Source organism: Gracilinanus agilis, chromosome 1, assembly GCF_016433145.1.
Source record: "Gracilinanus agilis isolate LMUSP501 chromosome 1, AgileGrace, whole genome shotgun sequence".
Taxonomy (NCBI): Eukaryota; Metazoa; Chordata; class Mammalia; order Didelphimorphia; family Didelphidae; genus Gracilinanus; species Gracilinanus agilis.
Genome location: NC_058130.1, coordinates 604,313,434 through 604,385,522, shown reverse-complemented (window position 1 = coordinate 604,385,522; position 72,089 = coordinate 604,313,434). Strand labels below are relative to the sequence as shown.

At 38.7% G+C, this 72,089-nt stretch overlaps 2 protein-coding genes across 3 annotated transcripts in view; one reads left to right on the top strand and one right to left on the bottom strand.

Moving 5' to 3' along the window:
- PHACTR1 (phosphatase and actin regulator 1) overlaps positions 1-11,960 on the top strand; it is a 647,986-nt gene extending 636,026 nt beyond the window's left edge. Inside the window, exons 12-14 of the mRNA XM_044658144.1 lie at positions 1,485-1,625; positions 7,666-7,742; positions 11,796-11,960. Coding sequence (XP_044514079.1) covers positions 1,485-1,625; positions 7,666-7,742; positions 11,796-11,811 — 234 coding nt within the window. The 3' untranslated portion in view covers positions 11,812-11,960. The remainder of the gene's footprint in view (positions 1-1,484; positions 1,626-7,665; positions 7,743-11,795) is intronic.
- A 26,120-nt stretch (positions 11,961-38,080) lies between these two features.
- LOC123231834 (TBC1 domain family member 7) lies at positions 38,081-66,531 on the bottom strand. Of its 2 annotated transcripts, XM_044658142.1 has the most exons (9): positions 66,455-66,531; positions 64,311-64,377; positions 63,424-63,541; positions 61,124-61,204; positions 56,368-56,555; positions 51,041-51,178; positions 45,135-45,280; positions 41,233-41,362; positions 38,081-38,351 (listed from the first exon to the last, which is right to left on the bottom strand). In XM_044658142.1, the coding sequence occupies exons 3-9, from the start codon at positions 63,533-63,535 to the stop codon at positions 38,265-38,267; spliced, it is 882 nt and encodes a 293-aa protein (XP_044514077.1). In that variant the 5' UTR covers positions 63,536-63,541; positions 64,311-64,377; positions 66,455-66,531; the 3' UTR covers positions 38,081-38,264. The 2 variants fall into 2 exon arrangements, with proteins under 2 accessions (XP_044514077.1, XP_044514078.1); XM_044658143.1 differs by lacking the exon at positions 66,455-66,531 and having other exon boundaries at positions 64,311-64,552.
- Positions 66,532-72,089: the final 5,558 nt, after the last annotated feature.

The window sequence follows — 72,089 nt, the reverse complement described above, 5'->3', positions numbered from 1 at the left end:
TGTGACCCTGGGCAAGTCACTTAACCCTCATTGCCTAGCCCTTACCATTCTTCTGCCTTGGAATCAATACACAGTATTGAGTCCAAGACAGAAGGTAAAGGTTAAAAAAAAAAGAGTAGTAGACCTTACTGAATGTTTCACTTTGTTATAATTATAATAGGAAACTTATAATTTGGGGGCCTCAAATACCCTGCCTTCCCCTCCTAGTCTTCACTGCACCAAAGCAGACCACGTGAAGTCATGCTACCTGCCTCAGTGCTACATCTTAGGGTAACCAAATGAACCCAGAGTGGATCTGAAGTTTCTCTAGAGAGATCATTCTGATTGGGTGATCTCCAGCACACTCTACAACCCAGGAATTCTTAATCTTTTTGTGTGTCATAGGAGCAATAAGCATCTACAAAGCACTTTATGTATAAGGACTTTATATAAGCATTAATGGGCCAGACGCTGTGTTAAAACACTTTATAAATATGATGTATATTCGATCCTCTCAATAACCCTGGGAGGAAGGTGCTTATTATCATGTCCATTTTACATCTGAGGAAATGGAGGGTCACAAAGCTAGTAAGTTTCTGAGTCCATATTTGAACTCGGGTTTTCCAGACTTTTCCCAGTGCTCTATCTACTGTGTCACCCTAGCTATCTATCACAGACCTCCTTGGTGTTCTAGTGAAGCCTATGTACCTCTTTTTGGAATAATGCTATAGAATACAGAGAATTAAATACACAGGATTACAAAGAAAGCCAATTACATTGAATTTTGATTACTGAAAAATTGTTTGTTTTTAAGAAAACAACGAAATTCATAGACCCCAGGTTAGGAATCTCTGCTATTGATTTCTGTATATATTTTCATGGTATTTTAGGTCAGCATTAGTCTCCAGAGAACCTACTAGGCCTACCTGGGTCCTAATGGCCTGGGAGCATCACACAAGCCTGTTACCCTATTTGGCTTCCATACAATGCCCATCAGCTACTACTTCCCCTATGTCCTCCAACTGGCAGTAGGAAATGAACATTCCAGGTCTAGCCAAGAACCACATGATGCCAGAATGGTGGCAAACTAGAACAGTCTGAAATGTGTTTGTTTATTTTGCCTGCTATTAGAACAAGTGCTGTCTGTAGCTATGCCTGTGTCTATAGTTGTGAGGCCTGAAAAATAGCCTTAAAAGGGAAAATGGCATTCATTGTTGGATAATATAAAAAGCTCTAATTTATAAGTCAGTAGACCCAAGACTGTGGCCCTAATTAATTATAACCTTATATAAGTCAGCGTGGAAGAGGCATGGTATCAGGAAAGAGTATTGATTCTACTTTCAAATTCCCCCTTCAGTGATTTAGTCCCTATGTGACCTCGAAGTCCCTTAGCTTTCCTGGTTTCCTCATCTATAAAATGGGGGAATTGGACTAGATGGTCCCTTCCAACTCTAAAAGTGCTACGATGCTTCACTAGGTACCATCTTTCCCTCTCCCCCTTATAGCTCAGTCAGAGACCAACTGTTGAAGAGCTCCGTGAAAGGAAGATTCTCATTCGCTTCAGTGACTACGTGGAAGTGGCTGATGCTCAAGATTATGACAGGAGAGCAGATAAGCCCTGGACTCGACTCACTGCTGCAGACAAAGTAAGCAGAATCTCAAGGGAGGGAGAGGGAAAAGAGCTGGAGACTAGATCCGAGCTCCTGCCTTGGGGATGATAAATCTGTTGTTGCATTTCACACTTGGTGTGAGGGAGCTCTCTAATGAGACTGGCCCCAAAGTGTTAGTCACAATCTCAGCTGGCAATTGAATGCCGAATGCCAGCGGGGAGGCCCAACAGCTGGGAAAATAATAGAGCTATTTCCATCACACCTTCTAGCAGGAGCCCCAAATAGCTTGTGATCATCACTAGAGTTAATTCTCACCACTCTAGGAAAGTCATAGACAAAGGATGGATAGAATCACACCCACTTTACAGAGGGGAATAAAGGAGGCAAGAGGAGGAGGATAATTCGACCAAAAAGGAGAGGGAAATGCTAGGGATCACATTTGTTCTATATATAAAGCTATATTTATTTTATGTGTACATATTTTTCTTTACATATTTATTTTATATATACTTATATTTATGGATGCTGCCTTTCCCTCCCTCCCAATAAAATGCAAACCCCTTGGTATTAAAGATTATTTTCTTGTCTTTGCATCCTCAGTACCCAGCATGGTAACTGGCACATGGCAGAAAAAGGGGGGGGGGCGGATAGAGCTTTATTAGTGCAGATTGTTTGATTGATTGAGTCATTCAGTTTGCTCTAATTCGGCAAAGGTCTCTTAAATTGATTCTTTTTTGCAATATTCCTAGCTGGGTTGTTCAGTTGTTCCAGTTGCATCTGACTTTTCAGAACCTCTTTTGCGGGGGAATGCTCTTAAGATTTATAGGATATCTCAAGGCCACCTAAGCTTCCACAACCTGCTAAACGTATTTTCTATATGGGCGTGAGGTGGGCCACATCTACACAAGCTAGTGCTTCAGCATCCTTCTTAAATAGCTTTTCTGTGCTTTGATTAAGAAAACTTCAGGAGGCAACTAGGTGGCTCAGTGAGTTGAGAGCCAGGTCTAGAAACAAGAGATCCTGGGTTCAAATCTGGCCCCAGAAACTTCCTAGCTATATGTTCATTTAACTCCCATCGCTTACTGCTCTTCTGCCTTGGAACCAATACATGATGTTGATTCCAAGATGGAAGGTAAAGGTTTAAAAAAAATGGCCCTCTGAGGCAGCAATCAGGCATTATTATCCCCATCTTATAGATGATGAAACGAATGTTTTGAAAGATTAAGTGACTTGCCCAAGGTATACTCAAGGCTAGTTACTGCTAGGAACTAGAGGCTTTATGAAACTTGCTTTAATAAAGCAGTAAATATTATTTGTAATAATAAATATTTGAGTTCAAATTTTTGTTCCTAAATGCTTATGGTTGGTAAAAAAAAATTCCTGCTGAATTCTTATTTACCTTGATCTTGTGTTTAGCATGCTCCTTTTTAATAAAGAATAATCATAATCATAATAATTGGCATAATGTTTTAAGGTCGCAAAACACTTTTACATGTTGACTCATTTGCACAAAATGAGTTCTAAAAGTTAAACTATTTCTCATGCCTGAAACATACTCCCTCCACTCTTAACCATTGACCTTGGCTTCCTCTTAGTCCCAGCTAAAATCCCACTTTCTTCAGGAAGCTATCTCCTTACCCCTCTTAATTCCTATGTTTAATTCTCTCTTTTTATTGGTTCCTATTTATTCTGTATAATAGCTTGTTTTGTGTATATATTTGTTTATATCAGTGATTCCCAAAGTGGGTGCTACCACCCCCTGGTGGGTGCTGCAGTGATCCAGGGGGGCAGTGATAGCCGCAGGTGCATTTATCTTTCCTATTAATTGCTATTAAAAATTTTTAAATTAATTTCCAGGGGGCTAAGTAATATTTTTTCTGGAAAGGGGGCGGTAGGCCAAAAAAGTTTGGGAACCACTGGTTTTTATATTATCTCCCTCATTAGATTATAAGGTCCTTGAGGGCAGGGACTGTCTTTTGCCACTTTTTTCATACTCGGGGCTTAGTAAAGTATCTGTCACATAGTAGGCCCTTAAAAATATTTATTCATTGACTGATTAATGGAAAATTTTAAACCACCCTCTGACTTCATTAACACTAATTTTAATTAGTGGTACCTCAATTATTGAATTTTCTGTAATCTTAAATAGTAATCATGTTTGCCGTGAGGTTATTAAATGGCCAAATGTACTTAGGATAGTACTCTAACTCTCCTACATACTGCTTCTACCTTATGTGGTTGAATCAGTTAAAAATTTAACTAAATACTCATGTATATTCAAGAATCTCAGTTTATGTTTTAAATTTTTGTTAAGACTTTTTGGCACACCCTATAACATTTAAGTCAGATGTTGTATAAAGGTTGATCTTTAATTAAAGGATATGTTTGTTAGGGGCAAACACTTACTTTCCAAAAAAGAGTGATCCCTTTGTATCCTAATTCCCTACAACCATTCACCAATAATCCAGTATGTTCCACCATTCTCTCTTCTTGCCAGTCTTCTGAATAAGGTCTGGGCATTTAGATTACTTAGAGAATTTTGGAAGCATCTATTTAATCTGGTCAGCTCGTGGACATCTTGGCCATTAGCACAACTCTCATTCTTAAATGCTAGTTAGAGTGATTTCTTCATAAAGCACACGGTGGATCATTGGTGCCTACCTCAATCTTGGCCCCACTTCGATTGATTTGTGTTAGCTTCTTGAAGAGTAGGGGCTATTTCATTTCTTGCATTTGTATCCATGGCATTTTACACAATGCCTGACATATCTAGTAGGTACTTAACAAATTCTTTATAATTTGAATTATAAGCAACTATCTCAAAAGGCAATATTTTTATAAGACTTGCCAATCACCTATTGCCCCACATACAAATGTCCTCATCCTGGCCTCCAGAAGCATCAATGTGACTTTAACCCTATAACACTAATCTGTCTGTACTTATGATTTCTCAGTTTCTTTTCTTTATAGAGGAAGCCAGATGGCTTAATGGATAAATACTGAGTTCAAATCCAGCCTCAGATACTTGCTAACTGTGTAAACTCAGACAAATTGCTTGCCCTCTGTCTGCCATCATTTTCTCAATTATAAAATGGGGATAATAGCACCAACCTTCCAGGCTTATTGTAAGGACCAAATGAAATAATATTGGTATAGCACTTAGCACAGTACCCTGATACATAGTAGGAGCTTAATCAATGTTTCCTCTTCCTACTATCTTCTCTCTTAGCACCTACTTTCTCCATTAAAGGAAGACAAGAGGAATAGTAACTAAGGAAAGCCAAATGTTGCTAGTCCCAGGAACTAAGTGGCAAGAACACCCTTGCCAAGGATTGGGCTCTGAATACTGCCCTTAGTTATATCCTGCATTTCCCACATTTCATTCAATAAATATAGAGAGAAGACACTCACTATGCAATCTGTCCTGTATTAGTACAAAGACTATAAGGAGATACACTTATAAGAATGGAAATATCTAAACCTTATTTTTGTTGAGGGTCTCTTTGGCCTTGTCCAAGGAAGAACTACTTCCATATTTCTACCTGGCATCATGGGTACTAAAGATTTAGGGAAATTGAATCAGAGATTCTAAAAGTAGTTTCCTATCATGAATTCTTGAAGAGAATCTTATGACAATTTCTTGAAGAGTAGCTTTTTCATGATTATGGAAGTGGATTAGACAACCAATACTTTCTGATTGTATCTATCTCTCTTGGCCCTAATATATTGATGTCATTGCATGGACCAGAGTCATAAATAGGGCAAAGGCTTTGGTCTAGTGTTCCAAAATTTATAGCATACAAAAAATTAACACATGCACTCCTTCAATAGCATTGAAGCCAATATAATGACTTAATTCCACTTCTTACCTTCCCTATACACACAGAGAGAGACATTTGAATTTAACTTAGTAGCTTCTTATTTTTGTTTTTTTATTTTGTATTATTTTGTATTTGAATTATTGTATTATTATTTTTGTATTATAAGTTGATGTGAAGAGCCGCCTATCTTGTTCCTTCTCTTAGGTTAGGTAGATGAATTTAGTAATGCCTTTTCACAAGTATAAAATTGCTACTTACACCTCTGTATGGACAGTTATGAAAGCAAGAGAACCAACTAGCTCTCTTCCTTTCCATGTAGGTGGTCTAACTCATTCATGGCAAACCTTTTAGAGACCAAGTACCCAAACTGCAACTCTCACACCACATGTGAGCCACCCCATTACCCCAGACAGGGAAGGGAGAAAGCAATCCCGTTGCTGGGCAGAGGGGGCGGGTAATGTGAGAGATGCCCTTAGGCACAGGTGGAGAGTGAGAGGGAAGCAGCCCCCTCCGGCACGTGTGCCATAGGTTTGCTGACCTAGCTTTTACTACGACACTTAGGCTTAGAGCAAGTGTTGAAACAAAGCTGCTCAGTGCCCAGCTCTCCATATTCCTGCTACTCACATCTCAGGACAATCAATAAAGCAACTGCTAGTTTGCAGGGAATATTAAGACCTTGCATAAGATCATAGGATCATAGATTTAGAACTAAAGGGAACCTGAGAAGTCTAGTCAAACCATTTCATTTTAGACATAATGAAACCGAAGTCCATAGAGATTAAAGTAACGTGGGGAGTGCATAGCAAAATTGGGGTTTATACTCATGTCCTCCTAACTACAAATCTAGCACTCAAATTTTCCATTATTTTTCTGACTATAAATGCACAACACAAATATTTCATTTGATCCTCATGACAAGCTTTCTTAGACAGGTGGCATGAGGATTTACAGCAGAAGAAACAGCTAAGAGGAGAAACAAATGATTTACTGAATAGTATACAGCTATTAGTACAGGTTGGATTCAGAACTCAAATGCAGCTCATTGAATAACCCCGTGTCCACAGCACAACATCATTAATCATTTGAAATCCAGGAAGAGTATTCTTCAGGAACAGACTTGATGTCATTAATTATGTCAGCATATAGACGTATACACATTTCCATATGAATATGCAATGATAAAGTGTTGTATAATTATTTAAGCAATAAGATAACCTGCTTCCTCAAAAAAGTCCTCATTTGACTAAGGAGAGAAACACGAACAGGAAACAGAAAAGGAAATAGTAATGCTGACAGATGAGCGTACATTTGTCATCGGTTTGTTAGCTAATGATCTCTCTTTCCTCTCTTCCTCCCTTTTCTCTGCCTCTTTTTCCTGCCCTATAGATCAAGAACTTGATGGTTTTCCAACCTTAAACTTTGATGCCACTTGATATGTCAATAAACTCAAACATGAAGGGCACATCTGTTATTTATTTAAAGTCTTTACCCCTAAGAAAAAAGTGAGCAGTGAGAACTTCTCACTGCTGTATTCACCCTCAACTTCTCTCTCAGGTTCAACTCTATCCTCTCCCCATTCTGCTCCATCATCAGGCCTGACTAATCTCTGTTCTAGCCTTAACATTGGACAGGGTAGTGGGAATGAATTTATTAAGGGTGGAGGAGAAAAGGTTGTGATTTGTTTTTTTATGCCAAAAATATATCTGTTTCTGGAAGTTAATGACAAGGTATATTACCTTGGAACTGATAAAATAATAAGAGAAAGAATTCATAAATAAGGAATGGAAGTGGTGAAATGAGCCAGTTGGTGAACTTTTCCTCCTCTTGATGTATTTTTGCGTTTTGTTTTTGAAGGAATCCTAGTAGCTGGCAACAAATTTATTTATTCGCCTCAGTAAGAAGAAAGGTTGACACTTAAGCCTTGAAGCATGGTCATGATTTATCTTTAGAGATGTATATCCATTATTAATTTATTAACTATATATAACAGGTCTTGGGAGTGAGACAGACAAAGGGATAGAAAAAAAAACATAAAGAAAAAGAGAAGATATAGAAAAGAGGAGAAAGAAGAAGAGGGAAAAGAAATGCATTTCCCATCCTGATTTGCAATTTAGGTTCTAGAGATTCTTTTGTAAGTTCTAAAAGGGTTTCTTGGGTATATATATATTGCTTAAGGAAATTTACTGTATGAAATGAAAAATGTGTTTCTTTTCATCTTCCTTATTTCTATATTTACCAACCACTCTTCATTTCAGGCCGCCATTCGGAAGGAGCTCAATGAATTTAAAAGCACTGAAATGGAAGTTCATGAATTAAGTAGACATCTAACAAGGTGAGTAGGTGATTTTTAAGACGTTTCTAACATTTTTGTTGTTTGGTTGTTTCAGTCATCTCTGAATTTCTGACCACATTTTGGAGTTTTCTTGGCAAAGATACTACTAGACTGATTTGCCATTTTCTTCTCTAGCCCATTTTACAGATAAGAAAAATGAGACAAATAGAGTTTAGTGACTTTCCATAGGTCATAAAGCTAATAAGTGTCTGAGTCCAGATTTGAATTCGGGAAGATGAGTCCAAGCCCTGCTATTTCTCTGCTGCGTCATTTTAGCTCTCCTTTTTAAAATTGCCAGTAAGAAATGTCAGCTTCTAAATGAGACACTTTTCCCACTTTCAAGATTAATGTTCTTGATGGGGGGTGGTTATGAGGAATGATAATAATTATTATTGTTATTAATAATAACTGGTATTTGCCATGGATAGTCTTTTAAAGTTGGCAAAGTCATTTGACAAACATGGCTGCTTTGGAATCAATCACTCCGCACAATTTATTAAGCACTTTATAATCTGCCAGGCACTATGTTGAGGACTGGGAATGCAAAGAAATGCAAGGAAAGGGCCTGCCCTCAACAAATGTAAATTCTAATGGGAGAAGACAAGTATCCTGGTACTTGGTACATTCAGGTGGTGCGGGGTATATACAAGATGTGCTGAGTATGGGAAGGCTATCTGAAAGGGGGAGCCATCAGCAGTTGGGAAAATCAGAAAAGGCCTCCTACAGAAGGCAGGATATGAGCTGAGTCTTGAAGGAAGCCAGGGAAACTAAGAGGCAGGGTTAATTAGGGAACAAAAGGGAACATCTGTGAGGTTATTATTGTCTCCATTTTACAGGTTAGAAAATTGAAGTTCAGTGGGTTGGTCATAGTCGCAGAACCAAGAAGTGTCCAGGGATGGATTTGCACCCAATTCTTCCTGAATCCAAAACTAGAACAATAGCCCTTATACCAAACTGCCTCACACAGACATGGTTCACTGCCTGACATAGTTTGTTTACTGCTTAAGAGTTTACAAAATGGTAACAAAATATCTTAACTCATTTTATCTTCACTAAGACACTGTCTTAGAAGTACTCCCTTTTTAACAGATAATGATGATAACTTCCATTGATTAAGTCTATGAGGTTTTATAATATACTTTCCTCTTAAGAACTATGTGAAAGAGGCAGGACAAATATTACCACCCACTTTACAAATGAAGAAACTAAATATCACAGATGCCAAGTGATTTATTTATTCATTTTCACATCACTGGAAAATGATGGATTTATATCTAGACACTGACCCAACAGGGCTCCTGACTCCTAGTTCCTGACTGTCCTGGACTAGCTATCAGAGGTCAAAGGAAGAGAGTTATTATCAGGTTATTCTCTAGGAAAGTGAAATTAATTGTCATACTTTTTAATGGAAAAAAATCAGATGTGGGCTAAAAATAATTTTCAGAGAACCCTAGCTTTTAGTTAGTTCACTTGAGTTCTAATCCTAAAACTAGCAAAGTGACCATAGGCAAGTCACCATCTCTGTGTGCCTCAGCCTCTCTACATATCACTTGTTAAGTTATTTCAATCATGTCCAACTCTTCATGAACCTATTTGGTAAGAACAGTGGAGTGGTTTTCCATTTCCTTCTCTAGCTCACTTTACAGATGAGGAAACTAAGGCAAATAGGGTTAAGCGACTTTCCCAGGGTCACTTACTATTAAGTGTCTGTTGCCAGATTTGAACTCAGGAAGATGGATCTTCCTGATTTCAAGTCCAGTGCTCTATCTGCTATGCCACCTAAGTGCCCCATATGTCACACAGCAATGATAAATATCTCCTTTTGGAGTGTCTTCCACAACAAGTTTTCTAGATAAACTTTCATCTTATCTGGCAGGGAAGCAGGATTCCACTTCTCTTTCCATCTGTCTTCTCACCATGTCACTCTTGTCCCCCACCAAAAACTTCCAGCTCCATGTTGTTGTTCTTCAGTTGTTTTCAGTCTTGTCTGACTCTGCCAAGAAAAACCAAAAATGGGATCGCAGAATAAGACACAACTGAAATTACTGAACAGAAGTGACATGTAGAGAAGCTGAGGCCCACAGAGGTACCAACCTGCCTATGATCACCTGGTAAGTTCCAGGACCAAAAACCAAGTAAACTAAAATCTAAGGTTCCCAAAACTCTTAGGCCATCATCTTCATCTCTCTCCCACTGAAAGGGGAACTAAAATTCATGGAAATGCTGAATTGCTATCAAAATATCTTAGAAATGTAGAAACCCAGTTTATTTAGTTTCCAGTTATCCCTGAGACTTTTTTTGAAAGGTAAAATCTGGTGGGAAAGAATCACCATTGCACATTTGAAACCTTCAGGCTCCCTGCAACAGGATCATGACCTTCAATTTGATTGGCAAATTAGAGTTCACAAAATCTTATCCAATTTGGCTCTCCTAATAAATGGCTGGTATATAAAGATCAAGATAGATAATAGATAGAATTTATTAAAAGCTTACTATTCATCAGACACTATTATTCCTTATCACTTAGTCCTAGGGGAAAAAATACATGCAAGCTAGACAGTTCCTGCCCTCAAGAATCTTATGTTCTAGTATAGGAAAACAAAATATAAAGGGATATAGTAGTAGATGGAACGCCAACCCAGGAGTCAAGAAGACTCATCTTCCTCAGTTCAATCTAGCCTCAGATACTTGTTAGCTGAGTGACACATGGCAAGTCACTTAATCCTTTTTGCCTTGGTTTCCTTCTCTGTAAAATGAACTGAAGATACTCCAGTATTTTTGCCAAGAAAACCCCAAATAGGGTCACAAAGAGTCTGAAAACAGCTGAAAACTACTGAATAACAAGTTGGAAGTTTGTTGGAGGGTTGGAGTGGGAAGCGTGGTTTGACATGGTGAGGATACGATGGGAAAGTGATGTGGAATCTTGCTCCCCTGCAAGCTAAGATAAAAGCGCATCTATCAGAGCTGGGAGATCTAAGGTTAGAATCCAAGGTTCCAGTGGGAATCATATGAAGATGATGGCAGAGGATCCGAAGGCTGATTATGGATGGCTCTCCGAGATAGACCAAATAGGTTATTTATCATCACCATCTAGCATATAGAAAAGCCAAGGGCCAAAAGAAAAGAGTAGCAACTTTTCTTTTGGTCACTTGAAACTTAGATTGATACCTGGTCCATTTTTCTGTGACTATCTTTAATCACAAAGGAGGGGGGAAAGGTAAAAATTCCTTTGGCAAATATTCAGTGTTAGGGGAAAATGTTTCCTCACCTCACTCTTTGAGAGCCATCTATCAAATTCTTTCCCATTCCTTCTAGATATTTTTAACCTTCATTCACACAAAGTGTCCCTATGACCCTTCCTCTTTTTTACACACAAAGCCAAAAAATGGATTCAGTTATACTCAGCCAGCAATTATTGTTTTTTTTAAAGCCTTTTTTCTTCCATCTCAGAATAAATAAAATTAATACTAACTACCGATTTCAAAGCAGAAGAGCATTAAGGGGCTAGATAATTGGGGTTAAATGACTTTGTCCAATGTCACACAGCTAGGAAGTGTCTGAGGCCATTTTTGAACCCAAGTCCTCCTGATTCCAGGGCTGATGCTCTGTCTACGTGCTACTCAGCTACCCCTCAGCAAGCAATTATTAAATACATATTTTGTCATGGAACTATCCTGGGTACTGTATATTACAAGTTTTTTTTTATTTTTTTAATGCAATCTTTGTCTTCGAAAAGCTTTTATAATTGCTGCAAATTTCTCATCATTTAAGCCAGCCTTCAGAGGCTAGATGACCATGTTTTAGGGATTTCAGAATGTAAGCTCCTTGAAGAGAAAGACTGTTTCATTTTTTGTCTTGATATTTCCAGTATCTAAAACACAGTAAGTATTTAATAAATACTTATTGACTAAGTGATGATGTGGAGGCAGGATTACAAATGAGAATGGCAAGTGCAGCCAAGGACCCCATTTTGAGAGGTATGGAGTCATGTTATCACCTGTCTATCCACTCACTTTCCTGCTTTGTTTTTTTGTTTTGTTTTTGTTTCCTTAGGTTTCATCGGCCGTAGCAGTTGAATTCCACTCGAATGCTATGCGGTCTTCAAAACATGAATTTATAAGAACCATAAGTGCTGGTATTATTCACTTCTCCCATTACCATGTAAATCTTCTGAACTGCCTTTTTTTAAAAGAAGAGAAAAGAAGAAAAATAAACATAATGAGGATTATACATATATATACATATATATCTGTAAACTTGATGGTTACCATTCAGTCATCAGACCTGCTGACATAACTTCTGACACTGAAATACCCCCCACCCCACCCCACCCCTGGCAGTGCCAAGGACAACAGCTTGGCGTCCTCATTTTAAGACTTTCTGGCATGTGGATGTGTCCTATTTGTCCAAGCCCAGCTGGTAACTGCATTCATTCCGTCTTCAGCCACCCTCATCCTCGCGAGCATCTATCACTCAACTCCAAAGAAAGCTGAGGCAATGGGTTTCTTTCCGGGAATGACTGTACAGAGTAAAAAAAAAATGTTCAGCCTGACCTTTTAAATAAGGTCCCAAGCACTTAAACCAAATGCGGCTTCTGGTTTGGGAAGCACCTTAGGAGGAGGAGACAGTCAGGGAATGCTGCTCTCAGTGACCCCTGTCCCCACACTCCCTCCATTCCATCCCTGTCCCCATCCTCCATACAGTGAACACAAAGGAAAGCCCTTTTCTGCTTGAGTTTCTAGTTGACTAGTGGCCACAAGAGGTGTGTGCACAGTGGCAAGTAGAAAGTCCGTCCTGAGCAACTGATAGAATCGTCTCAGACCAAAGCTGTGTCTCCTTCCTGAAAAACTTGCCTAGAAAGAATAAAGTCAGGATCTTCATTTCCTAATGAAAACTGGATGACCCACAAGTATTAAAAAATCAGAATGTCACCAGCGTACACACACACACACACACACACACATATCTGGCTATTAGTAAAGTACGATAGCTACATAGGGATGTACTTGTAAAGCCTGCCTTATGGGCATGATGACCACCTCTGCTTGGCTCAGGTTCTTCATTTTTCTAATGTGCTCCAATGCTGGGTTTGAAAAAAGGCACCATCTTCCAGTTCCACAGATTTTTTACGTGAACTGAGCACAGCACCAAAGCTTGTAGGCTGGTCGCTAGGGTTCATGCTGCCGACATGGGTCCTTTAATAATAATTGGGCCCCTCCTCCAAAAAGCACCATACATGGTGGCTTTCTTGTCCCTCATCTTTTGCTTTGAGGTTCATTTGGAGGTGCATTAGTGATTCTAAGTGAGCTCATCATGCATCAGAATCGCACAGCTATGAACACACTGGCCATACTCATGGTGCCACCCTACTGATCCTTTAGCATCAGTTTTTATCTCTTTCATAATGCATATGAGAATGAGTTGATCTATCAGATGGCCAGCCTGATTGGAGGAGTAAAGAGAAAATGCACTAATCTTGAGGGAATATGGATCTCTCGGTAAATTGTGATGAAAGAGACAATTCTTTTAAGCTAATCCATGACGGTGGACATAACTGCCATCCCCAAGGGAGTTTATATTTCATTTAGTTTTGTTTCTGAGAGAATAAGTCCTGATTGGCAAAGTTCGACCCAGATACCTCTGAAGGTTTCCTCATCACTCTTAACAACTTACTGGGATCCTTGAATTCTCCACCTCATATATATTTTGCTTAGAGTAAACTGACTAGGCCTTCATACAAAGAGAGAGGTCATTCTATCACCATCCCCAACCATCACCATCACCACTATCCATACACTACCTGATTTGTGGCAGGAGAAAAATCCTCTTAGAATTCCTGCTGGCAGCTTGGGGTCATTCTGCTTTCAGGGGATCCGCATGTATCTGGACAGCTCAGGAGAATTCCTCAGGGAAGAGCTCACCAGCGAGGGGACCCCCATCCATGAGTTCCTCCATGCCATCAGGAAGGAGCATAATAGGGGGGTTCAGCTTGGTGTGTATGTCATTCCTGAGGCATTTTGTCTCCATTTGAATGTTGAGTTCCACTATTTACTGTCTTGGGGAGACATTTTGTTCAGGGAGAATGTGCCAGGATTTTAATAGAACTGTAAATAAGATCTTCCCAAAAAGGTTTACTGACATGTGAATGTGCAAGTGTCTTGATGAAAGATTTAGGGCCCTATTGTTTAACTCCTATGCCCAGTAATGAAGGTGCTCATGTTGTGTTGGTTTCCAGGATGAGAGGAATTTGTTTCGCCCACTCCAATCATGTCTCCGGAAATGTCTGGTAACTTCTTCATGAGATACACTAACCCTGGTTTTCCCTGGGTGTAGAAGGAAGCATCTTCCGTGGGCTAAACCCCTCTCCCCAAGGTTTTCTGATGCCTCCACTCTGGTTTTTAAGCCCTCCCTCTGAGGGTTTCATGTAACAACATTCCTGTATCTCATAAGGGGCTGACCAGCAGAGTACCTGGATTTTCTTCCTAAAGTGCCCAACTGCTGCAGTTCACTTTATACACAGGAAGATTAACTGATTTTTACCTTCCTGCAAAGCACCTTTTTCCAGGGCATCATTTGCAGTGTCAGATGTGTATCCTCACAGATCTCTGACAATGGTTGGGAACTGTGCTTGCAGCACCAAGGTGGGCTATTTCCAGCTTATTTTTGTGGGTTTTACACCCACTCAACTCCCACCATCTGCCATGGGTAGCACCAACAAATAATGGACTGCTGGTTGAGACCCTCTATTCTATGGCTGTTTTTGCAATGCCTTGAATTCTTTGTGGAAATCTGTCATTTCTTTTTTATTGCAATGTTATATTAACTGAGTCAATACACATTACTGTGTAAGACTTTGATTCCAATCCATACAGAAGAGAGATGGCCTAGATTCTGCTTAAACTGTATCTTTCTTCTGAGGAAGTTGTAGTTTTTAAATGAAGGCTTCTTTTATGTGATATGAATTCCTAGGATTTAAAAATCTATTTTAACACTTGGATTATGGATAAGAAGGAGAAAAAAGATGTCAAACATCTGGGTTATCATAAGCAGGAATAAAAAGATATGATTTTCTAACCAAGGTTAACTTTGCCAAACACACACTTTCCTTACTACTGGAAGAAAAAGGTTGTTCTGTAGATTTCTGTTTTTCTTTTTCTAAGTCCAGATCATCTTCAATGACAACAGTTTGGAATTGGAAGGGGCCTTTAAGATCATCTAGCCCCACCTCTTAATTTGTGACTCACAGAGGGTCAAGACCTTCCCCAGGTCACATAGTAAGTGGCAGATACACACCTTGAACCCAAGCCTCCTGAATCCTAAGTCTGATGCTACTACACCCATGACCAGCAATGTTTCTGCATCCAAGGACACAGTGAATCCCCCAAACCTGGGGCTTTCCATCCAGTTAGAGAAAATGCGCCAAGTGATAATCAATGAAATAGAAACAGCTTTTCAAGGTTTCATTCTTTTCCTTTCCTGAGAAAGTCACATTTGCAAACTACAGAACCAAGATGGTGGCACACACTCAAAAGAATGGTAGTTTTTAACATCTCTTTATGCACAGAGAGTTAGCCAAGGGCACCTGAAATGGCTTTTTCCCATGAGTCTGTTAAGTCCAGAAACAGTTGCATTTTCCATTTGCTAACCCAGTGTCTGTACATAGCTCGTCTTTGTATAGGAGTGAATATGGTGGCTGTCAATCCTGTGCTTTTCCAGTATTGTAACTGACCAGATCATGAACAAGAAACTTTATCTGTAAATAGGAGAACAATTCAACTGGATCTCTGTGTCCTGGGTTTTGTACATACAGAAACTGCATGGTATTTAAATTATTGTTTGTCTCTGATGATGTATGCAGTTTCTTTAACAACAACAACAAAAAAAAAGTTTTAAAAAAAAGTGTCCCAGTCTCCTGTCTGTGTTTTCCTCAGTTAGAAGGCTCGTTCTCAAGCAGAAGACGCCGCCAGTGCATCCGAAGCTTTAAAGAAGGAGTTCTTAACTGTTGAGAACTCTTTGGCCATCTGGGGAAGTCTATGGACACCTTCTCAGAACTATGGCTTTAAATGAAGAAAATAAAATGTATAGGCTTAAAAAGGAAAGCAATCCTATGAAATATACTTATCAAAATATTAAATAAAGGGGGCAGCTGGACTGAGAGCCAGACTTAGAGATCCGAGGTTCAAATCTGACCTTAGACACTTCCTAGCTCTGTGACCCTGGGCAAGTCATTTAACCCCCATTGCCTAGCCCTTACCAATCTTTTGCCTTGGAACCAATACACAATATTATTTCTAAGATGGAAGGTAAGGGTTTTTGAATATATATAAAATAAAACAAATTCTCAGAACACCCCTCAATTAAGAACTCTGAAAATGAAAGGAACATAAAGGCTAGAAGGGATTTCAAGAGCCATTAACTCCAAGCCTCGTCTTTCTTTTCCCCGGGCCTCTCATCTTACAGATGAGGAAACTGAGGCTTAGGAAGAATAATTGACTTGTCCACGATCACCCAAAAATTCCAGGTTTGCTGACCCCAGAGGGCTTCCTCTCATTAGTAAAGAAATGATATAAGTGAAAGAGGAGATACAGGAAAACTTCTCATCTAACATCCCCAGGGAAAGAGGAGATGTATGTTCCAAATATCTGAAGCTTAACCTTAAAACACATTTTTTAAACATTTTTTTTGGAGGGGTGGTGGGTGGAGGTGGGGGGCAGCTGAGTAGCTCAGTGAATTGAGCTGGGCCTAGAGATGGGAGGTCCTAAGTTCAAATCTGACCTCAGACACTTCCTAGCTGTGTGACCCTGGGCAAGTCACTTAACCCCCATTGCCTAGCCCTTATCACTCTTCTGCCTTAGAATGAATACATAGTATTTATTCAAGGAAGGAAGGAGAAGGAAGAGAGAAAGAAAGGAAGGAAGAAAGAAAAGAAGCTTGTTCTTGAAGAAGGCACACTTTACTAAGGAATAAATTCAGAGAGAAAAATATTTCATCTGGTTTGGGTCCAAATAAGACCCTTGACATGTTGCTTCACCTTCTTGGCTTCAGTTTCTTTGTCTGTACAGCACAAGAGGATCCCCTTCTTATATGTAAGGCCCTCCTATGTACTCAAAACCATGGTCCTCAGCCCCCAACAGATGTGCTTTATTAGTCAGACAAAATATACAGCTAATTTAAAAGAAAAGCATTTAATGAAATAGCATAGAAAAGTAATACTAAACCATGTCACTCATAAACCTGGGGTATACTCACCTATAAATATCCATGCCATCAGTGGTAGGAATATGCATATCTTGGGAAGAAATATGGAAGAATACCTAAGGGACTTACATGAGAACAGACATGTATAGAGAAAATTTGTATGTAGTCTCCAGTGATCACCATTATGTGTATCTGCTAGACCTGCTTCCTGCTAGTTTTAGTAGATTACAAGTTCAAGAAGGCAGCCAGGTGGATGGAATACTGGAGTCAGGAAGATTCCTTTTCCTAAGTTCAGATCCAGCCACAAACACTGGCTGTATGACCCTGGACAAGTCACTTGACCCAGTTTGCCTTAGTTTACTCATCTAAAATATGAACCAAAAAAGGAAATGGCAAACCACTCTAGCACCTTTGCCAAAAATGGGGTCAAAAAGCATTGGATATGACTGAAAGGAGTAAAAAACAAAAATTCAAGATAAATTAATGCCATAACATGGGAGGCAAAAGAATTAATTATACAACACGAATAGTGTCCTAAATGAAAGAAGTTATAGTCCCACCATGCTCTGCTCTGGTCGGATCACATCGGAATCTTGTATCCAGTTCTCAACACCACTTACGGAAGGGACATGGACAAGCAGGACAGGAGCCAGAGGAAGGTGGCCATAATTAAAAGGCCACTAAATGCAGGTTGCAGAGAGGTGAAAGGAACTGAGAGTATTTGACTTGGGGAAAAGAAGACTTGGGGAGCACCTGGTAGCTTCAAGTAATTAAGATGAAGCCATCCACCGACTCCACGAAGATTCCTAGTGGGTTGGACACTCAGAAAGGGGAACCAAGGACTGAGTGAAAATGGGTTACTGGTTAAGGACTAATGGAAAGGGAACATAAGGCAAGAATAAAGACACACAGACATAGAAAGTTTTGGCATAAGGTAGACAGACAGCGAGTAAGCTCTGGTGGTCAAGAGCTTAGATGGTTCAGAGCTCTGATGGTCAAGAGCTTCCTTGCCAACTGATTTCTTGTCACCTTTATTGGGGTTACAACAGTATGGGGGGGAGAGCCCAGTGGCTTGATACATTGACATTATGAGGTAATCATCATAAAATGCAAACTGCCAAAACCTAAAATAATAGGTAGAGTTAAGATCCGGATCCCAAACCGATATAGCCTAAGACATCTACTGATGTTTGATACCTGTGTTAATTGATCATTGAAGGTAAAGTAAGGAGACTGAGATAACTGACCTGTCTTCTGGGGGGTAGCCTTAGGGAAGGGCTAATCATTTTGACTCAAGATTACAGAGATCAATCACTGGCAGTATAAGAGTTAAGTTTTTAAGCACTCTTAAAATAATATCACAATTAATGTATACCTGGATTGCTAACATAAAGTCTGTGAAAAAAAAAAAAAAGATGAGGTTTGTTCTGCTTAGCCCCAGAAGACACATGCTGGGAGGGGAGACGAGGGAAGTTGGATTTGTTAGCCCTGAGTAAAGGAAAAGATGTTTTCCTGAAAAAAGAGGACTGAATGCCTCAGGAGACACCAAATTCCTCATTCCTGGAAATGTTCAAGAAGACTGGATGGTTTTGCTTCGGGGAGGCAGTAGAAGGGCTTCATGCTTCAGGTGAGAGATGGTGGAGATGACCTCCACATTGAGATTGTCTGATTCGAATGCAGGTTTTCCCAACACCTGATTCATCTCCCCAGCTGCATACATATGGACAGGCTGTAAAACTTCCATAATTGTCCATGTCAGACAAGGAGAGATTAAATCTTCAAGATTTAATTATCTGCAACCCACTAAGAGGCTGTTTAGGGAGTCACGCTAAGAAAGGCATGTTGGCTAATGTTCAACAGGGAAGAACCACTCAATTCTTCAACTGTGTTTCTGTTTCCACTTCTACTCTTAAAGCTAATTGTCTGCTCATGTAAATAGGAGGTTTTACCCGGACCAGAGACTGTTAGTACAAATGAAAGCTGTTTGTAATTCCTAGCAGGGAGCCAGGATCATCAAATGTTTATGGAGTAACACTGCCAAGACAAGGGACTTCAAAGACATTAACTAATAAATTAGTCTTTGAAAGAGAAGAGCAAATGAATTTACTCATTTAACTTCCCCATTGTGGACATTAGTCAAGGAAGAAGATACAGATATAAGGTAGCACTAATCAGACAATTAGTGCTGTCCAATGTCTGGACTATTTTATAAAGTTGAGAGTCCCTCCTTGTCAGGTGCAATGGGAAGTGTGATGGATTTGAAATCAGAGGACCCGAGTTCAAATCTCCATTCTGTAGTTTACCTCCTATGGGACACCTACCTTAAGAAAAGAGGAAGTTGGACCAGATGACTTCTAAAGCCCCCTCCAGCTCTAATCTATCAACCATTTCTGGCAATGTTCAGGCCGCCTCGCAGGTAATCTGTCAAGTGGGTTACAGAAGAGACTGCTACATTGTGTAGGTTCTTGGGCAAGATGGTCTGCCAACGTTTTTAGGAATCAACACCAAGGCAGGAAGGACACCAGGACCCTGTCCTGATCCCACAACTGACTTCTAAGTGTCATGATTTTGGAACAGAGACTAGCTCAATAGGTTTAGTTTCCTTGTTTAAGGAAAAAGAATAAGTAGGTAGCAAGAAGTACAGGCTATGTTTGGGATCATGGATCTAGAGATTAAAAGAACCACAGACACCATCTAATTCACTGCTATCATTTTACTGATGACAGAACTTGCCCAAAGTCACACAGTCACTGAGCATCACAGGGGAAATTAGAATCTACATTCTAATTTAATCTAGATTCCAAAGCTAATGCTAACGAAGACATGGCACATGTGCCCTGGCATGCCAGAGGGGGCTGCTCCATTCTCCCTCTCCACGGCACCTGAGGACATTTTTTTGCCCTGCCCCTTCTGTCTAGCAGACCAGTGTGAGCACTTCTTCCTTCCACTCTCTGAGGTAAGGCAGGAGGCTCACAGGAAGCTTGGAAGCCCACTTTGGGCACTCAATCTCTATAAGTTTCACCAGTGCTACCCAGATTATGTCAGAAATAGAGCACTCGTATTACAAGGCTGGCAGCTGGGTGGCACAGTGGATAGAGTCCCAGACTGGGAAGCAAGAAAATTAATCTTCATTAGTTCAAATCCAGGCTCAGCTATGTGACCCTGGGCAAGTCCCTTAACCCTGTTTGCCTCAGTTTCCTCATCTGTAAAATGAGCTAGAGAAGGCAATGTATTTCTGCCAAGAAAACTCCAAATGGAGTCACAAAGAGTCCGACACAATTGAACAAGAAAGTGTAAGGTCCCCTCTGGAGGGGAGCAGTGCTGGATCAGGTACCAATCTTCAGAACCTAATGACTTACAGAGAGGGTGGGGGGAGAATATATAAACTAGTTTTGTTCATTGTAAAAATGAATGGCCAACAGCAGCTTTGCAGCCATGTGACTTAAGCATGTCATAAATTTATGGCATTTAACTCAATAAAACTTTAATCAGAACCAGATTTTCCTCTTTCCCTTAGATGAACCAATAGATAACGCTGATTCTTTTCAGTTCTGTGTTCCCTTTTCCCTGAGTCCAGCAGGGCTTATTAGAGACCCACAAAGCCCCCCCAGGGGAATTTCTTTGCTCTTCTTTGCTACACCTGGGCTTCCTGGATTGCCCCTGGAGCATAAACAAATACCCCATGGAGTTGGGGTCACCTCTAAGGAAGGAGACCCAGGAGTTACTATACCACGTTCAAGTCTGACCTTGGAACTCCTGGAGAGAGTGACTGCCTTCAGTGTCTCTAGTGAGCATTGCCCCAGGGTTGGAGCTAGTTTTCCAAGCCTTCATTAAAATGTTTATAATGGTCTCTGCCAGCTCAGCCCCTCCCTCTCACGTTTCATACTGACTTTGGCAACTAGGGCTCCTTGTTGCCGGTTAATGGTGTTTTTGTTTCGTTTGAACTCTAGTGTCACTGGCATGGTTAAAACGACCGCCCCAAAGCAGGCTGGGGCAATTCCAAAGATGGATGCCAAGCCACTGGGTTTCCATCCCAAAGGCAATGGGTCATTGTTATCCTTTGTCTCGGTAGAAAAGTGCGCAGATTACAGACCCTACCCTCCTTCCGAGCCGCAAATGGCCATGTTCTCTGGGGCAAGGAGGCACTACTAACTCTCTAGGTAACGACCAATCGGACAATGGCCAGCTAGAGAAAAGAACATGGGCACCGAGCTGTGATAAGCCGGACAATGAAATGTTCCCGATCAGCCATTCCTGTGCAATGGTTCACCCATCAATCACCACAAACACATCTTGTAGGCAGCAGAACTTGCCCAACGGAAGCTGAGCAGCAGTCCCAGGTAGAGGAGGGATGGTGCTGAGATTTTTCTGAGAACTATGTCAAATCTGCACCATGAGCACACTCTTGGAGGGAATATTTGCTTGGAGCAGCTAGGGTGGGGAAGGCGGATGAGTCTGTGTGTACAGAAAGGATATCGGCAAAGGAGGATACCTGAAGGAAAGCGAGTCACAGAGGGAATAGAATGTGGAAGGGGGCCAGAGAGAGTAAGCAGGAGATCAGAGCTGGGTGTTCTCTAGGTGGGACCCAGAAATCAGGAAACAAGTCCGATTGGGTACATTGATTAAGCACCTGCTTTTGTCAGGAGACAAGATGCGGACACGAAATGGATCAAATAAAAACAATAACCAACAAACTAACAGCATCTTCTCTCCAGGAGCTCAGTGGGTGGCTCAGTGGATTGAAAGCCAGGCCCAGAGACAGGACAGCCTAGGTTCAAATCTGGCCTCAGACACTTCCTAGCTGTGTGACCCTTGGCAAGTCACTTGACCCCCATTGCCTACTCTTACCACTCAGTATTGATTCTAAGACGGAAGGTAAGAGTTGGAAAAAAAAAAAAAAAGAAAGAAAGAAAGGTAAGTAAGAATTTTGCTAAGAGCTGAAAGAATCCAGAGAAGGAAGGCAGAGGTGACATAAGAGTTCCAGGCATAGGGAACAGTCAGTAAAAATACCCAGAGCCAGGAGATGGAATGTCCTGTTCAGGGGAACAGCCAGGAGGCCAGTGTCACTAGAGCAAAACATATATGGAGGGAAATGAGGTGTAAGAAGACTAGAAAGGGAAAAGGGGAGCAGCTTATAAAGAACTTTAAAAGTCAAATAGAGGAGTTTATATTCAATCTTAGAGGTAGTAGGGAGCCACCATAGTTTATTGGATGGGGAGAGGAGTTAGTACAATTAGATCTGCTCTTGAGGAACATCATTTTGACAGCTGAGTAGAAGCAGGATTGGAGTGGGGAGAGACTTGAGGAAGGGAGGCCAACTAGCAGATTATTGCAGGGGTCTAGGTATAAGGTGATAAGACCCCACCACCACTATGCCAAGGTATAGCATAGTGTTAGAGGAGAGAAGAGAGCCTATTTGAGATGTTATAAAGGAAAGAATGAACACTGATTAGAGCCAGGCATTGTACTACGTTCTGGGGATACAAATATGGGGGAGAGGAGCGGGAAACATAGTTTCTGCCTTAAAGAAGCTTACAGTCTAATGCAGTGATTCCCAAAGTGGGTGTCACTACCCCCTGGTGGATGCTGCAGCAATCCAGGAGGGCAGTGATGGCCACAGGTGCATTTATCTTTCCTATTAATTGCTATTAAAAATTTTTTTAAAAATTAATTTCCAGGGGGCTAAGTAATATTTTTTCTGGAAAGGGTGTGGTAGGCCAAAAAAGTTTGGGAACCACTGATCTAATGGGAAGAGATAATATAAAAGGAAGATGAAGCAAGAGAAGTCGAAGATACTAGGCACAAGGCTGGAAGGAAGAACTCCAAAGCTAGGTAGGAATGAAGAGAATACTGACCCTGAGATCCTCCTTAAATGGAGGTCCTCTACATTCCATTCAGGGGGGGTGCCAGGGGTAATGGGTACTTAATATAGTCATATTACGGTGGTAGACGCTTAATAAATACTGATTGAAATGAATTATTTTGAGAGAGTTCAAGATTTACCTTCTGGTAATGCCAGTGGCTCAACGTGCTTCTCCCAACATTTCAACATCTGCAGCAGTTCTTATGGCTAGGCATCAGCCCGCCCCTCTCCACCTCCCACCTCCAGCTACTTGCACCTCCACAAATTTTTACAAGGAATGGGGCTTGCCTAGCTGTAGTTAATTAAAGTGTGTTGGAATTTTTAATTAATTCAGATCTTTCAGGTGAATGCATTATAGTGTATAAACATATTCCATTCACAAGGTCACTTTGACTACTAACATTGTTTCAAAATAGCCTCAAATCTCAACCTAGCAACACAAGATGGTCCATTGATTATCTAGTTCCTGCCACCTGTTTCACCTAAAGTCCTGTCTTTATGGAAGCAATTAATGATGTTAGGCAGAGCATACTGATAGGAGGGGAGGTTTCTGGGAGACCCAGTAAAGATAAATGGTTTCAACTTAGAAAGGAGTCTATGGGCAATCTAGTCTCTTGTTTTTTATTATGGGTTATCTATTAATTTGTTTTTCCAGTGAAGAAGCCCAGCCTTATAGGTATGACACTGAAGAGTCCCCTAGATTGGGACTACCACTCATTTTTTAGTAAATGAAAAAAAAAGTCATTTTTTAGGGGGAAAAGAGGCAAGATGAATATAAATTGAAATCTTCTCTTCAGCCCTTCAGACCTCCAGGGAGCATGTCCCAAAGAGCTTGATGCAAAGGTGACTCCCCCTTAAAAAAGGTAAAAAGCATCACCTCTAGGCCCCAGGGGACATTGTTGCCTTCTGAGAAGCTAAGGTTGTCCTGTCTGTGTTCCCAAACTGACATTTTTTTAACCCTTATCTTGTCTTAGAATCAATACTGTGTATTGATTCCCAGGCAGAAGAGGTGGTAAAGGCTAGGCAATGGGGGTTAAGTGACTTGCCCAGGGTCACACAGTTAGGAAGTGTCTAAGGTCAGATTTGAACCCAAGATCTTCTGTCCCTAGGCCTGGCTCTCAATCTACTGAGCCTCCCAGCTGTCCCCTTCCCAGTCTGATATTTTAAGAAGGAAACAAATTCTTCAAGAAGGATTAAGGAGAATGATCTATAATGACACATGTAAAACCCAGTGGAATTGCAGGCTGGCTATAGGAAGGGGGTAGGAGAAGGGGAGAGAAAGAACATGAATCATGTAACCATGGAAAAATATTCTTAATTAATTAATTAAATTTAAAAAAAAAAAAGGAGAATGTTCTACCTGGGCTTGATTCTGTGCCCAGTGTGTAGGCAATACCCACTTTTGCTTAGTTTGTCTGATTATGACTTTGTCCTTGGCTGAAAAGGCTCCAAAAGAGACTCAATGTAGCTTGAATCAAAGAGAACAAGATAAGGAAATACTGAGTATTCTTAAATAGCTTGGCTATTATAAGGACGATATTGTTTTATTAGTTTAGAGATAAGAAGCAGAGAAGTTGGCTTGAGAAAGAATTGGAGTTTCAAATAGAACTGAGAGAGAGTGTTAATTTCAACTGTGACAGTTATAACCATTATTTCTATGACAGTTACATGCTCTGGGTGTGGCATTCTGAGAGTTGGCTTCTGGCAGTTGACAGAGCCACAAGCAGGAACTTTTCTCTCAGGGATAGAGAAGGTAACATCTTTGCCTCTCTCTATCTCTGTCTGAGAGAAAGACCTGAAGGAACTTAGTGTTTTCTTTTCCAACTTGGGAAACACTATTCATTTATGTTACTGTCTATAGACAGTCTAAGTCTATATATAAGCTCTGAAAAGACTAAAGAAAACTTGGTCTTTGGTTTGGACTTTGAGTCTCTTAAGGCCCAAGAGTCCTAACTTGATTCTTATTGAGCCTCAACCAGCTAGCTTTGGTTATCTTTATAACTTAAGGGTGAAGTTAAGAATTATAGTGGTCGTTTTAGTTAGAATAGTATAAAATTTTATTAGATCAGGGAGGATTAGAGTAGTCTGTGAGCCACAGGAGAAGCAGTTCCTTGTGGAACCTGGGAGTTTATTTGGGTGGAATTAGAATCCCTTAGAATTAGAAATCCTTTTACCCTTATATATTTTAAATAAATACTTTATTTTTCTTAAACAAGAGTCTTTTTAACGTTCCTTGCACCTAGCCCTAAAGGGAAGTTCATCTTTGAGCTTCACTTCACTTTACCACTATCAAAAATATCAGGAATCAATTTTTCAACCTTTATTTCCATAGTCCTTGTCCTTACTTTTGTCTCGCCATTTTTTATTTTTATACTATACTGGGGCTCCAACTCCTTCCAAACCAATTAATCAATTAACAAGCATTTATCGGCCATTTACTATATGTCAAACTGAGAAGAGTGCTGGGACAGAGAAATGAAAAAAATCTCTGCTCTTAAAGGCACTTATTTTATAATAGGGGGAGGCAGCCATACACATATAACATAACATATACATATAATCAAACATATATATGTAATATAAAGGTTGATACAATACACACACAAAGAAGATATAAGGTAGCTGAAGTGGAGAAGTTGGGGTGGTAAAGACATAAACAGTTGGAGGACCATAAATGTCCTATGTGACCCTAGAGAAATCTCTTCCTCTCTCGGCCCCAATTTCTTTATCCATATAGGGGGTTTAGGCTAGGTAAATTCTGAGGTCCCTTATAGTTCAGTCAGTGTACAGATGTATATAGAGACAAAAATATATTGTCTTCTTCAATTCATTAATAAATAAAAATGTGTTATTATGACTTTCTTTTTGGATCAGGATGATCACAGTTTAATCAAGTAGGAAATGTTCTGCCAAGATATCTTCTTCTACAGTTGAACTATTCTGCAGCTTAGGGTCTAGGAGTTGCCAAGAGAAACATATAGGGGGCTTCAGTAACTCACCCAGTGCCATCCCACTAATATATGGCAGAGACATGACTGGAACCAGGATGATCCATACTCTAAGACCAGCCACTACTCTTCAAGCTGCCTCTCATGATTTTGATAGGACTGTTGAAGAACCTTTGCCCAATTCCCATATCTTTTCTCAGAAAGGTGGCCCCCTACTCTGTCTCCATTTTGAAATGAAGAATGAACCTAGAGAAATAAAACAGCCTTAACAAGAATAATGTATAGAGAGCTAGGTATACCCCTAGGACAGCTGGGTGTCTCAGCGTTTAAAGAGTGAGGCCTAGAGAGGGAGGTCCTGGGTTCAAATCTTACCCCCAGTTGCCTAGCCCTAACCATTCTTCTGCCTAAGAACTGACACCTAGTACCTATTCTAAGACAGAAGGTAAGGGTTGTTGTTGTTGTTGTTGTTGTTGTTTTTTAAAGAAGGTATATAGGACAATTTGGACACTTCTTTCGTTCTTTAAAAATCACAGACATTGCCCAAAGGACAGAACTTCCAAGTTTGTGGACTCACTATATCTACCTTTCTGTTTCTGCAACCTTTCCTCACTCAAAAGTATTTTGCCCCCTTCTAAGAATCCAGGGCACAAATTCCCTGAAAAGCAGCTCTGGACAAAGGACCAGATCTCAGTCATTTACATATTAATGTGAATGAATGAAGGCTAGAGTGTTATAGTGGAAAGTACACTGGATTTGGGGTCAGCATTCAATTCTGCTTAAATACTTCCTGTATGAACTCAGACAAATGGCCTGACCTTTCTGAGCTAAGATCTCATCTGTAACATGAAGGGGTTGGACTACATGATCAGTAATTCTAAATCCCACCTGAAAGCATGAGAATTTAGTCCAGAGAGCCATAAGTAAAGCCAGGATTATGAAGGATGGCAGGTCTTGGATTCTTCCTTAAAATGAAGGCTCCACGAGGAATTCACCAATAGAAGAAGGAGAAGCTCAGGAACATTCCAGGGCGAGTAGGCATTTGAGACATAGTAGCAAAATCTGGAGAATAAGAAATTCTCATTTTGCTGCCTTATTTCTTCTGTGGCCTTTGGAAAGTGAGATGACAACAGGTAAGGAGATGGCAAGAGAACACTGAGCAACTCTCAATAAATACTTCAATTCACCAAATCAGAAAAACAACATTCTAGGGTCCTGAAAAACAGGGAGATGTGATTATATAGACACTCTTTCTGATCTCTGAAAGATCATGGAGAATAAAAGACATCTCATAGGACTAGAAAAGGGAAAATGTTCTAATTTCCCTTAAAGGGAAGAAGATGGAGCCTTCAAACTGAGAAGACTAGTGAGACTGATTCTAGTTACTGGCAAAATTCTATAATACCTTATTAATGGGATATTTTATAAAATTTGAAAATTTCAGAGGTAGAACAGTTTCCAGTGGCCATTAAATCCAATCTGTATCATTTCGTTAATACTTAAAATGGAAAGTAAGAAACAACTGCTTGATCACATGGATCGATGGGGATATAATTGGGGACATAGACTCTAAGCGATCACTCTAGTGCAGATATTAATAATGTGGAAATATGTCTGGATCAATGACACATGTAAAATCCAATGGAATTGCATATTGGCTATGAGAGGGGGGTGGGAGGAGAGGAAGGAAAGAACATGCATCATGTAACCATGGAAAAATCTTCTAAATTAATTAACTAGATAAAATTTTTCCCAAAATATGAAAAGTAGTGATCCCTTTGAGATAATATAATTTCAATAAGGACAAATCATGCCAAACTCGCCTCATGACATCTTTTTTTACCCACACACCCCACTTACATATCAGCTGGCCACCCCACCTATTTACAATTTCCTTGAGATGTTGCCAAGTAATCTGGCCATTGAAAGCAGAAATCCAATTAAGATATGTAGTACAGAGGGTGGGGGGGTGTGGGGGGGTGCAAAACAGTTTTGCAGGCTTTGGCTGAGTTCTATTGTCAGTTAGGAGTTTAGAATCTAGGGAAAGTGCAGTTGGACCTGGGAACTCGTGAAGGGAACCAGGGTCCAGCCGAGCTCCTTCTTGAGATTGAAACCTTAGCCTAGTTTTGCAGTTTTTTGAGATTTGTTAATTTAGATAAAACCTTTGAATCTACCTACCCTACCTTATTTCCTACCTCCATTCCCTTACCTGAGTGTCTGAGAAGAGTGAATAGGAGAATGAATCCGAGAGTTAGTTTAAATCTGTAAGAGTCTAGTCCTACCCTTGCAGTAAATTATTTGTTGAGTCTTTGTATCCAACTTCCTAAACCCTTTTGGTTTCAAAATCACCTTGAGAGCTGAGTAAAGGCAGGTCCTTTCTCAGCCTCATACTCCTGCTTCCCTTCCCCCACCTGAAGTTTCTCTAAACAGCTGTTAGGGCTTCCTTGATCCTTTCACTCTGACAATCTATCCTGAGAAGACAATAAACCCATTTTGTGTTTAAAATAGACCTTTTGATTACTTCAATAGTTAATTAGTAAGAAAGGGAAGAAGAGGAATAGAATCAACATACTCTGGGTTTGAGGGAAGCTGGGGTATCCATCTTGAAGGAAGTGTAACTTCAAAACAAGTCCCTTCCTGTGATATTAACTAAAGCCTGTAGTTAATTTCAATCAGTCTATTTCCCTTCAGTGTTTGTCTCTAGCCTAAGTCGCAGTCTGTATTCCCTGCTCCTATTTGCTGGTCTAAATTAATTCATCCTCTCCTTTGAAATCCTAGTTACCTCAGTGAGTTATACTCCCTGAACTCAGACATTCCCTTATTTCTCCCACCACCTCAACTACCATCCTTTATCATTGAACCTTCCTCATCCAATATATTGCCTTAACTTCCCTACTATCTAATCTATTTCCCTTGATTACCTCCAGGCTTGGGTCCCCTGCCTTGTCTTATTCCTTAATCCTACCAGTTATTACTCCTAGCCTCAGCCTCATATTACATCTTTCCATTTCCCTTGTTACATCCTACCTAATCTCCATATTACCTCCCTTCCAAATCCCCTATAACATCCTTCCTAAGTCCCCTATAACAGATACCTCATGACATTTTTTTGAGAGACTAGCTAGACTGGTAGATCAGAGGAATGTTATAGGCACAGTATGACTTTATTTCATTGATTAAAATATGCCTCATTCTATCCATGTGGACAAGACAGAGAGATGCGGGCTAAGTGACAGTAGAGTTAGGAGGATCGAGAACAGACTGAATGACCACAATCGAAGTATAGTCAATGTTAACTTGGAAAGAGGTTTCCAATGGAGTGATCACTCACTGTGATGGCTCTGTGCTAGTCAATATAGATAATATATTATATGTGTATAAAATCTGTAGATGACACAAAACTGAGGAGAATCTCTTACATTTTAGATGACTATGCTATGATCAAAAAAATATATATAGTAAATATATAGATATAGATATAGATATCCCAATACTTTAAACCAATAAGCAGAATTGAATTAGTTTTAATTTAGTGGGATGAAAATGAAATCCTTCACTCACATTCAACAAACCAACTCCCGAGGTACAAGATGGGGGAGGCCTTACTAAATGTTATCCCCAGCTTAAAAAACCTTGGGGCTATGGTAGACTACAAGCTCAAAATGAGTCAACAATGTGATTTGGAAACCAAAAAAGTTAATGCCATCTTTTGTTGTTGTTCAGTCATTTTTCAGTCAGACTCTTTTGGCCTCATTTTGGGTTTTCTTGGCAAAGATACTGGAATGGTTTGCCATTTCCTTCTCCAGCTCATTTTACAGATGAGGAACCTGAGATAAATAGGATTAAGTGAATTGACTGGGGACACATAGCTAGTAAGTATCTGAGGTTAGATTTGAACCCAGGAAGATGAGGCTCAAGGCCCAGCACTCTATCCACTGCACCATTTAGTTGTCTCATCTTAGGTCGCATTAAAAGAATCATAGCATCCAGAATAAGGGAGGAAATAGTCCTTTTTTACTCTGCACTGGTCAGATCTGGAATATATTTAAAGGGGATCGCATTTCAGATAGGACATTGACAGATTGAAGCATGAACAGAGGAAAGCAATTAGGATGGTGATAGGGTGATAGGAATGGAAGCCTCATTGCAGCTAACTCATATCATTTAATGAGCATTTAAATGGAAAAGCAGTGATCAATATGAGACAAGGCTTCACTAAGAACAGTGCATGCTAAACTGACCTCATTGCCTTCTTTGAGAAATCATTAGACTGGCAGATCAGTCCAATTAACAGTTAAAACTATTTAGAAGTGAAATGAGCCATGTGGTGGGAGAGGGGTAGTTGATATACAGATGTTCAAGCCAAAGGTGGGCTACTTTGTTGTTGTGGGGATTTCCTGTTAAAAGGTTTAGACTAGGTGGTCACTGAAAACTCTTCAAATTGAGATTCCATGACCACTTCTTCACTCTTGGGACCTTTTTCTCCTATGTTAAATGAGGAATTTAACTCACATCACCTTCTAGATCTAAGTCTAGAACATATCTTTAAGTTGAAACATGAGACTTAGTCTAGAAAGTAGAAAGACTAATTCAGATAGAAGGATTAAGCAAGTAAGAGCCAACATTGCTCTGAACTGTAGAGACAACCAGAGACCTACTTCTGTAAATATTCTTCCCTCTCTCTGCTATATACCTCCCCAGTGACATTCTTTATTTCTATTCTTCTCTGAAGATTCTCATTGGTTCCATATTGTGTCCTGCTCCCCACACCCCATGTTCCTCTCCAGTGACCTCTGTTGTGATTTTTTTAAACAATCTTTTAATTCTTTAGAAATGATCATATTCACTTTTCTCACTGCCATGCAGAAAAACCAGTAGAATGTTGATATTAAAAGGAGTTTTTGCTTCCATGGAGTGCTTGGGGCCATTTATTTGCAATCTCTCAAAGGCAATCTAGCAAAGTGTCCCTTTTATATTCAACTCAAATGGAGTCAGGAAGGGTCAGACAATGAAATGACTGAACAACAATGGGTCTGGCTCATTTTCCATTTGTACTATCTGCTGCTGTTAGATATACAGTTGATGAACCCTTTAAGTTATTCATCCATATTCATGTCAAAATTTAGGGAAGTAGGTATTATTCTTCATTAGCTTGGTCTTTCCAGAATGGATTGTTGTTGATCTGTTGTGTCTGACTCTTCATGAGCTCATTTGGGATTCTCTTGGCAAAAATATTGAGGTGGTTTGTCATTTCCTTCTCCAGCTCATTTTATGCATGAAGAAACTGAGGCCAGTAGGATTAAGTGGCTTGTCCAAGTTCACATAGTTAGTTAGTGATTTGAACTCAGGAAGATGAATCTGACAGACTTCAGGCCTGGCACTCTATCCATTGCACTACCCGGCTGCCCTCCTGAGCAGATAGTCTTTTGAATGGTTACAGATCTCTTCCAGGGGCTCTACAAATCCCTGAGACTTAATACAATAACACAATGGCAACCACAATAAGAATATCTAAAGGACCTACACAGGGAATCCCTCTTCAAGACCTTTGGTGAACATATATATATATATCCCTGATATATATATATATATCCCTGATATATATATGGCTCTCTAATGCATATGATCACAGGCTCATTGAAAAGAATTATTTTTGTATTATAGCTTTTTAAAAATCTTGAATGATTTTGATTAGACAAGAAACAAGAGATACTTTGCTATAAAGGAGTTTTTGAGACAGTTTCACTCAAACAGATCAAAATGCTTTCTCATAATCAACATCTTTACCATTTCGTGCTTGGCTAAAGATATAAAGAAATAATAACAATAAGTTAATGTTTTATTATGACCTTTATAGTTTACTAAATATTTTCCTCACAAAATCCCATGAAGAAGGCATCATATGTTAGTTATCCCCATTTTTCAGATGAGGAAACTGAGGCTGAGCAGTAAAGCAATTTAACTCCTAGGTGGTTTATCTCAAATCTTCTGGCTCTAGAATCTTTTAGCCATATGAAGAGACCCACACAGTAAAAGAGTAGAAAGCTATCAATTTCCTCTCCTTCATTTTTAACCAACACCTCTCTTCCTGTCTCTGTATTCTGAGCCAACCAGGGATGCATCGACTTGGCAAAGTAGCATTTGATCTAGAAAGATATAGCTTGCTCCAACAGCCACAGGCCAGTTTCAATTGGCCATGAGTCCCAGGGAGCGAATGTTCCTTTGTTTCATCCAGCAAAAGGAATTCTCCTAAATCCTACTACAAAAATCCCCTTCATCTCTTGCATGCCAGGGGCAGAAAGGTAGTACTTACAATTGAAAATAATTTTTTAATTAGAAAAAAAGGAAAACAAAGAAAAGCAGATCCCTGCCTGAACACCAAAAAGCTTCTTAATCTTGAAAGACTGTGTAAGCTCAAAGACTGATGCAAAATGAAGAAGCAGACCAGATATTCCTCCCCCACTGCCTGCATCTCTGACTGAAGTTAATGGAATCTGAACTTTATGCATTGCCAAAGGCTGAGTCTGACTCTGTGGACCACGAGAAGCAACCTGTGTGTGCAGATTTGGACCCTAATAAGCTATGTGGCAGTAAACCACTCTAGCATCTTTGTCAAGAAGACCCAAATGGGGTGGGAGTCAGGAAGAGTCAGAATCAGCTGAAAAAAAATGACTCAAAAATAACTCCTAATTCTATGTCAAACATTCATTCCCCCATAACATATGTTTGTTTTTATTAACCGCTTACCTTCCATCTTAGAATCAATGTCGTGTATTGGTTTCAAGGCAGAAGAGTGATAAGGGCTAGGCAAAGGGGGTCAAGTGACTTGCTCAGGGTCACACAGCTAGGAAGTGTCTGAATTCAGATTTGAACCCAGGACCTCCCATCTCTGGGCCTGGCTTTCAATCCACTGAGCCACCCAGCTGTCCCAAAAGTTTGGGTTTTTTTAAAAGAAAAGAAAAATACTGGAGCATAGCCCCAGCTTTGCTCAGGTAAATCATTTAACCTCTCTGAATCTCAGTTTCCTCACCTGTAAAATAGCCATAACAGATGTACTACCGACCACACAGACCACATACATAAGCATCCTATGAAAAACAGAAGATTGCCACATTGCCTAAAGTTAGCAGCATGTGAGAAGCCTTGTGAAATCGGAGCTACAGCGTGCCTGCCTTCAAGCAGAGGGTAACAAAAGTTTAAGGAAGTCACTGAATCATGGGATTTGGTGTTTCCCCATCAATTATAAGGCTAGTGACTAGTCCAAAAATGGTCGTTCTTTTACTCAGAGGACTGTCAATGGACAATGGTTGATCCAGCATTGATTTAATGCTTGGCGAATGAATGACTTCTTACTTTAATCTCTGTCTCCCTCTTTATCTTGTAGTTTGGGAATTTCCTATCCAAATTCTAACACATGGAATAGATTCATAATTGAATTATAATGTGCTAGGGAGAGATAAGGATAGATCTAACTATATTTAGCACATCACAGCTTAAATTGTAGATCTAGGGAGATGATAGGTACATCTATCAATCTATAGATAAATCTCTCTAATGATGTTATATGTGCATATATATACATACGTGTATAATAATAATAATAATAATATATGCCACTAGAGAAAGAAAGAAGTCTATAATATAGATGCCATTAGGATTCTAGAAGGAAAGACAACTCTCTCCATTAGTTTTGGGAAAAGCTCTAAGAGAAGCCCTCCCTTCACTTCTGACCCCTCACTCCTACAATCCATAAAGCTAAAGATGTTTCACTCTTTTCCTCCAAAGAATCTCCCTCTGGGCATACAGTGAATTCACTTTACCTTCAACCAGCTCCTCAGAGACTGTCTTTCTCCCTCACAATGTGACAGCAAAATAGGAAAATAAAGAAGGACTGAAAAACAGCTTCCCTTTGAGCCCAAAGTGAGAACATAGTATTTTCTAATGGATAAATTTTGTCATTAAAAAAAAAGCAGACAAACATAAACATGCACAAAACCCACCATGAAGTAGAGTATAATTGTGAAAAATAGCATAGAAGAAAAATTGAGACTAAGTTCACACAAGCCTCTACTTTCATAAATTATTCTTTGTACCAAGAAAGAAAAGCTGTGCAGGATCTCAGTTGAATAAAGGCAACACCAATATCACCTACTGGGCCACTGGGTGGTACAATAGAGAGTGCCAGGTCAGGAATCAGGAAGACCTGAGTTCAAATCCAGTTTTAGCTACTTACTAGCTGTATGACTCTGAGCACATCACTTAACCCTGTGTGCCAAGTTTCCTCACCTGTAAAAATAAGTTGGAGTTAAAAATGGCAAACTACTATTGTATTTCTGCCAAGAAAACCTCAAATGGGAACACAAAGAATTGGACATGACTGAATAGCAACATTGGCCTGACTCTTGTGGTCATTTAAAGCTGTCTTCAGTGACACAATAATAATTAGCATATACTGTTTTATTGGATCCCCTCTCATCACTTTCCATGACTTGGTAGAAGTCTTCCATCTATTTTTGAATTCTTCATATTTGCTGTTTCTTGAGGCCTCCAGAGTTGGAAGAAGCAGCAACAGGAACCTGAAGCTTCTTGGTCTTGTGACTACTCTCTCCTGGTTCTTCTACCTATTCATTTTTCTCTATCATTGCTGGATCTTTATCTAGGTCAGACACACTGACTATAGGTGTCCCCCAAAGCTTTGGCCTAAACTGTCTTCTCTTTCCCCTCATATTATCTCTCTTAACAATCATGTCGGTTTCCCGTGGGCTCCATTGACATCTTTACACAGATGGTTCCTGGATTTATATCTTTAGCCCTAATTTCTCTCCCGAGTTCTAGTGCTGCTTTTTGGACATCTCAGATTAAATGTTCAATAAGTGTCTCAAAGTCTAGAGCAGAACTCAATATCTTTCTTCCCAGATCTTCTATTCTTTCCAACTTTTCTATTATGATCAAGTAGGATGCCACCACCACCCTCCCAGTCACCCACGCTCACAACTTCAGTGTCATTCTCTTTTACATTTGCACTAGCTCCACTGAAAAACCAAATACTGAAGCTAAAGCTTCAATAGCTTGGCCACTAATGAGAAGACAGGACTCCCTGGAAAAGAACCTGATTGTGGAAAAGACTGAATGGAAAAGGAGAAGGGGATGGTGGAGGCAGAGATAAATATGTAGAGTCATAGAAACAATGAACATAAACTTGGACAGACTTCAAGAGATAACAGAGGATGGAAGGTTCTGGCCTGCTTTGATTCATGAGGTCACAAAGTCAGATACAACTGAATGACTAAACAACAACCACAAGTCCAAACCATTGGCAGACTTACGAGTCCTTCCATCTCCACGTCTCTCCTCTCTGTCATTTTCTTTATGCCCATACAGCCACAACCCCGGTACAGGCCCTTATCACCTTTCTTTTATATTATAGGTATCCCTTCCACATTGAGACTTTCTCCATCATGATTTCAGTATGTAGCAGGTTGGCATATGAAATTAAGTTTAAAGAAGTTATAGACAATACATGAAGGCCAGCAGACGACACAGAAAAAATCTAGAAACTCAGAAATGTGTAATATATGTATAGTATTGTATATCAACATATTTTATCTTATAAATATATAATATTGATGATATATGACATAATATATAATAAAAATATACAATCTTTTTTTAAAAGTTAAAATTGCACCTACAGCAGCTTCTTTAAGCCACAGGTGAGAGTTGAGTGCCAGGTGGATATCAAAGGGAGATAAGCAGGTCTGAAAAGGGTTCGGGAAGCTCTCACACCAGCGGCACTCATTTTCCTTGAACACCCTGTGTTCAATCTAAGTTCCCTGAGAATAGGGACCATGCCTTTGCCTTTCTTGCCCCAGAACATAGTAAGTACTTAATAAATGCTTGTCACCTGGGGGCACTAAAAACTATGAAATGGGAGAATGCAGAACCTGGAATTTGGTCTCTGCTGTTGCTATTAGTCAGAGGGTAGGTTCCTGTGCCTATAGGTCCAGTTAGTCAGATGATCTAGATGGCGTCTCCAGCAAATTCAGATTCATTTTCCTTCCAGCAAAGTCCATCCCCTCACAATAATACCACAAGACCATAGTGGCATTCTGGGGGCAAAAGTACATAAGGTTTGTCAGAATATGATGGTGATACCCACAAGTACTTACTAGAAGTCCCAAGTTCATCTGCCTTTTGAAATGAGGCGGCATTATGAGCATGAACCTGGGAGACAGTGCCTCAAAGAGGAAGAAAAATCTGTTGATGGCTTGTAAATTGCCCCGAGTCCCTTTATGTGTTTACACTTTGTTTATGGGCTCCTGTGAATCCTTTGTGCTGTTTTTCAAGTTTGCCATGAGGCAATATGCCTGACGTGTGCATTCTTACCCCGAGTGCTTGAAGAAGACCTAGAAACCTAGACACACATTAGACACAAGCTGGATTTTCCTAGTTAACTCTGGAAGGAGATAAAATGAGCCAAAGACAGGGAATGATCTTCTAGGGCCGAGCCCCGAGCCCAGCCTATATAAGTTTGGGGTAAGGGTAGCATTCTGGATCATGAGTTATAAATACATTTAAAGAGATTTTTTCTGTAATGAGTTCCTTATTTTGTTTGAACAAATGTAAAAAACTGTCATATGATAATGTTCAGAAGTAACAGCTGTTTTGATACGCCCTGTTCCTTTCTGTCATCTATCTGAGCAACTATTTGCATACCATGGTGGGGGAGAATTATAACTCCAGTATGTGTTCTTTTAAAAATTCTTTCTTCATTCCTTCCTTCCTTTATTTTTCTTTTGGTAGATACAATTCAACCCTCCAGCCTACTATATATCTGTCAGCTGGCTTTATATGTCTATATACCATGATGTTTTATGCTGTCTTTTATATTTAGTGATAGATAACAGAGTGGAGAGAGTACTGGGCCAATTGAGTGAAGGATGGATTGAAGTGGGGCACTCAGAGCTGAATTCAAATTCAGTGTCAGAAACTTACTGGCTGTGTGACCCTGGGCAAGTCATTTAACCTGTCTGTCCCAATTTCCTCAACTATAAAATGGGGCTTATCATAGTACCTACCTATAATAATTATCTCCAGGCATTGTTGTGAGGATCAAATGAGAGAATATTTTTAAAGTGTTTTGCAAACCGTAAAAGAGCCTGTATAAAATGTTAGCTATTATTCTTTAAAAAACCAATAGCACCTACCTCCCAGGGTCGGTGGGAGGATCAAATGAAGCAATATTGTTAAGTGCTGAGCACAGTGGCACATAGTGCTTGCTCCCTTCCTTTCCCCCTGTCTTCACTAACTCACTTCTGAAGGGGAAAAGGTCAATTTTCACTTAACTCTGCCTCATGCTCTGGGCAACCCATTCATTGTACAGCTGTCACCACAGGCACAACATAACTGAGGGGTTATTGGCCTTAATTTGCTTTCTTTCGTTCTCATTGCATGCTTGTTAAATCCCAGGGCATTTAATTATCTATCATTTGAGAGTTTTAAACTGGACCAACACTAGCTGGGTGGCTTTCTGAATAGAGAATTAGACTTAGAGTTAAGAAGTCCTGAGTTCAAATTTGACTTCAGACGCTTCTGACCTCCAGAAAGTCACCAAATCCCTTTCAACCTCAGTTTTGTCTTCTATAAAATGGGGATAAAAACACCTACTTCCCAAAGGTCTTGTGAAAAATAAAATGAAATATTCATAAATTTCTTTGCAAATCCTAAAGCACCTATATAAAAGTTAGTTATTGTTATTGCTGTGTCGATTACACAGATTCTTTCCAAAGGAGTACATTTAGATAGTTTTAATATTTCATTCTTACTGCAAATCAGAAGAGGAAAAAAATCTAAAGTTCTTTAAAAAAATGCATACTTAGCAAGCTAGAGCTTGCAGAGAGAGCAGCTTCTTCTGGAACAAGTACTATACCAACAAAGAGTCAAATTCTGCAACATTAATTAAAGGAAGTGCCTCTTCCTTCCTGAAGCAGACTTTAGAAAGTAAGTCATTTCATGCTAATTAGAGTGGCAAGAGAAGTTTTGTTCCTGCCTTGCTTATTACATGTCCATTCTGACTGGGCTGCATTTTCAAATAGCCCTTAAAAAATACCCCTGACACTTAGCTTGGTCATGTTGCCTCTCATGAAAAGGAAGTTCCATAAGGCCAGGAATTATGTCTTTTTTTCCACCTCATCCCCAATTCCCCTCTTACACCAGTATCTAGCACACAAGACCTAGGCATTTGATAAATCGTTGCCAGAGGGAATTGAATTTATAGCCAACCTCCCCAAAAGCACTCTGATTCATTTCACAGGAATAACAAGGATCCTCATTAAATAGTTTTATTGAAAAAATATTTACAATTTCAACATTAGACCATTATAAAAACTGAAAATGAAAACAAACCCCAAAGCAGTTTTAGTCAACTCAGGAAAATATTTATGATGAACTGTAGTCAGCCTCTGAAAAAACATGAATTCAGTGTACCAGGTGGATGTTCAAAAGGTGAAGAAGGGCTTACATGGAATGCACTGGAGTCCCACAGTGTTTATGCCACAGATCGATGGCTTTACTCACAATTGCATCCGAACTGTCCTGAGGAATCTGTGAAAGAGTAGGGGAAAAAAAGAGCCTGTATGAAATTATGTGTGAGATTATGAAATCTGTAGGTTTTCAATCATAGTACAGAATATGAAAATATCCCATGCACTGTGGTATGGAACATTCTTTCCAATGGGCTTTTAGTTACTTCTTAAGCGGTGGGGGAGAGGAAGGAAATAGAACCAAATAAGATGATCCAAGAAATGTCCCCTTGCAAAATGGGGAACAGCTCTCATATCCTTACAATTCCATCTAATTCTAGTGGATTCTGAGCAACAGAATGAAGGAAAATCACATTTATGTGGAACTCAGTGGATCCTAGCTGATGCAGTCTTTGGCTCATTAATAAACTGAAAATAGTAAAGGACCTCAAGAATCCCCCCCACCAAATTCTAACTTTCAAGGATTTCTGTTCTATTAGATTCTACTTAACCTTCAAGAATTCTTGTTCCATTAATAGAAAATATTTGTGCAAAAGCACTTCAAGTCATAGAAGTGCAAAGATTTCAAGGCAAAGATTATACAAGGAAGACAGTCTCATTTTGCATGTCCCCAAGTCCCTGCCTGGGCAGCTAGACTGCTCATTGGATAGAGTGCCAGACCTGGAACCAGGACGATTCATCTTCCTAAGTTCAAATCTGGTCCTCATACTCTACCTGTGTGACCCTGGGCAAGTCATTTCACCCAATTTGCCTCAGTTCCTTAGCTGTAAAATGAGCTGGAGAAGAACATGGAAAACCACACCAATATCTTTGCCAAGAAAGACCCAAATGGGGTCACAAAGAATTGGAAACAACTGAAACGACTCAACAACAAAATCAGGACTTCACCTTCAAAGGACACCATGTATATATAATATGATTCTAGGACAAAGGCCAATTTTAGACCTAGTTTCCTTTAGGGGAGAAAGAAGGAAGTGGGGAAAGGGTCACAAAATGTCAGTTAGAAAGTTCCTCAGATGTCATCTGATGACAACCATATCTGGGAATCCCCTCTCATTTTCCCTAAGAATGGGCAATCCAGTATTTAAAGTCTTCTAGAGCAGGAATCTTATTAATCTGGGGTCTGTAAACTTGATTTTTAGAAATATTTTGGCAACTACTGACATAAAATTGTAATCTCATATATTTTATCTCAGGCATTTAAAACACAATTCTAAGTGGGATACAAAGGCTTTATTATACTGCCAAGAGTGTCCATGACAGAAAAATGGTTAAAAATCCCTATTCTAGAGTGAAGGGGTGCTTCCTAAGGCAGTCCATTCCATACGGGGGCAGTTCTAATTATCAAGAAGTTTTTCCTTACACTATGATTTTCAACCACTAATCCTAGTTCTGCCTCTTCAGGCAATACAAAATAAATCTAATCCTCTTTACAGCCCTTCAAATAAGTGAAGACAACTAGCATGTTCCCCACAAATATCCTCCTCCCCAGACTACATACCCCCAGGTCATTAAACTGATGGTCCAATAGCATGATCCACATTCTTCATCATCCAGGATGTGATGCTTAAAATCCTTCCTAAAAAGGGGATACCTAGAAACTAAACATCATATTCCCATAGGAATCTGCATGGGACAGAGAAGAGTGAAATTATCACTTCCTTCATTCTAAACCCTTTGCCTCTTTTAACTTATTCAAAGACCAAATTTGGGCTTTTTGGTTGCTAAATCACACTGTTAACTCATATTGAGATAGGAGGAAACTAAAGCTCCCTGAGTTGTTTGTTTTTGTTTTTTTCAGATGAGCTGCTATCTAGCTATTACTCCTGGATTGATCCTTGTGAAACTGCTTTTTTGAACCCAAGCAAAGGAGTTTACATTTACACCCAGTATATCAAGTATCTGTGATTCCATCTGAGTGGGGAAATCATTCTATCCACTAATACAAAGGTTTATCAGCAAAGTGACTTGCCCATGGTTGCACAATTAATAAATATGGAAAGCAAGATTTGAGACATCGTCCAAATAACTCCAAGTGTATCACTATTAATTGACAAAACTTTGAATCTATCTTTTATTATATTTTATCTTTTTAGATTCAGCTCAATGTTCTGGCTTGTCAAGATCATACTGGATCATCGCTTAGTCATCTATTAGCTAACTCTTCCATTTTTGTAACCTCTTCAAATTTGATAAAAATGTAATCTAGGCCTTCTTCTAATACTTGATACAAACATTAAACACTGCAGAAATAAGAACAAGGCTTGGGACAATCATTTACAAAATCAAGAGTGGCCCATTCTGAACTATACTTTGGGACTGGTCATTCAAACAACTTCAAATCCACCTAACTAGAGTATCACCTAGCCCACTTCTCGCTATCTTGTTCACAAAGACAGTATGAGAAATTTAGTCATTTGCTTTGCTAAAATCCAGATAAGCAATATCTGCAGCCTTTCTCTTGTCTGGATATTTTATAAATATCATAATTTATTATTGGAGGTAATATTTTATAGCCTGGGAGAATCTATCAGGGTGGAGAATCTATCATGGTGTGTTGGTCAAAGTAAAACAAATGCTTCTGTAAAATGAAATGGTTGGACTAGATGATCTCTCACACCCCTTCTACCTCTCTATCTTTTCTTGTTCAGTCATTCAGTTTAGTCCAATTCTTCATGACTCGGAATTGTTTTTTCTTAACATAACAATGGAGTAGTTTGCCATTTTTTTTTCTCTAGTTTATTAAGGCACACAGAGGTTAAGTGACTTAGCCTACAGTCACACAGTTAGTGAGTATCTAAGGATGGATTTGAAGCCAGGTCTTCCTGACTCCAGGATCATTGCTCTATTCATTAAGTCACCTACCTGCCTCTAGCTCTCTAAGATCCTATAATTCCATGAAATAATTGCTAAATGAACAAATGAAGAGAAAATACACTTACATTTTCCAAAAACTTTGTGATTTTTTCAGCATTGTTCAATGCCATTACTTTTATTTTAAAGGTTAATAAAATTTCCACAGCAACAAAAACAAGGATCTTGCAGGAACCACTTATAACTTTGTCCCAAACTCTATTAAAATAAACATATTTAATTAAATTATACTGCTGAATTTTAAATGAATGACATTTCCTCAAAATCTGAAATTATTCCTTGTTTTAACTATTAATTTTATTAAAAAATCATTATTAAATTTCTAGATTGACATCCATGAATCACTTCAAGTTCAGTTGAATTTATTTTAAATATGATTAAAAATTAGAAGGAAAAGAAGAAAAAACATCTAGACATACCAATCTAAATCTAGTGAAGATTTCATCTCTAATACTCCCTTTGAAATTGAAGATTTACCTTTCCTTATTTGTTTGCAAAGATGGAGGACTATAGAATGCCCAAGTAACCAATGAATTATTTATTAATCACTATATGCTTGACATTTCTGGGCACTGGGGCTACAAATATAATAAATAACAGCAATAATTGTTATTCATTAATAGTAATCCTATTATTATTTTATTAATAATTTATATTTATAATAAAAATAAATAGCATTCATACAGTGCTTTAAAATTCACTAAGTGCTTCACATATGCAAATATTAAAGATGGGAGGATGGGAGAAGTGACTAACACAGGGTCACATAGTATCTGATACAGGATTTGAAGGGAAGTCTTTCTTTCTCCCTTTCTCTCTTTCTTTCTCTCTCTTCCTTCCTTCCTTCTTTCCTTCCTTCTTCCTTCCTTCCTCCTTCCTTCCTTCCTTCTTTCCTTCCTTCCTTCCTTCTTTCCTACCTTCCTTCATTCCTTCCTTCCTTCCTTCCTTCCTTCCTTTCTTGCTTTCTTGCTTTCTTTCTTGCTTTCTCTCTTTCTTGCTTTCTCTCTTTCTCCCTTCCTTCTTTCCTTCCTTCCTTTATTCCTTCCTTCCTTTCTCTTTTTTTTAAGAAACTTTCTGTCTTAGAATTGATACTAAATATTTGCTCCAAAGCAGAATAACAATAAGAGCTAGGCAATTTGAGTTAGGTAATTTGCCCAGAGTCATACAGATGGGAAATGTCTGAAACCAGCTTTGAACCCAAGAACTCTCACCTCCAGACCTGGCTCACTATCCAGTGAACTATCCAGATGCCCCAGAATAGAGGTCTTTCTATCTCCAAGTTCAGCGCTCCATCCACTGTACCACCTAGCTACTTAAAAATGAAAGAAGCTATTCTCAAGGGGCTTACATTGTAACAGGGGAGAAAACAGGCACTTATTAAGTATATACTAAATAAAACAAATAAGTAAGTAGTTAAATAAAATGTAGTTCAAGAGGAAGGGCAGTAGTAGTTAGGAATAAATCAAGGAACGTTTCCTGTAGAAGTTGGTGTTTATAATTATGATCTAAAGAAAGAAACTAGATGGTGCAGTGGGTAGAACACAGTGGACATGGAATCAGAAAGACCTGAGTCAAACCCCAGCCTCAGACACTTGGCAGCTGTGTGACCTTGGGCAAGTCATTAAACCCTTTGTTCACAGATAAATTTCCGCCATCTGTAAGTTGGAGATAATGACACCTACCTCCCAGGATTGTTGTAAGGATAAATGAGATGTTTGTAAAATATTTTGCAAATTTCGAAATGTTCATGTAAATTCTGTCTTTTATTATCATTATCATTAAGGGACTTTTTAAGGCAGAGAGAAGGCGGGTGTGCATTCCAGGCATGGGACACAACCAGTGCAAAGGCAAAGAGCTGAGAGAAGGAGTAGTATGGCGAATGGAGAGAAGGCCATTTGAGCTGGTTCCAAGGGAGTGGTGTCCAATGACGCTGGAAAGGTAGGTTGTGGCAGGGTTGTAAAGGGCTTTAAAAATTAAATGGAAGATAAGTTTATATTTGATCCCAAAGGCAATAGAGAGAACCACTAGTTTATTGAGTAAGGAAGTGTTACGTTCAGATCTGCACCTAAGAAAAACCACCTTGGATTCCCCATTTTTTCTCATCCCCTCCCCATCTTAGCTGTTGCCAAGGCCTGTTGATTTTACCTTTGCAATATCTCCAATATGCCCCCTTCTCTCCTCTGATATAGCCACTGCTGTAGCAGAGATTGTCATCACCTACTACCTAGATGATCATAATAGGCTCTTGATGGATCTGTCTGCCTCAAAAAGTCTCCCCACTCCAATCCCTCCTCCATTCAGTCACCAAAGCGATTTTTCTAAATGCAGGTCTGAATATGTCATTCCTATACTCAACAAACTCTGGTGGCTTCCTGCTACCTCCAGGTATAGATATCCAAGGCTGTTTGGCATTTAGAGCCCTTCATAACCTACTTCTCTCACTACCACCACCTTTCCACTCTTCTTACACATTCCTCCCCAAGAAATACTCATCATTCCAGTGATACTGGCCTCCAGGCTGTCCCATGAACAAGACATTCCATCTCTTGGTTTCAGGCATTCTCTCTGACTGGCCTCTATGCCTCGAATGCTGTCTCTTTTCTGCTCTGACTCCAAACTCCTTAAGTCCCAGCTAAAATCCTACTATCTGGGGGGCAGCTGGGCAGCTCAGTGGATTGAGAGCCAGGCCTAGAGATGGGAGGTCCTAGGTTCAAATCTGGCCTCAGACACTTCCCAGCTGTGTGACCCTGGGCAAGTCACTTAACCCCCATTGCCTACCCTTACCACTTTTCTGCCTTGGAACCAATACACAGTATTGACTTCAAGACAGAAGGTAAGGGTTTAAAAAATAAAATAAAATCCTACTACCTACAAGAAGCCTTCCTCAATCTCTCTTAATTCTAATGCCTTCCCTTTATTATTTCCTATTTATAACTTACTTTGTATACATTTTTTGTATATTGTCTCTCATGAAACTGTAAGCTTCTTGAGGGTAGCAACTGTCTTTTGCCTCTTTTTGTATCCTTGGTGTCCGGCACATAGTAGGCACTTATCAAATGTTTATTGATTGATAAATCTCATCCTCTTACAAGAAGCCTTTCCCAATTCCTCTTAATTCCAGTGCCTTCCTTCTGTCATATTTTTTCCCCATCTATCCTGTATATAGCTTCCTTGGCATGGATTTGTTTGTATGTTGTCTCTCCCATTAGATTGTAAGCTCCTTGACAGTAGGGACTATTTTTTCCTTGTTTTTTTTTGTATCCCCAGTGCTTAGCACAATGCTTGGCACATAGTAGGTGCTTATTAAATGTTCATTTATATAGAATGGTAGAATTAAGCATTTTGTGATAAAATAAGAGTTTTACTTTAGTATAAGTAAAAACTATATATCTATATATGTCCAATAGATATAATTATGTTATACTTCCACTAGATATTATAAATCCAATTATATGTCCACTAGATATAATTACATTGCTATGTCTAGCACTTCACCATACAGATAGATTTTTGTAATAAAAATACCTTAATCTTTAAAAATATTTTTTATTAAATGTTTATCAAGTGATAAATATTTATTGATTCGTTGATCAGCTGGAGTGGAAAGAGTCTGGAGTCAGGACATGTTGCCATAGTCCAAGCAAGAGGTGATGAAGACTTGAACAAAAGTGTCTTTGTGTGAGTAGAGAAGAGTCAGATTCAAGAGAGATGTTGTAGAGGCAGAAATGGCAACATCTGGCAAATGACTGAATGTGTGGGTGAGAGAGAGTAAGGAGTTGAGGATAATGCTGGTTATACACCGGGGAAATTGGAAGAAGTCTTAGTTAGAGAAAGAAAAATTCAGAAATGAGAAGGGTTTGAGAGGAGAGAGGGTGAGTACTATTTTAGATATGTTGAGTCTGAGATGCCTCATACAATCTAGTAATGCTGACCAACCCAAGAGTTTAAGAACTTTAAAAGAAATACTTGCCTCTGTAAACTAGATTCAGGTAAGCACCCTGCAAAGCACTTCTCAAACCAGAGATCATAAGGTAGTCTGGTTACTGCAGAACAGGTCTTCATGTGATTCAGGAGTCGGCTATCTTCAAGATTCAAGTACTGTTCAAAAGCCTTTGGCTAAAGGAGACAGAAAAAGATGGGAGAGATTTCCAATGACATAAAATAAATCAGCTGATATGTAGTGCATTTTGAAAAATCTTCTAAGTGTTAAATAAAAGGAAATCCTATAAATAGCTAAAAATCTAAAACCAAACACACCTAAGGCTAGACAGATAAAGTCCCCTCAAACAAAAATCTATTAATTGGACCAACAGTCCTCTTTTTTAGTTCTAAGCCTCGGACAAGGAGAATAGGAACATTAGAGGAGAGGACCCAAGAGAGAAACAGGGAGGAAGTGGACCATGAGGAGAGAGGTTCGGAAAATTGGAAAAAAAAAAATATATCTAGTTGGGAGAATCCTCTTTGAGCCTCAATACTGTCATCTTTAAGGTGAGATGGTTGGACCAGGTGGCCTCTAAGGTCCTTTCCAGCTCAGTATCTATAATTCTAAAATCTTACTATATTGAGCCCTAGAGTCTCTAATGACCTAGGTCCTTGTCCCAGTTCAGACAGCAACTAGTCAAGTAACTTTGGATAAATCCCTTAACCTCTAAGATCATCAGTTTTCCCATCTGCAAAATGATAGATGATTATCAGAACCAGCACTATGTAATTCTGTGATCTAATTTGTGTTTCTTAGTTATAATTAGTGTTAAGAAAAACCCAACAAGAGTAGGAACACAGAAGAAAAACAACTACTTGAACACATGGTTTTATGGGGATATGATTTAGGATGTAGCCTCTAAACGACCACCCCAGTGCAACTATCAATAAAATGGAAATAGATCTTGATCAATGATACATGTAAGACCCAGTAGAATTGTGTGTCGGCTATGGGGGGGGGAAGAACATGAAACATGTAACCATGGGAAAATATTCTAAAAACTAAAAAAATTTAAACCACAAAAACAAACAAATAAATGAATGAATAAAAAGAAAAAACAACAAAAAGTATAAGAAGTCAACAAGACTTAAAGAAAGAATTTATAATGTGTTATGGTTTTGAGAATAAATAAAAATGTATTGGGTCGTTTTTTCTTTAAACATTAAATCAGCATCTTGAAAACATTAAAATATTCTAATTTGTCTCATTTATGTCTTCTACGTTTCCAAGATTTTCTAAGTTTGGGCAAAGGTTGCTGCTCCTTCTACTAAGGTTGTCTTTAGTAGACAAGTTTTCCTGAATTGACAAAAGCAAAATTTCACCACCTAGAGGCCAGTCTCCTGGTGATAAATGCAGCCTCTGAGAACCTAAGGCCAAATCTGCATCATTTTGAAGGATTAAAGTAGGATTTTCTTTCCCAATAAGACGAAGGATGAAGCAAGGATGCCCATTATCACCATTACTATTGAATATCTTATTAGAAATGCTAGCTATAGCAATAAGAGCAGAAAAAGAAATAGAAGGAATTAGAATAAGCACTGAGGAAACAAAACTATCACTCTTTGCAGATGATATATGATATATGATATGATATGATATGACATAGAGAATTCCAGAGAATCAACCAAGAAACTAATAGAAACAATTACGTTTAGCAAACTTGTGGGATACAAAATAAAAGTGACATAAATTAGAGAAAAATTTTAGCGTAGGTTTTTAGTGTCATATATGTAAATTCTGTAGTCCCTGGAAGAAGGAAGGAGTAGAGTTTAAAAGAATAATAATAATAAGAGCTGATAACTTTTTGTTGTTAAGTCATGTCTGACTCTTTGTAACCTCATTTGGGATTTTCTTGGCAAAGATACTTGAGTCACTTGCCATTTCCCTCTCTAGTTCATTTTACATATGAGAAAACAGAAGCAAACAGGGGTAAGTTATTTGCCCAGGGTCACACAGGTCATAAGTGTCAGAGGCTGAGTTTGAACTCAGGTCTTCCTGATTTCATGGCACCACCTAGAGGCCCCAGATGATATTTGCCAAGCACTTTAAAGTTTTCTGTGTGCTTTACAAACATTACCCTAGTTAAGCCAAGAGGTAGTATAAATAATTTTATTAATAATAGCAATATAATAATTAATAGCAGCCAGCATTTATATAGCATTTGAAGATCTACAAAGTACTATACATATTTTAATCAAATTTTGACAAGATATATGAGGGAAAAATTTATGAGAACAAAAATCTAGCCCCATTTTATCAATGAAGAAACAGAGTCTAAGAGGGAGAAAATAATTTACCCGTGATCACATAGCAACTAAGAGTGAGAAGCAAAATTTGAATCTAGCATTTCCTACCTTAAGATCTCTATCCACTATATCACCTCATCAAAACTTGGGTTGAGGGCAGGGAAGAAAAAAGGGGAAGGGAGGAAGATGGAAACTACTTTGAATTGAATGGGGACTGACTTGGGTTAACTTTTGATTTTTCGCTTGCCTACTTTACTATTATCTTGTGCTATATGTATTTGTGTACTTGTAGCATTCCCTTATCAACAAGACTTTTTTCATTCATCTTTGTATTCCCCCTACATACCTGGCATCTCGAACAATACCATGAACAATGGTACTCACCTAATGTTTATTGAATATATAACCAGAAAGAAGTTAGAGATAGCTGGGTAACTCAGTAGCTAGAGAACTGGGCTTGAAATTAGGGATACCTAAGTTCAAATCTGGCCTCTGACACTTATTAGCTTTGTGACCTTGGACAAGTCAATTAAATTCTGTTTGCCTCAATCCACTGGAAAAGCTAATGGCATCTGGTATCTGTGCCAAGAAAACCCCATGGACAACAGTGGTGTTTTATGGTCCATGGCGTCACAAAGAATCAGGCACAACTGAACAACAGAAAGTCACTAAGGGGCAGATAGGTGGCACAATGGAGAGAATATTGGGCTTGGAATCAGAAAGACTCATTTTCATGAGTTCAAATCCAACCTCATATATCTTCTAGCTGTGTGAAAGTGAAATGGCCTGGGCAAGCCACTTATCTCTTTTTGCTTCAAAAAAAAAAAAAAAAAAAATATATATATATATATATATATATATCCTGAGCATTCTTAAGGCCTTAGTATAGCTTTGTGAAAAGGGAAGCAATTCCCCTGACCATTATCATGCCTCCTTTTGGTCTGAGATCAAGGATTCTTAATTCTTTTTGCTTCATGGACCTCTTTGGCATTGAGGTAGACTATGGATCTTTTCTCAGAATAATATATACATAATGCATAAGTATAAAAATGAAGAAAAAACCCCAAAGGATTTCTTTTTTTTTTTTAACCTTTATCTTCCATCTTAGAATCAATGCTTGGTGTTGATTCCAAGGCAGAAAAGCAGGAAGGGCTAGGCAATGGGGGTTAAGTGGTTTGCCAGGGCTTATATAACTGGGAAGTGTCTAAAGCTAGATTTTGAACCCAGAACCTCCCTTCTCTAGGCCTGACTCTCAATCCAACAAGCCACCTGGCTGCCCCCAAAATAAGGGATTTCAAAGGAAATGAATGATTTTAGAATAAAATTATCAAAATTTGGGGGAAAGAAATTCACGGATCATTGGTTGGATCCCCTGGGCTAGATTACTTATGAGATCCTTTTGTGTCTTATAATTATAATTTTATGCAATTTTGACAAAGTCCTTTTGTATATGGCAGTTATCTATAAGAGAACAAGATTACAGCAAGCCTTCTAAGGAAGAGAGAAGGTACTGATGGGATCCAGGTAAGGAGAACATCGAAACATACTCAGGATGCTCATCATCCAGGTGAGCTCTGACCTTTTTCTAACGCCCAAATATCCTTGTTCTATCTCTATCGTGTGCCTGTTTCCCAAAGACTTTAGAATGGTCTTTCCAATTTGGTATCAGTTGTGTTCGGCAAAGCTTTAAAAATTTCAGAATATGATAGCACAATGATAACTCTGCATCTATAAGAGGACGGGTAGGAAAAAAATCCAACTTACAAGTTAAAAAAAAACAACTCACATTACTTAACCCAACAGAAAAGTTTAAATAAATGAGGTTAGGACAAAGACAAACATCAGCACAAATACAGATTAGCTTTTTTTTATGCTTAGCAAAGATTTTTCTAAAAATCTCATAGCTATTTAGTCCTACTGATATTGGATTCCTTGGGAACTTTGAAACCTGTAAAATGCCTTGAACAAAAATGAAAATACCATTGATAACAAGTGTGCTACCTTTCTGATGACACACTTTTCCTGTTCTTCCTTTAAAAGTGCTGACTACAGCATTATTTCCATTTCAAAATCTAAGGAAATAAGTGTCCCAAATGCAGTCATCCCAACAACCCAGTGTTTCACCTAAGAGTTGACAGAAAACTGTCCAAAGTCACTGGAATGAACAGGAAAAGTAGCAAAGAATGCTTTGGCAAATATTGGAGATTATAACTGAGTTAAGAACTAAGAATTACATTATGCCAATAGTTAATAAAGCTTAAAAATTTTTAATTAATTAATTTACTTCTTACATTAAAATTCTCATGTTTTGCCCTTTCTCCCTCCCCTTTCTGAACTAGAAAAGGCATCATTTGACAAAAAGACCCAAAACATGTCTTGCTTATTTCTACTACTGTTTTTTTCTCCAAAGTTTTTTTTAGTCAAATCAATAAATATCCTCACCCTTATTTGTTACCTTTATACATAGATTAAATCCTGTTACTCCTCAAAAGGAGTTAGACTAAATGGAGAAAATGAAAGGAGTAAGACACAAGGAAAAGAGATGGGGAATCACCATGATGTATGAGAAAGAGTGCTCTGCAGTCAGAGGACCTAGGTTCAAATCCTGTCTCTGATATTTATTGCTTATATCACCTTGAGCAGATCATTCAACATCTCTAGATCCCAGTTTGTTCAACTATAAAAAGATGGAGTTGATTTAGCAGTGGGTTGACTTGTTATTGATGTTGTTCAGTAGTTTTCAGTTGTGCCCAACTCTTTGTGACTCCATTTAGATATAGTAGTGGTTCATCATCTTCTTCTCCAGCTCATTTTACAGATGAGAAAACTGAGGCAAACAGAGTTAAGTGACTAGTCCAGGATCACACAACTAGTAAGTTGTCAGAGGTCAGATTTGAACTCAGGAAGATAAGTATTCCTGACTTCAGACCAAGTATTCTACCCACTGTGCCATCTAACTGCCCTAGTGGAATGACTTTGAAAACAATATATAATGAAAATGTAAAAAACCATATATAAGAAAATGAACATTTGTACATTAGGAGCAGCTAGGTGGTTTAGTGCATAGAGAACCAGGCCTGGGGATTGGAAATCCTGGGTTCAAACCTGGTCTCAAATACTTCTTAGCTATGTGACCCTGGGCAAGTCACTTCACCCCAATTGCCTAGCTATTACCACTCTTCTGCCTTAGAACTAATTCTTAGTACTAATTCTAAGACAGACAATAAGAGTTGTTTTTTTTTTTAATTATCTGCTGTGTTTTTATTCATTTTGTTAAACATTTCTCAATTGCACTTTTAATTTGGTTCAACTACACTTGAGAAAGTCTTTTAGGCCTAAGTCAGCAAATTTGTCACCTTTGGCTTAGATAACCTCAAGATCACTTCCAGCTCTAAACTTAAGAAACCATGATATTATGAATGAAAAAAGGCAAAGCACCATTGCTGATCCTGACCAATATAAAGGCAGCCATTCAGCTGATTGTCTAAAACTAGCCCCCTTCTATAGGCACTTGCCTTGGAAGCCAGCCATGGATAATGGTTACTGGGGGTAATCAGCTTTCATCAGCAGGAGCCCTAAAAGAACACAGTAGCTCTAAAACACCTGTAAGCCCCATTGTCCCCCCAAAAATCAAAAAACACTTCTCACCAGCTGGGGCAAGGAATCCCGGAACTTGTTATTTAATTGATTCACAAAGCATCTGATAAGCCAATAGCAGTCAACGTTATCTTCAACCATCTCTTCCATAGCTCTGGCAATGGCAAGAAATATTTCATCTTCTGGTTCCTGAAAGAAAAAGGACAAATTAATTTGGGGGTAGATGGGAAGGAGGGAAAGGATATATTTTCCTATTATAAAACCATATTTTTAAAAAAATTAACTAAACATAAAACTTTTGGCTTCTCAAATTATAAGTTGACAATTTGCCTTCCCTAGGCATTGAATTTTCATCCTTACACTTTTCCCTGTCATGGCCAACTGGAAGGGTTCCTTCCTATCTACAACTTCCAAATCCTTACCACATAAATTCCTTTATCATGGCCCTACAATATGAAGTCTACCCATTATGCTCAAAGGGCTATAAAACTGCACATACTCTTTGATCCTGTAATACCACTCTTGGGTCTGTATATCAAAGAGATCATAACAAAAGGGAAAAGACCTACTTCTACAAAAATATTTAAAACAGTTCTTTTTGTGGTGGCAAAGGATTGGAAATTGAAGAGAATTCCATTAAATGGGGAATGGATGAACAAATTATGGTATACATTGGTGATGTAATAATACTACTGTGCTATAAAAACTGATAAACAAGATAATTTCAGAAAAAGCTAGAAAAATCCACATGAACTGATGCAGAGTGAAATAAGCAGAACCAAGATAATATTGTACATAGGAACAGCAATATTATACAATGATCATTTGTAAAAGACTTAGCTACTCTCAGCAATACAATGATTTAGGACAGTTCTAAAGCTGGATTTGAATTTGGGGCTTGCTGCCTCTAAGCCTAGTGAGAGCATCCACAGTACCACCTAGCTGCTACAGTATCAAATGCCAAAATCACTGCGGACAGTGCCCTTTGTTCCCTGGACATCTGTGGTGGTTTTCCTAACTCTCTGCCCATTCTTTCTATTTCTTCATTGCTGCTCTTCATCTTCCTCTTGACCCATAAATATGGATGTCCCCTAAGGGTATGTCTTTGGTCTTCTGTCCAAAAGGGAAAAAAAGTTCATGGCTTTTTTATTCCTATAGCTGAAAAACTTAGCAAGCAACATGTCCAATAACTAAAAGATGGTAAGAATAAATCAGGGTATATTAATGTAATATAATAATACACTATTACAAAATTTAAATGTATAAAGAACACAAGGAAAAATAAAACGAGCTGAGGAGATCGACAAAAACAGCAAATGAAGATAAAAAAATGAAAGATAACAAAAATATAAAGAAATAGCACTTGAGATAGATTTGAAGATGCAAAAGGTAAACCTCTTTTCTAACTATGCATTTGAATATAGGCTAGAGTTGGATGAGAACTGAGGTGACTTTTTTCTGGAAGGTTGGCCCCAATGGAAAAGAGTGAGAATGAAAATTCATTGTCAAAGGAAGGCATATTGTCAACAAACAACTTAGAGGTCCAAAGTTCTATATTAATTCAGTATGGATGAGAGGTATAGAGGTTAGGTGACTTGCCCAATGCCAGTCATATCAGTAGTAAGTGGAAGAAATGGGATTTGAACCTAGGTCCTCTGGCTCTATAATCCAAGTCTTTCTATTTTTTCCACACTTTTATTGATTGCATTTTATTTAAATGCAGAGTTTATATCTAATCATAGTTTAGATTGCTTTTGTAAAAAAGTAAATTTACAAACTATTTCTTTATCTATGTATAATTGATCCCAATTGAATTGCCCCTTCCCCTTATAGAATGGCTGTTATAAGTATATGCAAAATTTAGTAAATGGGAAAAAATGAAAAAAAGTATAGTGTGATATCAATGTTTTCTTTCTCCCATCTGGTATAAAAATGTTTAAATCAGAGGGCTTTAGTTGTAAGTTAATCTCATACTGGACTGACTGGTGTTTGATATATAAATGCTGGGTTTATAGTGATAATGATTGACTTTTTCATATCAAGTTCAACAATAAGGGCAGCTACATGGATAAGTGAATAGAGAGCCAGGACTAGAAATGGATGGACCTGGATTCAAATCTGACATCATGGTAAAAAATTGGAAAATGAGGAAATGATCCTCAATTGGGGAATAGCTGAAAAATCGAGGTATATGATGGTGATGGAATGCTAATGTGCTATAAGAAATGATGAGCTGCTTGATTTCTATATGAACTGGAAAGACCTCCAAGAACTGATGCGGAATGAAATGAGCAGAACCAGGAGAATATTATACACAGAAAGTGAAGCATTGTGGAACAATCAAATGTAATCAATCAACTTTGCTACTAATAGCAATGTGATGATCCAGGACAATCCTGAGGGACTTATGAAAAAGAATGCTGTTTACCTCTAGAGAAAAAACTGTGGGAGTAGAAACATAAAAGAAAAACACATGATTTATCACTAGGTTATATGGGTATATGATTTAGGGTTACAGTTTTTAAAAGATTACCATATTACAAATATGAATAATATGGAAATTGGTTTTGAGTAATAAGACCTGTATAAAGCAGTGGAATTGCTTGACAGCTCTGGGAGAGGGGAGGGAAGAGGGGAGAGAGAGTCCATGGAAACATGTAAAAATAGTCTAAAAAATTAAATAAATAAACAAATCTGACCTCAGACACTTCCTAACAGTGTGACCCTGGGTAAGTCACTTACCCTTACCAACTGCCTAGCCATGACCAATCTTCTGCCTTGGAACTGATACTTAGTACCAACTAAAAGAAGGAAGATGAGGGTTTAAAAAAAAGGTCAGCACTAAAAAGAGAACTAAAGAAGTGGGTAAGAGGGATCAGGAGCTCTGGAAGTCTAAAATAACCTTGGGAATAGCTGAATAAGACTGAGCATTCGGTGAGCCTTGAGAATGTTCTGTGATAGGTCTACCACGTATAAATCATCAGCAGTTCACTACATCTCACAGGCCATCTGGATTCCTCTTTTCCTTGCATATATTTTAATTATGTTTACATAGGTACATATTCTTTCCCCTAACAGAATGTAGGCTGCCTATGGAAAAAGACATTCAGAGTTTTGGGGGGTTTTTTTGTATCCCCAACAGCCATCCCAGTGCCTGGCACATAGCAAGCCCTTAAGAAATGTTTGCTGACTGAGGCTTCAGGGATAAAGTTTGAATTACACTATACCCAGGGGGTTTTGATCTGAATCTAGAAATTTGATTTTTTTTTAACCCTTACCTTCTCTCTGAGGTTCCAAGACAGAAGAGCCATAAGGGCTAGGCAATGGGGATTTGAGTGACTTGCCCAGGTCATACAGTTTGAAATATCTGAGGCCAAATTTGAACCCAGGACCTTCCATATTCAGGCCTGGTTCTCTATTCCCTGAGCCACCTAGCTGCCCCAGTAAACTTGACTTTTTAAAACTATTTTAATAATTGTGCTCCGATATAATTAGTTTCCTTTGTAATCCTATATATTTTATTTTATGCATTTCAAACCATTATTCTAAGATGGGTTCCATAGCTTTCACCAGCCTGTCAAAGGGGTCTTACAATGCAAAAAGAAAAAAAAAGGTTAAAACCGTTGGACTACAGATTTTAATCAAAAGATGTGAAAAATTACAGCAAGGAAGGAGCTGGGTAGATTGAATGCCAGGCTTAGAGATGGGAAGACCTGGGTTCAAGTTTGACCTTAGATCCTTCAAGTGAACTACCAGTGTAATCCTGGGCAAGTCACTTGACCCCCATTGCCTAGCCCTTACCACTCTTCTGCCTCAGAACAATACACAGTATTGATTCCAAGATGGAAGATAAGGTGTTTTTTTTTAAAAAGACAAAAAAAAAAATTACAGCAGCTGAAAGCATCTGTCCCTGCAGCATGTGAATTCAATAAAGATCTATGATTTTTTTAAGCATGTGAATTCCATCCATCAATGCAGATCACAACCAGTAAGTTAGTAAGTAAGTCTTAGAGAGCTGTCTGAATCTCAGAAAGGTCAAGTGACTCAATTGGCTAATAAGTGTCAGCTAGAAGGTAGCTAAGTTACAGGGTGGGTTGTACAATGGGTTTGGAGTCAGCAAGCCCTGAATTCAAGGTTTAGCTCAGTGACTTATTCGCTAAGTACTCCCTGGCAACTCACTTAACCCCTTATGCTTTGGTTTACTCACATGTAAAACGAAGGCAATGACCTTGATGGCTATAAGGTACCTTCCAATTCTAAATCTATGATCTGATGAGTTCAGGTCTTTCTGCTTCAAAGTCAGTACTCCATTCACTGTGCCAAACTGTCTCTGTTATCAACACTATAATCAATGAATGTTATAGAGCAAATAGAATATTTTTAAAATTTTACTTTGAAGTATTAGTAGTCTTTTGGTATTTTATTATTTTACCTTTAAGTACCAACTTAAGTGACTTTGATCTGATGTGCCCTAGAACCAAGATTATACAGATCAAAAGAACAACCATTTCAAAATCTTGCAAAATGCCATTGGGAACACGGAACTAAATTCCTCAAGTAAATTTCAACAACAGACATCTGAGAGGGCTGGAAGAGTGCATGAAAATATTTAGCCTTAAATAATATCCCCTGAAGAAAATGCTTTTGAATCTTATCAGAGTTAAGCAGTGATAATAATTCAAAGTTAAAAACAAACTAAATACTGTCTTCTTACTCTGGAAAATATTAAAAATCCTTTCAAAATTCCAGCTTTTCATTCTTTCATCTTTAGGCTCCTCTTAATATGTTTCTGAGTGGTTTACAAATTTCAGTGTGTATATCAAAAAATCATAACCAAAAAAAGACAACTTGACTAAATCCTTAATAACATGCCCAAGAGATCTAATTTTGAAGAACAGGCACTACAACTGACAGTCATATCCTGGCATTTAGTGGCCCTCAACTACTCCCCCTAGTGAGTATGCAATCTAAGCTGAAAGAGAAGGGAAAAAATCATTTATGTATTTGTGAGAGAATTATATTTGAAGGGTCAAAGAAAAAAACCTCCCCCATTATTCCCTCACCTGACTTCTTTTTTCTTACCACAGAGGGGAAAAGAAAAAAAAAAAAACAACACACTAACCTTAAAAAGACTTTCTGAATAAATATGGACACAAATATTGAGGGAAAGATTAATCTGTGTTCCCATTACAATTTAATTACTAAAGACTTCCACAATTGTGCCTCTACTCTAGTAGAAAATTAGTGCACAATGCTTTTGTTACTTAAGGGCTTTAGTTTGTGATTGTGATTTAGTCCAAGATTGATCCTGATTGTTTATAAGTGGCAGGGGAATGGCCAAGAGCAAAACTGAATGGCAAAGCAAAGCAACCACCAACCAAAGGAAAGGAAGGACTTCGAGGCAACTTTCCAGATTCTAGCTGGTACATGCGCAGGTAGATGTCCACCTGGGGAGTGGAATCACTGACAAAACGAATGACTTTCAGTGCGTGCAGGATATCTGTGTACTGTTCCTTCCGGTACATCATCACCTGAGCATGAGATTCATAGTGAGGAGGCAGGATCCCTAGGAAAGAGGAGAAAGCAGGGCACTGAGCTGGTGGCACTAATCCCGATCCTTCTTATCTAATAAAGGGATGCCTAGGAGAAGAAACCCACAAAATCAAAAACAAAGCCTAGTGTGGTCCATACAAAGAACTTACAACTGCATTTAATAATCATAGGGACTCACTCTTAGGAAGTCACCTCTCAGAGCCCATTCTTTACTTTCTTAAAGTACCACAGCATTCATTTTAATTAGTTAATTACTTAATTCCCATTGCTAGTATTGCTTGAAACTGATAGCAAAAAGAAATGAGATCACATGCAAGCTCCATGAAGGCAAGAATTGTCTTTTGCAATGTTGATGCTAAGTACAGTGCCTGCTACATAGTAGGCACTTAATAAATGTTGATTGATTGACATAGTAATAGAATAATACATTTAGGCCTGGAAGGGGCTTTCAAGGTTGTCTAGTGCAATCTCCTCACTTAACAGGTGAGAAATCTGAAGCACTGATAGGTCCAAGTGGTTTGCTGAAGGTCCACAGGTCAAAAGGAGTAGAGCTGGCTTCAAACTCAGGTCCTTTGACTACAAATATAGCACTCTTTCCATTCAATAAATTAACTTAATTTATTTTCAATTAATTAATTGATTTATGTATATTTATATATATTTACATATAAAATAAATTTATATAATAAATCTGATTAATTAATTATTTAAAATTTAATTAAGCACTCACTATAGGTGATGTGTACTGCGTAGCAGGGATATAAAATAAAAAACAAAGTAGTCTTTATTCCCAAAGATCTCATGGGATATAACATGTAAACAAATGAGTGTAGTCAGAATAATTTGAGGAGGCAAGAGAAAGCATCAACAGCTAGAAGGGTTAGGAAAGGCTTCCTATAAGAGGTGAGCCTTGAAAAAAGCTAGATTCCAAGAGGTGATGGGAAAGTGTGTCCCAAACATGCAGTAAGACTTTGAAGAGGCTTGAAGGAATAGAATGTTGAGTCGGGGTACCCAAAGAAGCCTGGTGTAGATTGAAGGTTGAGTGTTTCAAAGAAGGTGATAAGCCTGGAAAGGGAAGCTGATACCAAATTATAAAGGACTTTAAATGCCAAGTGCGGAATCTATTTGTTATCCTAAAGGCAATGGGGAGCTACTGAAGATTCTTAGTCATGAGAGTGTAACAGTCAGGTTTCTGCATTAGGAAGTTTATGTTTGCAGTTAGGTGGAAAATTAATTGGAAAGGAGAGATTAGAAGCCAATCCAATTTTTGGTTGTTCATTCATTTCAGTCACGTCTGACTCTTCATGACCTCATTTGAAGTTTTCTTGACAAAGATACTAGAATGGTTTGTCTTTCCTTCTCCAGCTCATTTTTATAGATAAGAACTGAGGCAAATAAGGTTAAAGAACTTTCCCAGGGTCACACATTTAGTCTGAGTCCAGATTTGAACTCAGGTATTCCTGACTCCAGGCCTAACTTCATTTTGTCCACTGTGCCACCTATAGCTGTCAACAGATCCAGTTAGAAGACAATAATCTAGGCAAGCAGGGTTGAACTTTGGTGGTAGCTGATTGAGTGGAGAAAAGGGGAATAGATAAGAGACACGTTTGTTGTGGGAGCAACAATAAGACAGCATTTGATTAGATCTGTAAAGGAGAGAGGAGACCAAGAGGACTCTAAACTCATAGACTTTCCCTCACTCTACAGATCTAATCAGATGCTAAATCTTATCTGAATGTTGAGAGAAAGACCCAGTCTAAGTATTTTAAATGCATGAGCATGGGATTCTGTACTATTTTCACCAATTTTCCTTCTGGTCTTTTCTTTACATATCTTAATCTTTGAAAGAGGTGATCTATACTTCTTTCCCTCGGAATAACATCCAAGCATTTCTTTTCAAATACTGAGCACAGAAAATCCATGGCAGTATCATAAGAAATAATAAATATGAAGATTTCAGAGAAAGGCAGGAAGGCTTGTATGAACTGATACAGAATAAAGAAAGTTAAATTAAGGGAAGAATATAGATGACACAGTAAAAGACACTCTCAGTTCAATTGCAATGATCAATCCTGATCTCAGAGAAGATATTATGAAAACACATTTTCCACTAGCACATTAATGTGCCATTGGTGGAGCTATGAATTGGTCCAAACATTCTAGAACGGTGATGGGCAAACTTCTTAAAGAGGGGGCCAAAGGAAAGGAAATGCTCATCTGTCAGTCTGTTGCTAAGGCAGTTCTTTCGAAGTTTCATTAAATTGTATCCTACTCAGTGTATTCATCAGATTAGGAATAATGTCATCTGGCAGGATAGAACATTTCAGAGGGTGGCATGTGGCCCGTGGACTGTAGTTAGCCCATCACTGTTCTAGAAAACAATTCATAATTATGCTATGAAAGTGAATAAAATGGCCTTGCCCTTTTATAAGGAGATCCCACTGCTTGCAATGTACCCCAAGGAGAATGATTTTTTAAATGGTCTCAAATAGCAAAATATTTATAGAAATGCCAGGTTCTTTGGATAACCAAAAAGTTACCCTTTGAAGAAAGAGTCAAGAGTCTGTGTGATTGGAAAATATTGAGACATCTCTCCATGGATGACATAAAACACCTGATGATGTTTCTACCCTAAAGCTTTTACTTTCTAAATGTGTTCATAAATTAGACTTGGGAAGGGGTATTTCTTTCAGCTTTGTAAGTATTTGATTTTATGACAGAAAATGAGGGTCCCAATCTCTCTGGTCTCTCACTAGACTCTGGGCATGCATAGTTTCATCCATCATTGAGTCTGAATTAGTAGCCACAGTGTATTTTTCTGAAATGAATTACCACTTGACCCAGAAACCTACTAAGGATGTCTGTCACTCAACAAAACTTCTGCTATTGCTTGTCATTCACAAAGATGTCATTTACCCAACATTCCTGAGTAACTAAATCTCATAAGGATTCTTCTTTCAAAGGCCTGACAAAATAAAAACTGAACCTTTCCTGTTTTAACACTCTCTACCAGATTCCAAAAGACCAAAAGACCAAATCTTCATGCTTCCTCCAAGATTTTCCAGTATCTCCACCAATTCTTTCATCTTCTTCAAAGAGCTCCAATGTCATTAACTTACTCTTACAAAAAAAAAAGGAGGGGTGTCTGTTATAGAAGTTCTAAGAGTGGTAAAATCCAAAGGGGCACAACTTGGCCTGAGCACAGTGGAAATAATGATGGTTTTGGAAACCAGTACACCTGGGCCTGATCTTGGGTCTTCTTACATAATTGAATTAGTTTAACTTATTAAATTAATCCATTAAATTATTTAACTTAAATTTATTTAACTTCTCTCATCTCAAGATCTATCTATCATCTCCAGATAATCTGATAAAAACAGCTTAGTTGATAAGTAAGTAAAGGACATGGAAGATCTTTTAGCTCATGCTTCCAGCTCTGTCTCTTGCAGCATGGAGTTTATTATATATACTTCAAGACTCGTTTCACACACAAAAGGACCCCGCTGAAAATGCGTTTGCACAGAAACACAAATTATGTCATATCAAAGCACAATAAAGTTATAGTTTTACAAATAATTTTCCCAAGAACATAATGCTGGATGAGAAAAAGTCTCAAAGTTGAAAATGAGCCTCACTTTATCTAGAAGTTATTTTGCCTGAGCCAGCCACTCCGTGACCTTGGGATGCCTGGAGCAGTTAGAGACATATACCCATAGCTGCAGCTTTACTCTGCTGAGTGAAAAAAGGCTGTTAACTCATTAAGTGCTAGTTTACTAAGAACTTAAAGTTTTCCTAGAGGTTATGTTTTTCAATAAGAAAAGGTGGTGGATCATAAAAGGGGTCAAAAGAGGAGTCTTAATAGCTCCCAACATTCTCTGAGTCTCAATTCCTCATTTGTAAAATAATATAGATGGATGAACTAGATGGCCTTTGATGTTCCTTCTAGCTCAGAACCTATAAGTCTACTCTTTATTTATATTTTTATGAAAGAACCCTTCTTCCACAGGAAATAGGTCTACCTTGCCATTTGGTCACTGATGACCAGTTACACTACTAGTGTACTACATTGTTAGACCAGTGTGGGATCATTACTCAAAAGCACTTTGGAGATCAACAATACTCACAATATTCAGGCAAGGAAACATTCCTCTCACTAAGGAAAAAACTGTATCTGCCAGCTCCCTAAAGACTGACTCCAAGCAACCCCTGGTACCTAATGGGGTGGCTCAAATATCCTGCAACTTGAACATGACCTCCCAAGCACAAAGTGGAACATTAGCCATCTGAATATTCTTTCTGTCCTCTAAGATGTCAAATTATGGGGGCAGCCAGGTGGCTTAGTGGATAGAGAGCCCAGCCTAAAGATGGGAAGTTCTGGCCTTAAGACAGACCCTGGGCAAGTCACTTAATATCTATTGCCTAGGCCTTATCACTCTTCTGCCTTGGAATCAATACACAGTATTGATTCTAAGACAGGAGGTAAGGTGTGAGTGTGTGTGTGTTGTTTTTTAAAGATGTCAAGTTATCCCGATAACCAATAACTCCCAAGGTTAAGACTCTTGTAGCACTTTAAAAACCTACCTAAAAGCACCTTCCACACGAGGCCTCGGTACATAGATGGGAGAGGGAACCGCTGACTAAATGTGCAAAGTTTCTCAATGTCTAGAGGAGGAGAAAAACAAGAAAGAATTAGAATGAGACTTATGAGGCTGATAATAGGATTAAAGAAGTTACTCTTTGGAACAACTGAAAATATAATGACCCATTTCCTCAGAAAAAGAATTCTTATTTAGCCAGCCAGGGTTGGAATAGGAATTTTTGTACCCTCAGCACATATCACAGTGCCTTCAAATTTAACTGTGTGTACACATTCAGAAAAGACAAAGACCCCAGGAAGCCCACCTCCATCCCCAAAGGAATCAGTCCACTTGGTAGCTTCCTCTATAAATTTAATTATTAATTAATTAATTGTTCTTGATAATTAGTTGATAAGGTCAATTAATTCTTCAAATATAGCATCCAAGGAGGCTGATTATTTAGGGGTAGGACTGGGGGGGGGGTAACACTTAGATAACAGATTTATGCTTTTGTAAATTAAAAGAAGGCTTGATGTCACCTCCATCCTCACTCCCACCCCCAAAAATACTCGTGTTCAAAGTACTAGTTAAAACTAGCATTCTTGGGAATGACTGATGCCAGGTCTTTTCTATTCCTTAAAGATTTGACTTCTCTAAATTGCTTGAACTTCCCAAATGAAGAGAAGCATAAGGATCATCTGGTCCAACTACTTGGTTTTTATAGGATAGGAGACTGAAGTCACAGAGAGAAGTGAATTGGTCATGGTAACACAACATGGTAACAACATGGTAACATCATTCAACTCTTACTGAATTTAAGGATGAGCTAAGATTAAATGGAGTCCATATCTCAACCTCATGGACTATTAGATAAGACACCTTAGGGGCCACCTGGTTTAACCTCCTCATTTTACAGAGGAAAAAAACAAGAGTTCCAAAATTCATGTCAGAGAATGGACTAGATCTAATTCAGCCCATCACACTTTTAGCCAAAGTGTTGAAATGTGGCCTCACTCATGAAGACAAAGGAAAGGGAACCAGCTCTTCCCAAGTAGCAACTCCTGGTCTCAAAACTTAGGACAAGTAGCTAGAGAGGGAAGGTAGCGTCCTCGGTCCTACTAGATGAAACATGGCCCCCATGATCACTGTCTGTCCCTGCTTCTCTTCAATTGTAAAGGATCCATAAAGCAGTTTAGGAGGTCAAAGCCTAAAGGAATAGATAAAGTCTAGGGATAGGAAGGAGAGGTATTCCCAGGAAGGATTGGCCCTCCATCACCTCTCACAGGCTGGCTCTGCTATGTTTGATGTGCTCCCCTACCCCAACACACAGCCCCTTTGTCAAGATGATAAAAGGCATGAAGAACTCTTAGACCTGGGAAAACAATTTCCCCTACTTAGAGAGCAAACTGGCCCTTAAAGAGACCAGGGATTCCTGAAATTTACCTCCCTGGCAGACCATGACATTTTCAACTGAGCCCTGCTGACCAACTCTCAGGTTCTAGGCTATCAGAAAGTTTGAAAAACTGGAGGATAGCATGCACTCAGGAGTTCACAGCTGCAAAGGGCTAAGTCAATCAGTTATCCTCAGGAAATTAATGTAATAAGTCCTCAGGAATGGGAAAGGGCAGTGATTCCCAAAGTGGGCTCCACTGCCCCCTGGTGGGTGCTGCAGCGATCCAGGGAAGCGGTGACGGCCAGAGGTGCATTTGGGGGTGGTGAATAACTGTAAGGGGGCGGTGATAGTATGTGACAGGGGGCACTAAGTAATATTTTTTCTGGAAAGGGGGCAGTAGGCCAAAAAAGTTTGGGAACCACTGGGAAAGGGGCACCCACTAGGTTTCCTAAAGATGGGCAAATCAAAGCAAGTTGGAAAACAGAGGAGGTCAAAAGTCCTATGCAAATCAGCGTAGAATTTGGCCCATAAGAAAGCCCTGCACTTCTGGCCATGGAGACCCAGTCCAAAAAGAAACAAATAAATAGATAAGTAAAAGTACATGTCTAGCTGCAATGGTAATAGATACATGAGATAAATGATAAATGAAAACAATATATAATAGGCTGGCAAAAAAGAATAACAGTTTCAAATTCTTAAAAGTTCCTTTGAAAAAATATAATTTTATACTCTGCTTCAAAGTAAGAATAAAAACAAACGTTCAATCATTTAAAGTTCCCCTACCAGGTATAAACCTTTAGCTATTTTTTTACCTTAAAAACATATCAAGTGGCAATTATAACCAGATCTTTTTAAAGTTTATCATAGGATAGTTTATCTTCATTCATTTGAATCATCCTTTGAAAACCAACCTAGAGGATCATCTTTGAGGAGTATTTCCAATGATTTCTTTTCTTCAACACCCCGAAATCCAACTTTTTCATAATATACTGAACGAAAGTTTCTTTGAGAGTCTTCAGCCATGTTTTACTGTGGAGAGAGAGAGAGAGAGTGTGTGTGTGTGAGAGAGAGAGAGAGAGAGACAGGGAGGGAGAGAGAGACAGGGAGGGAGAGGGAAAGAAGAGTAGACAGAAGCATTAGAAAAGAAAAATCAAAAGAAGGGAAAGTAAGGAGAATGAAAATTGTTGTTAATTAAATTCATCTTCACAATCAAATTGATGTCATAATAATACACCTGTGCTTGTAAAAGAGATTTGTGAAAAGCTCCTTTCTTTGTATTGTACAAATACAATAATATCTCACTTCAATAGAACTCAGCTATCTAGCAGCAGAATAGCCTCAAACCAGGAGGTGATTAAAGCATTAAGGCCTCTTGTTTTATACATAGATATACATACACACACACAAATATATATGTATATAATTGTGTGTGTATACATATTAGTATTAAATCTTGTTTTTCAATAACAAATCTGGCCTAGATGAAACCTCAGTGTGATAATAACTATGTGTTAAAAAGATATTAAAGTAACAAAAGTGGGAGCAAAAGTGAAGAATGGTAAAAGAAAAAAAGTATTTTAAATGTCTAAAAGATTTTTCCTAGTAGATGTAGTTTAAAATAGTAATATTTTATAAAAATTTTCATTATATAATAAATAGCCTATATATGAAAAAATAGCTTTTTCTCCTTATAAAGAGTAAATATATTAAGGCAATGTCAATAGGAGAGATAATGAAGTAAGTCTGTTTACTACTACTTTACTCATAATTTTAATAGAAATATGGTTTCCAAACTCACCAAAAATTAAAAGGGGATAGGCTGCTTATAGGCAAGTTCAATGTGAGCAGCAAGCAATGACAGCTGGCTGGAAAGGGAAGAAACAGAAAAATTGGAAAAAGTTGACTTGTAAATTATAAAAAGTCTAAAAAGTAGTCTGAGTTATATGAGTCAATGTCCCTGGGGATAATCATTTATCACTGTGTCTCAATATAATATATAGAGTAATTCTTCACTGTGGTATAATAGATAGAGCATTGGACTTCGATTCAGGAAAATGGTTTCAAATCTTGCCTTGGATATTTATTAGCTATATGTTCCTGGACAAGTCACTTAATTTGTCTCAGACTCAGTTTCCTCATCTATAAAATGAGAGTATTATACTTGATGGCCTCTAAGATCCCTTCCAGTGCTTAATCTATGGGCCTGTGTTTTACTAGAGTACAAAAATGGCATTCATGATAACTGATTGACACGCAAAAAATATGTTAAATTATGTTCAGCATATAATTTTTAATGATGGAATATACAATTAATTTTTGAAAGATTTCTTCAAAAATAGGTATGATATAGTTTTGATGTCTAAAGGTATAAAACTTCTCAGCTTTCCAGAAAACCTGGTTACCTCGAATAGTTTGTTTCCTCCCTTCCTACAAAAATCCAGGGGTACCTCCTCCATGAATTATCCCCTGATCTGCCATTCTCCAACCAAAAGTGATTCCATTTTCCTCAGATCTCTCAAACATTTCACCCTTACACTTTTCATCAGTCTCTCTCCCTTCCATCATAATCAGTTGGATACATTTCTACCCTCTCTCACCCCTTACCCTATAAACTCCTTGAAAGTAATATGCATCTATCATTGTTCTTCAAGCACCTATAGCATCCTGCTCTTATTTTAATAAATGGCATTAAATAAATATCTGCCACTTTGAACTGAACTTGCATGTTATGGACAACCAGGGTTTTACCTATTCTTCAGAATTTAGTTTATAAATAACTTATTTTTAAAGGATTTTTAAAGGAATATTAAGTTTTAAAGGAATATAAGTTTTCAGCAAGAAAAAAAGACTGATGGGCCAAAGAATTCCAAAAGACAAAACTTAATGAGAAAAAAAAAAGCCACTGTTAGTAATATATTTAAAGGAAGCTATATATTTAAAGGGGACTCTAAAGGATATGCCCCTTATTCTCAGAGCATCACTCATAGCCAAATTTAGTGAGAATATTTGGATTCCAGGTAAGGTTCTGTTACTTGCTACCTATGAGAACAGGAGAAAATCATTTAACCTCTGCAGGAGGTTTTTCCTTCTTTGATAGATGCAAATGGTATAACTAAAAGACTGAGGGAAAGACTGAGGGTCTCTAAGATCCCTTAACAGTCTAAATTTTATGATCAATATATTTCAAGATTAACTGCAATGATAAAATCTGGTCTGTAAGACATACAGCACTGAGGATTTTTCTTATGGTAAGTCCAAATGTGCAACAGTAATATCAACCTGTCCAATTTTGGATTTGGAATTGGGGAATCCGAGTTCAAATCCTCATTCTGCCACTAATAATCTGTGTGGTTCTGAGCAAATCATTCAATCTCTCCGAGTCTGTTTCCTCTAACTCTAAAATCAGAGGGTTGGATTAAATGACCTTGAAGGTCCTTTCCACCTCCAAATCAATAATCCTATGAATTTTAAAGCCCAAATCCCGTCCCCAAAGGCATTTCCTTGGGGCCCTGGCCTCCTCAGTTTAAAGTGTCACCTAATTTAGACATGGAGATCAAATTAACGAGAAGGTATCTTATATTAATGAGTATCTTGAAGACTTTCCCAGAGTTATACTTAACTGGCTTCCATTGCCGGCTGAACTCAGTCCGCAGGCAATCAGTCTAAAACGATAACTAAACAATGACTCTGGAGACCTTGGGATATCCCGGAGAGATTTCACTTAGTATCCGGCGCGACTAGAAACCCAGAAGAAAGGGACTGGGTGGGAAGAAAGGAAGGCAATAAACAGGAAATGAAGGACAGGGCGCAGAGGCAGGGAAACAGGTAGGAAAGGGGAGTCTTAAGACGCGCTCGGATTTCAGAGGCTCCATCCTTCATCTAGGGGAGGAGAGGGACAGGGATGCAGGCGCGGAGGGGACAGCTCCCTAGGGGCTTGGTCACCTGTGGATAGGAGCGGCCCGGGGAAGCCAAGAAAGCCGAGAAGCAGGAGCAGCAGCAGCAGGACCAGCTGGGGGAAGTGACGGCAGCTCCGGGGGCTGGCCGGAGTGCAGGAGGCGGGTTAGGGGAGGGAGACGACAGAGTCAGGTCCGCCCCTCTCCTCCCAGCCCCGCCCAGCCAGGGATGGATGAATGTGTTGGGCACTGGGAGCGACCTTCTGGACTGGCTTGCCCTAGCTGCGAGTTATACCCTTCCTGGCGTGCTCTCTGTCCTTGAATGGAGATGGAGAAAAGTAGGGCCAACTAAGCTCCAGCTAGCCTCCCCCGATCCCCGCTACCAGCTCCAGCCCTGGTCCTTACGGGAACCGCCGAATTTCCACTTCCAGCTCTTGCTCCCTCGAGAGGCGTCCTCAGGGCTTGGGGTCTGAAATGCTGGATGGTCCTAGCGCAGGCATCTATCTGAGGCTTTGCATACACCCTCTGCCTTTGTCTTTGAACCTCCAGCCAGACACCACAGACAGTGGCGAGACATCGTGGGCAGGGATAAAAGTTAACAATTTCGTCGCTTGGACTTCATCTCAAAATCTTGGAAAGTGAGGAAGGGGGTAGGGGGATTGGGGACGAGGAAAAGGATGACATTAATATCATTCCTAAATTATGGAGCGAGGAGTGTCACTTTCCTTATCTGCAGAATAGAAATGAAATACCTGCATTGCCTCTCTCCTAGATCTATGGAACGGAAAGATTTTCTTTAGCCCTATAGAAATGTGAGTAATTATTAAATTAATAACTAATAAGTAGTCCACAAGCATTTAAGAGCCTACTGTGGTCCAGGAAATGTGCTAACCACTGGAAAAGGCAAAAAAAAAAAACCTCAAAACAATCTGTGTTCTTATGGAGCTCATAGTCTATTGTGGGGTGCAAACAATTCCCTACAAGCAAAATCTATCAGGATAAATTGGAGGTAACCTCAAATGGAAAACAGGATATCACTAAAGGAGACCCGGGAAAGGCTTCTTGCAGAAAGTGGGATTGTAGGTGAGTCTTGAAGGAAGCCAAGGAAGTGAAGAGGGAGAGAATTCCAGGGATAGGGAACAGCCAAAGAAAAAGACACATTTTGGAAGATGGTTTCTCTGTGTGAGGAACAGCAAAGAAGCAGATGTCATTGGATCATAGGGCAAGTGGAGGGAACAAAGATGTAAGAAGATTGGAAATGTAGAAAAGAGCCAAGGTATATAAGATGTTGAAAACCAAACAGAGGAATTTATGTTTGGTCTTGGAAGTACTAGAGAACAATTGAATAGGAGGAAGGACAAGTCAGTAAGTGATAACAGTAAAATTTGCCCTTTAAGAAGATTATTTTGATAGCTGAGTAGAGGATAGACTGGCGTGGGCAGAGTCTTTGGGCATAGAAAACAATTGCAAGCTATTGCAATAGTCCAGGCATGAGGTGATGAGGGCTTGACCTAGGGTAGTAGCAAGCATCAGAGGAGATATGGGGTTTGTACAAAATGACACAATGGTAGAGTCAACAGTACTTGGCAACTGATTGAGTAGGGGAGGTGAAAGAGAGTGAGGAATCAAAGAGGACACCGGTTACAAGGCTGGGTGGCTGGGAGACCGATGATACTTTTAACAGTCATAAAGCAGCTAGGAAAAGTCAAGGTAAAGGGAGAATGATAATAAATTCATATTTGGACACACTGCATTTAAGATGTCTAAGGGATATCCAGTTCAGGTTGCCCAACAGACATATGGAGATGTGACTGGAGGGTCACAACACAGGTTAAGCTGTATAATTAGATCTGAGAGTCCTAAAATGTAAAATGTGCTTGTTTCTAGATTCAACAATAGCATGATCCAGGCTTCAGAGTGAAAAGTTACTTTGAAATTTTACTGCCCTCTGGTGGTTTAGCTTTTTTTTTTTTTAATGGATTGCTAATGAGATGATCTTAAAGGGAGATTCTTTAGAAATCAACCACAGGCAAAGAATTGGAAATCGAGGGGATGTCCAAACAAATTGTGGCATATGTTGGTGATGGAATACTATCATGCTAGAAGAAACGGATGAACAGGATGATTTTAGAAAAACCTGGAAAGATCTACATGAACAGATAAAGAACAAAGTAAGCAGAACTGAGAGGACACTGCACACAGTAACACCAATATTGTACAAAGGTTATCTGTGAAAGACAGCTATTCTGAGCGATACAATGACCCAAGAATCTGAGGGACATATGACAAAGAAGGGCATCCACTTCAGAGAAAGAACTGTTGGAATCAAATGCAAATCAAAGCTTACTATTTTACACATTAGTTTACTTATGGTTTATTTGGGGGTTTTGGTTTTGTATGAGTATTCTCCCACGACAATGAGCAATATGGAGGTATATTTTGCATGATAATACATGTACAACCCAGATCAAATTGCTTACCATTCCTGGGAGGGGGAAATGAAGGGAAAGAGGGCGATAGTTTGGATCTTATAATTTTAGAAAATGTTATGTTGAAAATTGGTATAACATGTAATTGAGAAAACAAAATGTCTCTGATAAAGAAAAAATTCATTTACCACAGACTACTCATTTTATAGATAAGTAAACAGACACGCAGAGCTGGACTGACTCACTCATATGAGTCAGTGGTATATCCAGGACAAAAAATCTGGTCTCCCAATTTCCCCTTCTGTGAACTTTCTACTATATCATGGTTCCATCTGCAGCAGCAGCAGAAATTTATAGAGTAGAATTCTCATATTACATCGTTTTTGAATACACAGGTTCAGATATTATGTAAGGCAACACTGATCTCAAAATTTTAACTATAAAGAAATAACCTGATTTAATCTTATTAACCTAAGTGGCCCATGTGGTAGGACATTGTTTTAAGAGACCAATACATTTTAAGACCCTTCTTGTCAGTTAAGAATCATGCATGATAGAAAACCCCATTATTTAATAAGTATTTCTTATATGAATATCTCTAGGCACTTGACAAGCTTTCTTAGTCTGATATGAGCTACCAGAATCACTACTCTTATACTTTGGGACCAATATTAATAACTAAAAAGAGTTCATGAAACAAAAAGAAGCACTGCTCTGATTTGGACATGATTTGTTACAAGGGAAAATTCTGGACAAAAATGGATAAGGGAGCTAATATTTGGTGCATTTTTTTCTGCCTTCATTTTTTCAATTGCTAATCACACGTACCTGAATTCTGTGTGTGTTGAGTTCACATAAAACAAGGTCCTTCTGTATTAATATGTCCTCCAGGATCAGTATGAAGAATAATATGTACATGATGGGAGATATGAAGGTCTGCTCTGTATATTGAATAATTACGAATTGTTCAATAAATACCATACTAGGAGAGGAATATGGTATAATGGATTGCATTGTTGTTCAGTTGTTTTTTCAGTCATGAAACTCTTTGTGACTCCATTTGGAATTTTTTTGGCAAAGTCAAGAAAACCAGGCCTCATATCCTACCTCAGGCACTTAATATCTGTGTTACTCTAATCCAGTCACTCAATTTTTCTGAGCCTCAGTTTCCTCATCTGTGGATTGTTATGAAGAACAACATGAGACAATGTGAATAAAGCTCTCTGCTAGGGATAGCTAGGTGTCTTGGTGGATAAAGAGAAACAGGAGGTCTTGGGCTTACATCTGTCCTCAAATACTTTCTAGCTCTATGACCCTGAGCAAATTACTTAACCCCAATTGCCAAGCATTTACCACTTTTCTGCCTTGGAAACAGTGTTCAATTCTAAGACAGAAAGTAAGGGCTTGGTGGGAAAAACTCTTTGCTATCCTTTAAATATTATTTATACATGGCTATTGCTATTGTGGAAAGGATGATGAATTTGTAATCAGAATCTTGGGTTGAATCCTAGATTTGCTCCTTACTACCTATGACCTTGGCAAAGTCCCTTAACTTCTCTCATATCTGATATCCTTGCTTATAAAATGAACCAACTGACCTCTAAGTTACCTTCCAACTCTAAATCCATGATTCTCTGATCCTTTGAATCAATAAAGCATTAGACAATATTGTTTAAGTCCCTGTAGATTATTATTTTGTTGTTGTTCAGTCATTCTCAGTCATGGCTGACTCTTTGTGACCCCATTTTGGGGGTTTTCTTTGGCAAAGACCTTGGAGTGGCTTGCCATTTCCAACCCCAGCTCATTTTCCAGATGGGAAAACTGAGGCAAACAGGATTAAGTCACTTGAGCAGAGTCACATAGCTAGGAAGTACCGGAGGCTAGATTTGAGCTGTGAAAGGTGTCTTCCTGACTCCAGATTCAGCACTTTAGCCATTGAACCACCTCACTGCCACTTATAAATTCTTAACAATACCAGTCAAGCTGGCTAAAAGTGAGTATTTTACTAAATATATCAGATCTACATGATCCTTTATACTCCTATAGCTTTCCGAACTTAAAAAGATGTAACCCAAATCTGTCCTAACTTTTCTTGACCCCATGACATTTCTTGAGATGCATCTTTTAACTTGTTTCCAATCCTTCTCTACCTGGTAAAATTCTATCACTCCATCTAGCCCCAGCTCAATTTTTATCACCTCCGTGAAACCTGTCAATATATTGTTCTGCTTCAAAGGCATTCATTCAGAGTCCTAGCTAATTTTCTAAGTCATAGAAAGATACTCAAGGCATTGCACTTGAGGCCTGCTTCCTTGGGTTCATTAGTTCTCAGTTCATTAATTATTATTGGGGGATCTACTCATTCAACCCATTCTGAATCCCCGAACTTTACTACCATCCAGTACAAATTGCTTCACCTTCTGTGTTGATTTTATGAGTCTTGATCAAATGTTTTCCTGAAATTAAATTAAACTAATTTTTATTGAACATCTACCAAGGGTAAATCCTGATACCAGGTCCTGGGGATATAAAGATTTTTTAAAATTACATTCCCAGGCTTCAAAGAGTTTACATTTTAGTGAAGGAAGAAGGAAAAGAGAGCTATAACATAAAATGACTATAGTAGGGAGGGGTAGGAAGGAGGGAGAGTATTTGGAACTAAAAAAAATTTCAATGAAAATTAAAAATATGTGAATAAATGAATGGATGGATGGATGGATGGATAAATAAATGGGGAAATAACCACAGTACTAGGTAGATATTCATGAAGACAAAGGAGGGAAAGGATCAGAGAAGGCTTCAGAGAGTATGTGGCAACTAAGCTCGGGCTTAAAGGAAGAAGTCAGTGTAAAAAATGTACCTTTCTACAGAATTGCCCTACTTTAGCAGACTATTATTTATTTATATTTAGCAGACCTTATTGAGAGATAGAAACAGAGTCAGAGAGAGAGTTATATGATTAGTGAACCTCAGTCCTCATCTATAAAATAGAGATAATGATATTTGCATCACTAACATATAGGACTAGTGAATTTATGTAACGGGGACATGAACCGTTGATGTAGCTACAAAAAATAAATGGCTTGAAGCTTTATTTCTGCCTTACTGGTGTTTCTAGGGTCTTAAGACTTCAGACTTACCTGAATCTCAAGGAAATTTGCTTTGTCTCTGGTGGAGGAAGGGGGAAGTATTTTATGACAAACAGATTTTGGCTATCCTTAGGAAATTTTCTTTGGGGGGGGGCTTCAGGGGATG

What these genes read in the sequence shown, in the direction of transcription:
- LOC123231834 (XM_044658142.1), bottom strand. Translation starts at nt 63,535, where the DNA reads ATGGCTGAAGACTCTCAAAGAAACTTTCGTTCAGTATATTATGAAAAA. An exon ending in CCTCAAAGATGATCCTCTAG is followed by an intron (nt 61,205 to 63,423) that starts GTTGGTTTTCAA and finishes CTCCTCCTCTAG; the next exon opens with ACATTGAGAAACTTTGCACA. An exon ending in GAAGTCCTTCCTTTCCTTTG is followed by an intron (nt 51,179 to 56,367) that starts GTTGGTGGTTGC and finishes TTTTTCTTTCAG; the next exon opens with GAACCAGAAGATGAAATATT.